We start from the raw sequence: 72,089 nt of genomic DNA on the forward strand, positions 1-72,089 counted from the left end.
AAAAAGGAAAAATTTCAGCACGGGTTTTCGATACTGAAACGTGACATCACTTATTCGGTGGGTTACCTACCGGGTAAGGGGTGTTACAATAATGTTTGTACAATGTCAACATGAAATTGTGTTGACATTGCCATGTCTTCGTGTTGATGTATTTCATACACTATATTGACATTGTGTTTATAAACCCTAAATTTGATAGTTGCTATTATCTTTTTAATATTAAAAAATAAAAAACGAAATTACACATGACAAATTATACTCCCTCCGTTCTACAGTAATAGAGACATTTCATTTTGCGCACTCATTTTGAAAAAATAATTATAAATAGTTAAAGTGGAGAAAAAGTAAAGTAAGAGAGAATATTGTAGATAAGACTACTCTCTACATTATTCTCAATCTTACTTTACTCTCTCTCCACTTTCACTATTTAATAGTATAATTTTTTCAAAACAAGTGCAGAAAATGAAATATCTCTATTACTGTGGAACGGAGGGAGTAGAACACAAGATTTCTAAAATCCTATAACCTTAAATTAGTTGTAGTTAGCAATTAAATGATGAATTGACAATTGATCACATCTCTACAGTATATTTTAAGAAAATATATTTATCTTTTTGAATAAGTAAATAAGAAATATATTCTTAAATTTGACTTTTGTACTCAAATTTCTAAACATGTATGGAGTTTGAAAGATGACATTTGACTTTTGAGCATTTCGAATTTGAGATCAGAGCATTATCTTATTTGGTGCTTGTAAGATTAAAACTTGTTTGGGTTAATCATATAACCGGAGCTTATAAGATCATTACCGAGCATCATATGTATAAATTCCAAAACAAGATATCGTATGGACTAATTAACAAACCACTTCTAACTTAGAGCATCAAATAGTATAGAATTTGAATGACCATAATTGGTTTTTGGGCATCATCCTGTTTAGATTGATAAACACAAAATTTGCTTGCTTTTAAGGCTTAAATCATACGACGTGTGTGTTAGAAGTTAGTATACTGAAAGAATATTTCGAATGCTTGCATATGTAATACTCTTTAATCCATTTTTACCATTTTATGAGAAGGAATATTTTGTTATAATGTGTTTTGCTTTTGCATTTATATGAGATGTTCTAATTTACATTAAAATACATAAGAAGCAAAACAAGTGTAAGTCCTCTGCATAGTAGACTATTTATGAACGACGTTCATAGTAGGTCAGTGACAGAACCACACAGTGCCAAGCCCCCGCGCCAGCGGGGGCTTACCCGGCACCAGACCTCAAATCACCCTTATACCGCCGTGCTCCGACCGATTTCCGCCCCGGCGCCGCGGAGCGAGCCTTGACTCCATCTCTCGCCTGTAAATCCTAAAATTGAAATTGGGGGTTGGGGAAGAAGAAGAAGAAGAAGAAGAAGAAGAAGAAGAAGAAGAAGAAGAAGAAGAAGAAGAAGAAGAAGAAGAAAACGTGGGTTATTAGTTTTGGGCTACTTATTTTACCTTTTGTGCTACCTTTTTCTTTTGGGCCTCTTTTTCTTTTGGACTTTTAACTTAATAAACTAAGTAGTGATAATATCAGCCCTAGCCCAAGACCTTACTCAATTAGTCAATTGGCCCAAATATTCTCATCTCAGCAGACAACACGCAGCAGCTTGACGTCGGTGCTAGAGTTCTTCAGCCGTTCAGCGGTTTCGTTCAGTCGTGCCTTTCGAGATTCAGGATTTCAGGTAAGAATTGATCAATCGATGGTCAACGGGCGATGTATATAGACTTGGTATGAAATTTAGGGCTTAGTGGCAGTGGCTTAGTGCAGCAGCTCATCTCATTTCAGATTTCAAGATTCAATTTTCAATTCTCATGTTTAATTGCCTAAAATATAATTAAACTTTGTAGTAGTAGTCTCATGTTGACACGTTTGATGTTTCTATATAATATTTTTTTGCCTCAATGCTTTTAAGTTCAATTTGTCTACATAATCTAGATTGCAGTAGGTTAGAAGAATTAGGAAAAAATTATTTTTATTATGATTTGTGCAAATAGTATCATTGTATCTTTATTATTGTATGAAATATATATTATATAACACTAAGAAATCTTATTCTTATTGATTGTAGCTATGCATCGGTATTTTTCCAAAAGAGCAAGGAACGATTCAACAACTACAAGTGCTCCAAATGATAGTAGTATTTCAATTCCGAATCCGATCATGAATCAAGAGAGAATTAATGTTGCAAGTGTTGAATCTAGTGCGGAAAACATAGATCGTGACCAGGGAAAGCGGAGACGTATTGTTGAGTGTGAAGTCCAAGATAGGGACCGTGATACGATCCTAACTCTCTTCTATTATAATTATTTTGTTTAGATATCATAGGGATTTAGCATATCTTCTTTTATTATTTTGTTTAGATATTATAGGGATTTAGCATATCTTTTTTGTATCCACACATATTATAAATATGTGTGGAGTCTTCCATAATATTCATTCAATGAAATACAATATTATTTTGGCCAAGTCCACGTGTGATTCTTTGAATCCCTAATTCCCTACGATACCTGCTGCCCGACGGAAGGTCTCCGCGCACAACAGGAACGTATATCTGATCTGTAGCCGTTGCCCGACGGGTTGGAACCCGTGCACAGCCGCCCAGATCTTTATCTCCGCCGACCCTCACGGGTGCCGGATTATCTTTATCTCGTTATTGTCCGTTTTACCGGATCGTTAGGGATTTATGACCTTAACAACTGGTGCTTTCATCGTGATCTCACCCTCCCACCATCTCGAACCGAAGCTACACCGCTGCCCGACGGAAAACATTCCACGCACAGCAACTGTTTTGGTTGCCGAGTCCTGCCTGTCCGCCGAGCTCTAGCCGCCGGACAACTCTACTTCTGCAACGCCCGACGGGAAAGATTCCCGCGTGCCGCGTCAAAGTCAGACGCTCATCATCCACCACAGCCACGCTTCAGTCCGTCGACATGTCATACGACTACGTCGGCTATCGCCGTCGTCAATACGACGTCTCTCAGGCCACACAGCCATTCCGTCCCTACCAGCTGGCCTAACCTCGCAGTGTAACCTGTTGGGACCCTCCGAGCATCCGGGTGGAAGTACTCCGTTCACCGTCGTGGCCTGATCCAGAATCACCCTACGTCTCACACCACTTGGATCCACCTGATCGTCGCCCACGACCGAGATACCAACTCCAAGATTTCGATCCCTATGACCCTCCACCGACGCGGCAGCCCTCTTGTTGGGAACCACCGCCTCACCGGGCATCGCAGGGATACTCGGATTATGATCAGCCACCGCCGCGTCCACCTAGTTGCTGGAATCCACCCAGACATCGAACCAATCGCCGCTGTCCACCGGCGCAACAGCAGGACCGCGGCTACCTGCCTTTTGACCGGCCCCGACGCTCGGAGACGTGCTGGGATCGACCTCACCCTCAGGAGGAGGTGAGAGCGCTGCGAGTCCAGCCCCCCTCCCACCGGCCCCGCTACTCCACCGAACAGCCACCGCGGGACCTATACAGTCAGCCCACACTTGTGACCAGTCAAACTTCTGACCAACCTACGCATTCGCCTACCTGTTGGGATTCACCGGAAGAGTTGCACACACAGCCTATGTACCAGCCACCACCGCGCGACCGATCGTTGGGTCACCGCACAACGACGTTGCCTGTTGTTGCCCCCAGTCTCAAGGTTCGTTCGCCTTGCCCGGCCCAACTAGCTGCCGTAAGTAATTTCAACGAGAAGTTATGTAGTTGTAGATTGGAGCAAGCCGCCCTTCTCGCCTGCGTGAATGCATTGTTTGAGGAGAATATTGATGACGACAATCTAGCTGAGGATGTTCCCGACAACGTTGCTCACAATGGGAGTGCTAATCTTGTTGTACCAAATGACGAGTCCCTGGAAGAGATCATCAAGACCAACAATACGCCGCTGCAAGTGCTTGTCGGGGCATATGATGAGAAGATTGATGATATTAGTGTTCCAACACATAAGGAATTGGAGATGAAAGATGATGTAGCGACTTTGCTGGAGAAAGGAAATAAAACCGAAGCCCTTCGATCTAGTTTAGAGCAGAAAGAAAAAGATTTCAGTGTGTTGAGTGAGAAGCCGAACAAGAGAGAGAGCATGGAGAATCAGAGCCTTGTTGATGGCATCGAGGCTGGATTGGATATGAAAAAAACAGGACAATCAAGAGGAAATGGAAGACAAGCGAAGGTTGTTTGAGGATGAGCTTAAATTAAAAGCAGATGAATTGGGTAAGACAGGTGATGCTCACTCCGGTTCGCAAGCACTTGTTTGTGTCTATGTGGATTTGAATGTCAGTAATGTTACAAGTATGAATCCTCGATTACCGTCGCTCGCCGCCGATGCAAGGTTGATTCCTCCGGGAAATGACACGCCGTGTTTGAGCATTCATGGAGGTGTGGCAAAACTTTTCATTTTTGCGTTGAATTGTCACGACAACAATATGGCGGGGGTGTCCACCATATCTTATACCCAACACGGTTCTCTATTGGTGATTTTGGGTGGAAATGATGAAGGGAGACACACAACTATTCGGTGGGCGTTTGATCCAGGAGGAGATACCTCGCCAGAGCTTCTACTTTCAACTCTCTTCGTGGTTTTATGGTTCCTACCTTGAGGACGAGGTGGATTTCAACCGTGGGGGAGTTGATACGATCCTAACTCTCTTCTATTATAATTATTTTGTTTAGATATCATAGGGATTTAGCATATCTTCTTTTATTATTTTGTTTAGATATTATAGGGATTTAGCATATCTTTTTTGTATCCACACATATTATAAATATGTGTGGAGTCTTCCATAATATTCATTCAATGAAATACAATATTATTTTGGCCAAGTCCACGTGTGATTCTTTGAATCCCTAATTCCTTACGCTACCTGCTGCCCGACGGAAGGTCTCTGCGCACAGCCGGAACGTATATCTGATCTGTAGCCGTTGCCCGACGGGTTGGAACCCGCGCACAGCCGCCCAGATCTTTATCTCCGCCGACCCTCACGGGTGCCGGATTATCTTTATCTCGTTATTGTCCGTTTTACCGGATCGTTAGGGATTTATGACCTTAACAGACCGCATTCGAAGAGAATACATCTTGAAGGGACCTTTCCAACCAAAAGGCCATGTCTTTAAGAAAAGCTCATTTGGTAAGGAGAAAAGGAGTTTCCAATGTAAATGGTTTGAAAGACATGCTTGGTTGGAGTATAGTGTGGAGAAAGATGCAGCATTTTGTTTTTGGTGTTATCTTTTTAGGCCTATTAATGACAATCGGTTTGGCGATGATGCATTTGTGAGCGCGGGGTGTAAAAATTGGAAAAAGGCTCTTGCTATTTTTAGAGAACATGAGGGTTCAGTTAATAGCACACATGATAAGGCCAGAATACTTTTTGAAGGATTTAAAAATCAAAGCCAAAGTGTTGAATATAATTTGATGAAATTTGATAAGGAAGACGAAGTCAACTATCGGATTCGTTTGACTGCTTCTTTAAATGTGACTCGAATATTGTTGAAACAAGGGTTGGCTTTTCGGGGAAATGATGAATCATTGGAGTCTGAAAATAGGGGAAACTTTCTAGAGATACTTGAATGGTTGCGTGAGCAAAAACTTGAGGTAGCAGCGGTAACATTGGAGAATGCTCCTCGCATTAATCAGATGGTTAGTCCATTAGTTCAAAAGGAATTGACAAATTGTTGTGCCGTTGAAACTACAAAAGTTATTTTGGAAGATATTAAAAATCGCAATTTCTCTCTTTTGGTTGATGAAGCGCGCGATGCATCGATTAAAGAACAAATGGCTTTGAGAGAGAATGGGTGGAATGAATTCTTGGGACAAGTCGAAGAGTTTTGTGTGGCTAACTCCATTGACGTCATTAGTATGAATGATGCCATCAATCATCGTGTGCGTATGAAGCGGGATGGGCGCGTTACTAATTATCATCATTACAAAGTGGAGATTTACTGTCAAGTAAGCTTCACATTTTATTTCTCAATTATAATTGCAATTAATTATCATTTATAATTAAATACTTAAGTTTAAATTTTTGTATTATTAGGTTCTTGATTTACTTACTCAAGAGATGGAGAATCGTTTTTCGTAAATAAACACAGAATTGCTTACTTGCATGAATTGCCTTAGTCCAAAAAACTCATTTGCTAGCTTCAATGTGGACAAGTTAGTTCGTCTTGCAGAACTTTATCCGGCTGACTTCTCATCTATTGAATGCATGTCTCTTCCATATCAACTTAAAACTTATATCAATGATATAGTTGATAAAGTTGAGTTCTCCAACATTGAAGATTTGAGAAATTTAGCAAAGATTTTGGTTTCTACCTCAAGAGATAAAGTTTTCCCATTGGTGTACCGTTTGATTGAGTTGACACTGATCCTCCTGGTTGCAACAGCTTCTGTCGAGAGAGTATTTTCTTCCATGAAACTTATTAAGACAGATTTGCGCAATAGAATGGGAGACGAATGGATGAATGATATCATGGTGGTATACATTGAGAGGGGAATTTTAAAAAAAATTGGAAATGAGACTATTCTGCGGCGATTTCAAGACATGAAGACTCGTCGAAAACAGTTATCATCTAGTGTGTCTTAAAAGTTGAACAGACATTACATGTAAAATTAAATATTTTAGTATATGTATATTTTTTTTTAATTTCAGCCATGGCTTGTTAAATTTTCTGGTTCCGTCACTGTAGTAGGTAACCAAGTCGGTTCTTGCATAAGAAAAAGAATTTTCACGACCTAAAAAGGTTTTGGCTTCTATCGTGAAAGGTTGCGACGTCAGTCCAAAAGTTCCTTACCTAAGGAAATGAGCTCCTAATGCAAACACTGATGTTTGACATCGAGTGCAAATCCATATCCAAGGATTGATTGGGGGCCGTAGGGCGAAGCAAAGGGTGAAACAAGGGTCACGAAGATGCATCGATCGCGCGGCCACCTAACTCGGTGGTTCGAGGGACAGCAAGTTACCTTATCGGGTGACTCACACGGGGGGGGGGTGTGCAAAGAGGCCGGGTGGCCACGAGAAAAATTCCACTTGGTCGGGTGGCGCACCTGATGGGTCGATTTTTTGCTTTTAACACCCTTGGTCTTAATCCTCTTTATCCCTTTCTCACTCTTATTTTAACACAGAATGTACAGAAAATCTCATTGAGAGCACTCTTTGGTAGAAGTGCAGTGTAGCTAGTGGTGAATCTTTGTAGATAGTTGCTTGGATGAAAGTTGTCAAGAATTGCCTGCATTATTTTGATGGAGGTTCTTGGGTTTGGATCCCCTGATTTCTGTGTTTGTTCCTTCTTTATATGTATTCGAACACCTATCTTTTATACTTATTTTTAGGAGTACAGGAGTAAATCTTGGACTGGTGGCGTGTTTGATGATTCGTATCATCTCCACTTCTTCGGAGAAGTCGACAATTTGTTAGTTCTTGCGACCTTTGGGAACTAGGGAAAGAAGTTGAAAATTTATAGGAGGGGAATAGACGGTAGGATGATAAAAGAAATCGACGAACAAGGCCAATCCTGGTCCCGTTGTTGATGGCCAGATGAATTCAGGAACAATAGAAGCATGCTTTATTGGAGGGTAAGATATGTTCTTTACAAAGATTGCATTTGTTTTCCATTTATTTTCTTGTGAAAAAGTTGCACAGCACAGAGGTTAAAGGAGATCACTGATTGAAAACTGTATTGTAGTAGTTGATTAATAAAGGCAACATCATAAGTACAAAATTAAGTGTAGAGAATGGCAAGCTTAGAATTCCTGAGACAAACACACTGTAAATACACAATACATTAATTATGAATGGTTATCCATATTGTTTTCAGGTTGTGAATCTCTTCCAGAAGCGGTGGTTCTGCCACAGCAAGTGTATCTCTTCAATGGGGACTTGCTTGGTCTCCGGCAACAAGAAGAAGATGAAGCATGTCATGATGAAGATTAAACCCGCGAAGAGCAAGAAGATGCCGTATTTTAGATGGCAGAGCGCCGCCAGGAAGCACTGCGCAATGAGCGCCGTGAAGAGCATATTCACACACACCACAATGCTCTGCCCCGCTGATCTCGTCTCCAGTGGGAACAGCTCGCTAGGGACCAACCACCCCAACGGCCCCCACGATCGCCCGTAGGCCAGCACGAATATGCATATCACCACCACCAGGAAGATCCCAATACCTTTGGGCAGCTTTTCTCCCTCTCCAAATTTCAGTGCTAGAGTAATGGCTATTGCAACCTACAATACCAATCATATTTTGCACTTGTATGGCTCAGTCGTAAAATAGAAACGTATAAAGAATGACTTAACTGGTGACGTTAGAAGAAAGGAATACCGAGCATAGGAAGAGCTCACAGCCAGCTTCCAAGAAGAAAGCTCGTCGACCAAACTTGTCAACAAAGGCCATGGATATGAGAGTGGCCACGACCAACGTGGCGCTGGTGATGGCAGAAGAGTAGAGAGACACGCCTGAGCCAAAACCCAAGCTCTGGAAGAACACGGGGGCGTAGAAAAGTATCGAGTTCATCCCAGTAAGCTGCTGAAACGCTGGTATACCAATGGCACCAAGGACCAACTGGGGCCTATTCTTCCTCTTCAACAGGTTCCGAAAAGGATGCTTTATAGCCTTAGCCGCATTGCTCGCGTCAATCAGGTCTTGGAACTCCGCATCAACCTTTGGAGTGCCTCTCACCTGTCGGCAATTGAAACGTAAATGAATACTTATAACAAAGAACTGAAACCTCTCACGAGCCACTCCTATCATTACCTTCTCCAATACATTCCTCGCCTCATCGTACCTTCCTTGTTCAACGAGGCTGTTGGGGGTCTCGGGGAGGATAATCCCGCCCACGAACATGAACAAGGCCGGCACTGCTGCTAGCCCGAGAGACAGCCTCCACCCCCACGGATGGATCCTTTCAACTCCATAATTCACAAAGTTCGCCACAAAGATCCCGAGGCACGTGGTGAGCTGGAAGAGCTGGTTGATGGCGCCCCGTATCTTCGCAGGCGCCATCTCTGAAAGGTATAACGGCACTGCCTGCAGCATAAGGCTTTAGCATCATTCATTGCTCATATAAAACAAGACATGAAAAAAAAGAAAAAAGAAAAAGGAACTAATGTTTGCTGACTTGATTGCCGAAGCCAATGCCGAAGCCGAGGAGGATTCGGCCGATGATGAGCATTGCGATGTTCTGAGCAGCGGCGTTCATGATTGCGCCGGAGAAGAAGCTGATGGAGCCGCAGATGATGCTGGCCCTGCGGCCCCTGTTTCGGGTGACGTGGGAGGCTCCGAAGGTAGAGACTAAGGCTGCTAAGTAGAGTGAGGATGTAAAGAGGGTCAGAATCTGGTTGTCGTATTTGCAGTAATCTGTTTCTTTGAGATGCAATTGCTTCCTTCTGTATACTCTGGGGAAGAATTCGTATAAGAAGTCATCCATAGAAGTCACCCCACCTGCAATTTTCAAACTCTATTGTTATGATTTAGGAATGGTTGGAACAACGAAAGAATTGGGAGAAAGTAAAAGTGACCTGAAACGCCGAGATCGTAGCCAAACAAGGAGCCGCCCAAGGAGCCAACAATGCAGGCGAAGATGAAATAAGGAGTGATTGTGTACTCATAGAGATGAGCTCTGGCTCCGCCATTTGAATCCACTATTCCCCCACCCGCCATCTCTCTCTCTCTACTCTCTACTACTCCTATTTTGTGGATGATAAAGATCAAGATTTAAAGTTGATTTTTCAAACCTAATATAGTGGACTGGAAAGAAATCTACTTTTTTCAAGACAGCCTGTTATGTTTTGTCAAATGGGGCTATTAATTCATTCACATTTCACAGCTTCAATTTGCAAATTTCCATTATTTTATTGCCATATTCCGATAACGGTTGACTGTATTATGCATATTCTTTGTAGAGGAGTAATAAATTTCCGATACTAATTTTGTGTGGGCCCATGTCTTTTATTGTCTTAAAGATGATGTTAACAGGTTGACTTTGAATGTTTTGGCCTTGCAGATAAGCTTAGAAGACCATGTCGCATAAGCAGTAAGCACACATACTACTACTACTACTAAACTTTTCGAAAATTAAGGGATTTATCCATTTTAATTGAATTTCCATTTTAGCTGATAATGAGTCATCTTTCCTTAATACTCCACAACAACCACTCATTTCCACAAATGAAAACATTAATTAAGAATGAGATAATAATTAATCTTTCCTGAAAAGCAGATTTTCTATATGCAGTTCTACAGTTTCCGTTTATTGACATAATTAATTCATAGTAATATACAGTAATGATTTGTTTCCTAAAATAGTAGTGTGAAATTTTTTCTCCCAAAACTATGCATTGAGGATAAATTAATTATGAAATTACGTCTCTAAAAATAAAACCAGTTAAAGAAAATCAATTTCGGTCTAATCAAAATTAAGGAGCCTCATTTATATAAATTTATCTTTTCTCGAATAGAAAAAAACTAAACGTTGTAAATATATATATGTTTGATTTGACTAGATTAATACTTAACAAAAACTTACATTTATTTTAATAAAGTAGTAGTTGATAAACAGAATAACCATTCCTGCCATATGAGATATACATGCGAAATCCTACTAATTTCACCGTAAAAAAACATGCTACCTTCATATATTGCAAATTTAGTTATTACTAGTATAATGCAGATTCATAAAATTATTTTTTGTCTAGTATAAAAAAGAAAGATTGATAGTTTTAAGCATATCCACCCCTGACCCTGACCCATCAATCTCAAGGTATTTATTTTAAGTAAACGTAGCTAGTAAACTGCTAATTTTTTATTTGAAACCAGCTGTGTGAACATGGATATAAAATACTTTGTTCAAGTGGGCATAATATAAAACAAACACACATATCCTAGTAAAGATGTTAAACTTAATTATTGTATAATTTCATGCCTTGGTCATTTCAAGGTTTAAGTCTAAGTGACTACTTAGTATTTTTATCAATCGATTTGACCAATGTTAAATAAAGGTAACTGGATAACATGCTGCAAATTATGTTCTCAAAACCAGTTCATATGACCATGCTCATGTGGGTACATTATATTTTATATAAGCATGTGTATAGGTATATTATATACTTCATTACTAATTACTCTATACAAAAGGACATGTAATTGTCAAAAAATGATGAAATAGAAATGAAATTCTTAATATGTTCATAAAATTCATGCCTAAAACCATGAATATATTTAGTATTGTTATCGAAGATCATAATTTAAAAGCTATAAATAAGTGTAGTATATAAGTATTTTAAAGTCAAATTTATTGTAGACTTCCATATCATGTCTTTGTCAATTAAATGATCCATCATCCATCGCTGTTTGTTATTGGTGTGAAGAAAATGAGTTTAATAATATAACCTATAAATATCTTGTCTTTTACTTGTGAATGAGAGTAGTGGAGAATCATATCTACATAGATATTTGTTAAGTAAATAGAGTTGAGTAGTTGACCCGAGCCACCTCAAATCGATCCACCAGATAAACAAAATGGATTTGAGACAGACTCATTGGTTGCGACGTTCATTAATTGAATTCTATCCAAAGCTCACTGCTCCATAGAAGTCCAATTTAGTAATTAGCTCTAGTTAATCATTTTGTTATATGAATGTTCTTGCTCATCAAAGTGTTGGGATTGGCCAATGCACTTTAGTTTGATATTGTCCGCTTTGAGTGGAGCCAAACTCATACGAATTTATTTTTGGGTCACTTCAAAAGTCCTTAAACTAATTAGGGGCCGATAGCACTTATATACTAATCTATCTATCACTCAGCCTAAATGGGATGAATTTGTACCTAACATAGAAAAACAAAAACAAAATGGGTTGATCTTGACACAATGGTTGTAGTGGGCTTTAATGTAAATCCAAGACCTCCCCCAAAGTATCAGTTGTAGACTTAGAGATGTCAAGTGGGCTAGGCCAGCCTAACCCGGCCCATGCCCATTTTATTTAAATCCAAGACCGCCCCAAATGTATGATTTAAATTATAATATTTTTTATATTTATTACTCTCTCCGTCCGCCATTAGGAGTCTCATTCCTTTGTAGCACAGATTTTAAGAAATGTTAAAAAAAATGGGTGGAAAAAGTTAGTAGAATATGAACCCCACTTGAATATATTAGTTTTAAATGAAATGTGAGGGGAATGAGTTAGTGGAATGTGAGACCCTATTACCATTTATGGTAAAAGTGAACCGAGACTCCTATTCGCTGATGACTAAAATGGAAAAACGGGACTCCTATTCGCGGATGGAGGAAGTAACTCGTTATATTTTTTTGGTAGAAAAAAAAGTGGGCATAGTATGAGAAAAGAACAAACATATATAAGAAACGCCCAATTTATCATGTACAAGCCAAATATATGTATTGTTTGGCACATGAACGCCCTTATGGACCATATACGCATAGCTTGATAAGTAATCAACAATAAAGTTCTCTTCCCCCTGTGCACATACCGCAACATGATTGAGTTAAAATCTTGAAGCATTATGAGGATTCTCAGCACTGGTTCGATAGATAGATCTCAAAGTGTTCCAAAATCATAGCAATAGCCACATAACTCTCTCTACTTCCAAAAAAGCATTCGCAATGTTCTATCTAGTTCTAACTCATGAAAATATATCAAACCTCAATAAGCAAAATTGATCAAACCTTAATATTAGCCACAATTCATGTCTCCAGTTACCTGCATCATCTCTAATCAGTCCTCTGCGATAGGCACAACCAAATTTCCGCTCCAAGAAAGCATGCGTGTTCAACTATAGAACTCCCAGTGAAAGTGGCCTCTGGCAGACTAAAACTGCACTTCGTGTCATCCCCTCACCACCAGAAGCTGCTAATTTGACATCGTGAATATTCCTTACCATAATAATAGTTTGTGATATACTCCCTCTGTCCGCGAATAGGAGTCACGTTTTTCTATTTTAGTCCGTCCGCGAATAGGAGTCCCGATTCATTTTTATCATAAATGGTAATAGGGTCTCACCTTCCACTAACTCATTTCACTTACATTTCATTTAAAACTAATATATACAAGTGAGACATCTGTTCCATTAACTTTTTTTCATCCACTTTTCTTAATATTTTTAAAAATCCGCACCGCCAAAAAATGGGACTCCTAATGGCAGACTGAAGGAGTAACAGCCGGTGGACTCATGTGCGTCTCTGCATAATGAAGCCACACTTTTTTTTCCCAAATGAGCTATCATTTAACTTCAAAAATTGTGCACCATATCATCCAACTCCCTATAGTTAAATCAGAGGTCTCATTATGAAGCCCCAATCATCAAAACTTAGTGTTTGTCAAAGAACCACTTAACCCCAGCAACCGGCTGAAGCCCAACCCATGTTCGTTGCGGAGCATATTAATAGTACTATAAACTTTATGACTCTATAGCTGGTTATAGTTGGGCCCAAATTTGAACCCAACTAGCTAAAAAAAATAAGAATGGCCCAAAACTGTCTTCAACCTCGTCTTCTCCGAACTCTTGTCTTATCTTATTAGGCCATCCACTACGCTGTCTCTATACCGTCCCTTAAACCGTCCCTTAACTACTATTTGACCACTATTTGAGGGCCCCACTGTACTTTATTCCTCTATCCCTTAACTAAGGGACGGAACCTGCAACGCTCCGTCCCTTAACCGTCCCTTATTCCGTCACTTAATTACTATTCATTCAATTTCATTTTTTTTTCAACCCAATTCAATTAAAACAAACACACTTCATTAATATTAAAATAACATTACAACATAAAATAAAAATACAACTTAAAATTTAAAAAAAAACATAATTAAAATCTTAAAAAAATAAAAATGACATAATTTAAAATACTATTTTATATGGACATCATTGAATGTTTTATGTTTCACTTTCGATGTGAGACAAAATCATTCTTGGATGTCTCTATAAAAGAGAAACAACCAAGAATGATTTTGTCCCACATCGAAAGTGAAACATAAAACATTCAAGGATGTCTCTATAAAAGAAAAACAACCAAGAATAATTTTATCCCACATCGAAAGTGAAACATAAAACAATCAAGGTTGTCTCTATAAAAGAGAAACAACCAAGAATGACTTTGTCCCACATCGAAAGTGGAACATAAAACATTCAAGGTTGTCTCTATAAAAGAGAAGCAACCAAGAATGACTTTGTCCCACATCGAAAGTGAAACATAAAACATTCAAGGTTGTCTCTATAAAAGAGAAGCAACCAAGAATGACTTTGTCCCACATCGAAAGTGAAACATAAAACATTCAAGGTTGTCTCTATAAAAGAGAAGTAACCAAGAAGACTTTGTCCCACATCGAAAGTGAAACGTAAAACATTCAAGGTTGTCTCTATAAAAGAGAAGAAACCAAGAATGACATTGTCCCACATCGAAAGTGGAACATAAAACATTCAAGGTTGTCTCTATAAAAGAGAAACAACCAAGAATAAGTTTGTCCCACATCGAAAGTGGAACATAAAACATTCAAGGATGTCTCTATAAAAGAGAAACAACCAAGAATGAGTTTGTCCCACATCGAAAGTGGAACATAAAACATTCAAGGATGTCTCTATAAAGAGAAACAACCAAGAATGAGTTTGTCCCACATCAAAAGTGGAACATAAAACATTCAATGATGTCTTTATAAAAGAGAAGCAACAAAGAATGAGTTTCATAAATGCGCAAGCCCATCAAACATATCTGGGCTATTACGAATATCTTGTATTTATTACGAATATAAAAACAATTTTATAAATAAAAAGTATTTTTTTTAAAATTCAATTTTTTAAAAAAAATTGATTTATTGCGTCAGCACGTGACGACGCCCACCCGCGGGCCGGCGAGTAGGCGTCACGCACGATGCCGGGTCGCGCCACGTCGCCTAGGCGCGTGGCGAGATGGCCCGTCGCTTGTCTCGGCGACACGGGACGCGGGACGGGGCGCGGGACGGGACGGCGAGCTGCAACGCGTCGCGCGACGGACCCGTCTCTCCGGGATGGGTCGCGGGACTCCTGCGCGACGTGTAGTGGATGCTCTTACCCTTCTGAAATAGATCTGCTTTATCCGTTTAAATAATTGATAGTAGCAATTAATAGCTCACTATCAGTAATTTTTTTATTTTCTTTATTTAATTGATCTCGTCATAAGGAAACATCTTAATTAAGTCACTCAAACACATTTGGAGGCGACAATATATATTGGGGGATATAATTTAACATATACACATCCACATAAGAAACAGTACTCCTATAGAATAATCAATTTAGGGAGTAAGCAATAAAATTATTAATAAATTAATGATGGTCAGCGAGTAATTTTACTAGTAGTATTTAAATTCTTCCATCATAACGAAGGTCACTGCAACATGCTATGAGCCCTACTTTCAAAACCTCAGGCTTTAATTTTAGATTCTTTGACGTTTTATTTTATCATGTTTTTATGATATTACTAATAAATACTGTAATTTACCAATTTAGGATTACTTGCCGCCACTGGTCGTAATTAATGTTTGTATATTACTATTCTGGCTAAACTGAAAATCATGCATGTCATTGAAATCTTATTTATATTATATGTGTCTTAGAGCAGAAAACAAGTTGGCCATATATTTATATTATGTGTATGTATGCGTGTTTTTGTAGTAATTTTCAAACCACGACTCAATCCTGCAATGAGGATGGATACAGTAACAGAGGGAGGGGTTAAGAGATGATCAGTAGGATTGTAGGGTGCACATTATTATCAGTATTTAAATATTTAAAACTTTTCAAATTTAGAAAGTAGTTTAATTTGGTGGATGACTTAAAATAATAAATCTTGTCTATTTTTTGTCCACAAAGGAGTATAAATTTTAGTAGTATTCATTATTATTAAATAATTCAAAGTTCAAACACAGTTTATTCACAGCTCGTGCATTTATGTTATTAGTTCAATTTTTATTAACACACTCAGATACAATGTTTTTACCGAAAACATTATTTAAAGAAAACAGATACCAAACAAACGTTGTACAAGTATTAATTTGTTACTACGATGTTTGGTATCTTTCGTGGATCCAAGCACTCAGATAGTTAGGAAGATATTTAAATAAAAGGCGGTGTGAACATTTACTAATAATTTGTGAATATAATGAAAAAGATTCTTACAGGAAAAAGTGTTAAAACGTACTTACAGGAAAAGTTAAATAATAATCACGCAATACTTGACCAATTTATGAGTTCAATAAATTTACTGCGAAATTAATACCTAATTTTGCACAAAATTAGCATGTAGCTGTATATACTTGCAATTCCATTAGTAAGAACTAATTTAGTAAATAGAACACATTCTCGATGTCGATAAAACGATGCTACTTAAATTCCTAATATATGAATCCTCTTGAATTTGATTTATATGATGCACTTCAAGCTCCACATATAATTCAATTGAATTTAATTCAATTAGGTGAGGTACAAAGTAGTCTTCCATAGCAAAGTATATGTATCAAGCTAGGGATTAATTTTCAACATATGTCCTATTATATTTAAATGCTTGTAGTATAATAATTATACTACTATTGTAACGACCCGCTAAGCCGATATTATTGTAAACTATATTATTAGCTTTATTATCTATATAAGTGACTTTTAGGCGATTAAATCCGAGCTACGATAGATTGTTGTTGATTGTTTGACGATAGGAAAATGAATAGAACACGTAAATATATTACACCTATATGAATATAATAAATTTAAATAAATAAATAAATAAGATCTCAAAATTTAAAATTTTAATGTCCGATACATCCAACCAAAAGTCCAACAAAATATAATCTATACATCATGCGTTCTAAGAAAATCGAGCACTTCAGCGCGGACGGCCACGAACTTGAACCGATTATACCTACACCAAATTAAGTGAACAAATACTCAAATAATTATTTTAATAAATAAATAAAAATTTTAAAAAAAAGGGGCCGATATTTTTTTAGACAAAGCATTAAGTACTGCATTAATAGATTGCAGAAGAAATCATACCCTCTGACACAATTGATATCATTACTGACAAACAATATTATTAGGAGATACATGTGGCCACTTGCATCTTATATACAAATCACTTTCTTCACTTTCTTATATACGCCCACTTTCTTTTATGTACATGTACTCCTATATAAATTACTTTCTTCACTATAACACATCACCATCAGCATGTCCTAAGTTCTCTTCACAAACCCCCACATAAACATTTACTCCACAATCATTCTTCCAACAAAGCTGAAGCAAGAGGAGAAAGCAAATTCAGCAACTCCTTTTCACAATTAAACAAAAGTAAGTACCACAACTCAGTTATCCACATATTAAAACTGTACATGTAGACAAACTTAGTCTTGAAGAACATAGCTACAATATTCAATATGTTGCAAGTAGGAATATAACCAATCAAGAACATAGTTGCTATGACACATCTAAGTATAAAATGGCAGTTTCTCATTAATGATAGGAACTTATCTTAAAAGATGAATCTTGCCACCCCCAACAAATTACATTAGAATCTGCCAAAATCTAGTAATTTAGAATTATAGCAAAGATTATAGGAATAACAATTTCGAACACAGAGATTTAACTTACACAAAAATCTGCTGCCCCATCACCAAAGAACACAGATTTTTTTTAAAGGTTGGAACTTAGAAGATATAGGATGGAGTAGTTAACAAGAATAATAAATATCATTCCTTACCTCTCAGAAATCGGCGTCGGCGGCTGGAGGGGGGAGATCCTCCGCGACGGCGGCTGAGGCGGACCCGCGACGGCGGCGATCCACAGCGGCGATGGTGGCGCGACGGTGAAGAGGGGAGAGAAGAGAGAGAGATGAGGAGGAAGGGAGCACCGATCTACTGTTGTACGGAGACAACCGGACTGCCGGAGGAGGGCGGCGAAGCCGCTGCCTCTGCATGACGGCGGTGAAGGAAGATCCGCGGCGGTGGCGGATCCGCGGTAGCAACGGCGGCGGTGCGGTGGAGAGAAAGAGGGGGGCGGCGGCGGCGTGAGGAGAGAGAAGAGGGAGAGAGGGAGAGGAGAGATGGAGAGAAGAGAGGGAGAGAGGGCCGCCGCCGGAGAGGCGGCGCTGGCAGGGCGGCGGATCGGCGGCGACGAGAAAGAGAGGGGAGAGAGGCTGTGCATTTGTTGAATGAGGGAGGAAGAAGAAAGACTTAGGTTTTAACTTAGGATTCTTAATTTGGGCTAAGTTTTGGGCTAGTTTAACTTGGGCTAATGAATTAAATGGTTTTGGGCCATGAATATAATTAGAATAGCTATGCAAAATAAATCCGAGCCCAATCCCCTTCAAATTAATTTGGGGCTGCAATACATAGTTAGTGTGAGGCCATTTTCGGATTTAATTAATTTATGGGCTTAATAAATTAATTGGATGATCTATTTAAGTTGGGCTCCACTTAATTTGTTTTGGGGCTTTAGAATATCAATTTGAGAGATAAGGTGGAGAATTTGGGTTTTGTAAATAAATCCTTGGATTGATAATTGAATTAATTGTGGGAAATTGTTTAATAAATTTTAGAATATTTTCCAATGCCGAAATAAATATAAATTCTCGGTGGGAAATTATTACGATAAGTTAATCATGGGATTAAATAAATTTTTAGGAGTTATTTAATTAATTTTCGAAATAATTTTGAAATATGAATAATTTATCCCAAGTCCGGAAAACATATAATTTTTCTTAACAAAGGGAAATAGTTGCAATAATTCAATTATGCGCTTAAATAAATTTTGGGATTTATTTTATTCGATATTATGATGGAAAATACGAGGAGTTGCCGGAGGAATTATGGGCGTAAGCGGCCGACCGACATCGCCCCGCGACGCCTTGGGCGGCCGCCGAATAATAAAAAAATACACGAAAACCGAGAAACGAGATAAAAGATTTTAATGAGGGTGCATGCATTCTAATTTAAGTAGTTTTGTCCTTGAGTCTAATTAGTGTATTATTATATTGTGATATTTTCAAAAGGGTACCTTCGCAAGTAAAGTTGGAGCGAGAATTCAAGTTAAAGGAACTAAATGATCCAGGTGAGCTTTCTTATACTAAATACAAATCGTATTTTATGAAAACACACGAACACATGTTCGTGATTTTAATGATGTTGTCTTGCCACAAATGTTTTGTTATGATGCCTATCTGTTGGCTAAGGCCAAGTGAATTATGAACGATGAAATATGTGAATCGATTCGATTTTTAGTCCGGGTAGGGTGGTGTCCCTACTTGGAACCTCTGGCCGTGAACGGCAGAGAAGGTGACCGTGGAAGGTGGCCACCTTCCAGGCACAAGGATACCTCTGACGTGTTGGGCAGAGAAGGTGACCGTATGAGAACACCATCTCAGCGGCACAATGTGATCAGATATGGCTAAAGTACAGGAAAAGGGGTTGCAACCCAATGTGATATTTTTAGTAAGCTCGGGCCTTTTCAATAACACCCCGAGTGTTACTGTGATGATGGCTTGACAATATTTTCAAATGTATATGTGTAATTTTCGGCAATGTGTTCACTGAGTACTTTTTGTACTCAGCCCTGCATATATTTCTAAATGTGCAGGTTGAGCAGCGAAGTGGTGGAGGAAGTGCTATTGAGACAAGACATTTAATTCAGTCAGATTTTGACTCTCAGAGGTTCATGTCTTCATACATGGAACCGCGTTCATTTGCTTCCGTTGTGCATCTTAAAAGACTCAAGTCTATTTTGTTCAAAACTCTGATTTTATTTCGAGTTTTTCCCATTTTTTTTTTGGAGCTATGGTCGAGTTGTGTTGTTTTTCCCCTTTCTTCCCCGCTTCTTTAACTCCCCCCTAGTCGCGATCAACCGTGTTTTCTATCCTTAGAAAATGCGGTCGTGACAGAGTGGTATCAGAGCATTCTTTCTCGCTCTGAACCCGAGAGTCTTCTTTGAAAATCTTTGGTCTAGCCTTGTTCCACTAGACTGTCTAATCGATGAAAATGCTCTTAGCACTCCCACCAATCGTGCTCAATGAGGAAAAAGGTAACTTGTTATTTTTCAAAAGAAAGTCAAGATGTTTGAAAGTTTGAAATGGAGAAATAACTCATACAGTTGATTTGAGTGAACAGATGAAAATGTTAAGTTCAAAGAAAGAGTTAATGTTTCTTGATTTGGTAGCGTACTTAAAGAAAGAGCTAGTATGTATTTTCTTGGCTTGAGACTGTGAATGCATGAATAAAATAAGTAACTTTCCTAAATGGAAAAAGGTACTGAAATGTGAAAGTATAAAGTGTACGAGTCTGGTACCAATTGGTGAAATGACACATCTTTTTGAGTTAGTCATTTAATCATGTTGCTAGTATGGGAAACTCGAAATTTCCAAGAACTTAGAATACTTAGTTATGCGTTCCTTCTAGAACACAATATGAACTCGAACTTAGAAGTACAGTATGAACATTTCTCGCTTTCCCGAGCGACGAAAAGAAAGTATGCGATAAGAAAGAAACTTCGTCACGAGAAAAGAATACCAGCATAGAATAAAACAAAATGACGTTTTACGAGGATGAGCGTTATGACGAACCAAGAGTACCAAGGAGTCATAATTCTCACATATGGTCATCTGACGCGATCGTAAGGTGAAAGTAGCTTGTGACCAAAGTTTCCCATAACTCGTTTACCATCCTCTATAAAGAGTTAAACAACGGAGTATCACCATCGTAGTTAACCAGGAAGATTCATCAGCAACTCTTACTTGGATTCCCATGAATTTCATTTTCTCGCACCCCTCTTGATCAAAATACCTTTTGTTGAATTAAGACCTTAAATGACTTCTTTTGCAAGGTAATGTGCCATTAATTTCCCTCTTCTATGTCAAGGTTGTGAATCACTTTCAGTTTTGAGCTTGCTCCCTCATGTTTTCTGATAACCTCCAGTGACTACGGTCTTTCTTTACTCGTTTCGTATAAAAGCAATACTTTGACTCTCTGAATTCTTGCCACCAAACTCCTATACTAGGAGCTGCTTTATTTATAGCCTTTAAAATGAACATGTTTCCCTAAACTATTGTCTCTCCAATGATGATATATTTCTCAAAGATCATTAGTGGACCTTTTTGTTTTCAAAAGTGCTTCTTGACAAGCTCTTTATTTTATATGAGTAGTTCCCTCTTATTAATTCCACTACAATTATTCCATCATGCTTTGAGCTCTTTAGCAACTCCAAGTCTAAAGTAATTTGCTCTCTTCCCAAACTAGTTTGCTCTGATTGTCTTCTCTACTAGTTAATTCCCGTGATTTGGTTATAAACTTTGTGAATTCGTTAACGTGATATAGTATCACGATGTTGTTTACCCAAAAGGGTAGTTCCTTGTTATTCTTCTTTCTCAAATCCGCTTGAGACCAATCATTTTCAGTCTTACTATATTGGAACAGCCATCTGTTGAGACCTTAAACCTTTTAATTTGACCCTTTGTGTTTTCAGACATACTTATTGACAAGGTCTTTATTTTACATGAGTACTCTCATCTTCTGAATTCAAATATGACTGTTGTCTCTTGATTTGAGCTTTGCTGCAAGCTCCATGTTAAACCCGGCATATTGCTTCTTCTCCCTTGGCTAATTTCTTCTTGTTGCCCTCTTTATTAGTTAGTTTCCCTGAACTACTTATAAACTCTAAAAATTCTGTTGATATGATCTTCTATCGCAGTGTTGTTGAGCAAATTGCAATTGTTTGTTTTTCCTATTCTTTCAAATCCATTTGTAACCAACCATCTCAGGTCTTCCTATTATCATCTGGGGATTCTTGAATCTTTTCTACTTCACTGTAAATTTTGATTATATTATTGACAACTTATTGTTGACATCTACATTCTATTCATCATACCCTCACTTTCGCGATTTATTCCATCTGGCAAGCTCTTCCCACAATAAAATTTACAAGCTCTATGGGTATAGCCCTTTGAAGTTGTATCTTTTCTTTTCTGGGAGTGAGCATAATGAGCCCAATTGAGCCTAGTTTTTGCACTTCACGAAAATCTTTGTTGCAAGTTACTGGTGAGAGTTTGTGGTGAACCAAACACTCACGTAATCGAAATAATTATAATCGTTTTATTTTCATGACTATCTTGGAGCGTACACAAAGCAAGGACGATTCGAATATTTCTCTTGGAATCCCAAATCCAGTTCCTATCATAGTTAAAACGGTTAGATCAACTCTATATTTCCTCGAGTGAGACCCTCATGGGAGGCAAGACATTGATCACAGCAGAAAAAAAAAATCATACGCCGACGAACGTCGAATCGGATTGAAATTTAACATCGGGGAGAAAATATTCTTGAAAGTATTCCCTTCCAAAGGGATAACTAGATTTGGACTCAAGGGTAAGTTAAAACCACGATTTATTGGACCCTATGAAATTCTGGAAGAAGTGGGCCCAGTAGTATATCGTTTGGCATTACCATCCAACTTTGGGAACGTTCACAACGTATTCCACGTCTCCCAACTTTGAAGGTACGTGTTCGATCCAAAACATGTGATTCGCCACGAAGAAATCACTCTAGAGCCTAACCTAAGTTACGAAGAAAAGCCGGTAGAAATACAATATCGAAATGTGCAACAACTTCGGAATAAGTCGATTACTACAATGAAGGTTTTGTGGAAACACCATGAACAGGTAGGAGCAACATAGGAGCTAAAAGAGAAAATGAAGGATAAATATCCCGAGCTTTTTGTCTAAATACATCCTAAATTTCGGGACGAAATTTCTTTTAAGAGGGGTAGAATGTAACGACCCGCTAAGCCGATATTATTGTAAACTATATTATTAGCTTTATTATCTATATAAGTGACTTTTAGGTGATTAAATCAGAGCTACGATAGATTGTTGTTGATTGTTTGACGATAGGAAAATGAATAGAACACGTAAATATATTACACCTATATGAATATAATAAATTTAAATAAATAAATAAATAAGATCTCAAAATTTAAAATTTTAATGTCCGATACATCCAACCAAAAGTCCAACAAAATATAATCTATACATCATGCGTTCTAAGAAAATCGAGCACTTCAGCGCGGACGGCCACGAACTTGAACCGATTATACCTACACCAAATTAAGTGAACAAATACTCAAATAATTATTTTAATAAATAAATAAAAATTTTAAAAAAAAGGGGCCGATATTTTTTTTAGACAAAGCATTAAGTACTGCATTAATAGATTGCAGAAGAAATCATACCCTCTGACACAATTGATATCATTACTGACAAACAATATTATTAGGAGATACATGTGGCCACTTGCATCTTATATACAAATCACTTTCTTCACTTTCTTATATACGCCACTTTCTTTTATGTACATGTACTCCTATATAAATTACTTTCTTCACTATAACACATCACCATCAGCATGTCCTAAGTTCTCTTCACAAACCCCACATAAACATTTACTCCACAATCATTCTTCCAACAAAGCTGAAGCAAGAGGAGAAAGCAAATTCAGCAACTCCTTTTCACAATTAAACAAAAGTAAGTACCACAACTCAGTTATCCACATATTAAAACTGTACATGTAGACAAACTTAGTCTTGAAGAACATAGCTACAATATTCAATATGTTGCAAGTAGGTAATATAACCAATCAAGAACATAGTTGCTATGACACATCTAAGTATAAAATGGCAGTTTCTCAATTAATGATAGGAACTTATCTTAAAAGATGAATCTGCCACCCCCAACAAATTACATTAGAATCTGCCAAAATCTAGTAATTTAGAATTATAGCAAAGATTATAGGAATAACAATTTCGAACACAGAGATTTAACTTACACAAAAATCTGCTGCCCCATCACCAAAGAACACAGATTTTTTTTAAAGGTTGGAACTTAGAAGATATAGGATGGAGTAGTTAACAAGAATAATAAATATCATTCCTTACCTCTCAGAAATCGGCGTCGGCGGCTGGAGGGGGGAGATCCTCCCGCGACGGCGGCTGAGGCGGACCCGCGACGGCGGCGATCCACAGCGGCGATGGTGGCGCGACGGTGAAGAGGGGAGAGAAGAGAGAGAGATGAGGAGGAAGGGAGCACCGATCTACTGTTGTACGGAGACAACCGGACTGCCGGAGGAGGGCGGCGAAGCCGCTGCCTCTGCATGACGGCGGTGAAGGAAGATCCGCGGCGGTGGCGGATCCGCGGTAGCAAACGGCGGCGGTGCGGTGGAGAGAAAAGAGGGGGGGCGGCGGCGGCGTGAGGAGAGAGAAGAGGGAGAGAGGGAGAGGAGGGATGGAGAGAAGAGAGGGAGAGAGGGCCGCCGCCGGAGAGGCGGCGCTGGCAGGGCGGCGGATCGGCGGCGACGAGAAAGAGAGGGGAGAGAGGCTGTGCATTTTGTTGAATGAAGGAGGAAGAAGAAAGACTTAGGTTTTAACTTAGGATTTCTTAATTTGGGCTAAGTTTTGGGCTAGTTTAACTTGGGCTAATGAATTAAATGGTTTTGGGCCATGAATATAATTAGAATAGCTATGCAAAATAAATCCGAGCCCAATCCCCTTCAAATTAATTTGGGGCTGCAATACATAGTTAGTGTGAGGCCATTTTCGGATTTAATTAATTTATGGGCTTAATAAATTAATTGGATGATCTATTTAAGTTGGGCTCCACTTAATTTGTTTTGGGGCTTTAGAATATCAATTTGAGAGATAAGGTGGAGAATTTGGGTTTTGTAAATAAATCCTTGGATTGATAATTGAATTAATTGTGGGAAATTGTTTAATAAATTTTAGAATATTTTCCAATGCCGAAATAAATATAAATTCTCGGTGGGAAATTATTACGATAAGTTAATCATGGGATTAAATAAATTTTAGGAGTTATTTAATTAATTTTCGAAATAATTTTGAAATATGAATAATTTATCCCAAGTCCGGAAAACATATAATTTTTCTTAACAAAGGGAAATAGTTGCAATAATTCAATTATGCGCTTAAATAAATTATGGGATTTATTTTATTCGATATTATGATGGAAAATACGAGGAGTTGCCGGAGGAATTATGGGCGTAAGCGGCCGACCGACATCGCCCCGCGACGCCTTGGGCGGCCGCCGAATAATAAAAAAATACGCGAAAACCGAGAAATGAGATAAAAGATTTTAATGAGGGTGCATGCATTCTAATTTAAGTAGTTTTGTCCTTGAGTCTAATTAGTGTATTATTATATTGTGATATTTTCAAAAGGGTACTTCGCAAGTAAAGTTGGAGCGAGAATTCAAGTTAAAGGAACTAAATGATCCAGGTGAGCTTTCTTATACTAAAATACAAATCGTATTTTATGAAAACACGAACACATGTTCGTGATTTTAATGATGTTGTCTTGCCACAAATGTTTTGTTATGATGCCTATCTGTTGGCTAAGGCCAAGTGAATTATGAACGATGAAATATGTGAATCGATTCGATTTTTAGTCCGGGTAGGGTGGTGTCCCTACTTGGAACCTCTGGCCGTGAACGGCAGAGAAGGTGACCGTGGAAGGTGGCCACCTTCCAGGCACAAGGATACCTCTGACGTGTTGGGCAGGGAAGGTGACCGTATGAGAACACCATCTCAGCGGCACAATGTGATCAGATATGGCTAAAGTACAGGAAAAGGGGTTGCAACCCAATGTGATATTTTTAGTAAGCTCGGGCCTTTTCAATAACACCCCGAGCGTTACTGTGATGATGGCTTGACAATATTTTCAAATGTATATGTGTAATTTTCGGCAATGTGTTCACTGAGTACTTTTTGTACTCAGCCCTGCATATATTTCTAAATGTGCAGGTTGAGCAGCGAAGTGGTGGAGGAAGTGCTATTGAGACAAGACATTTAATTCAGTCAGATTTTGACTCTCGGAGGTTCATGTCTTCATACATGGAACCGCGTTCATTTGCTTCCGTTGTGCATCTTAAAAGACTCAAGTCTATTTTGTTCAAAATTCTGATTTTATTTCGAGTTTTTCCCATTTTTTTTTGGTGCTATGGTCGAGTTGTGTTGTTTTTCCCCTTTCTTCCCCGCTTCTTTAACTCCTCCCCTAGTCGCGATCAACCGTGTTTTCTATCCTTAGAAAATGCGGTCGTGACAACTATCTCTATCTCTTCTAGGGGAATAAGGAGCAAAAAATAATACTCTCTATCTCTTCTAGGGAAAGAATCATATTTTTTTATCATATCATTTATAACAATATTCTTTTTTTTACAATATTCTACTATATCAATTAATTCACACTATTTAGCGCCTATATCTAGAGATGCACAAGGTTTATGGTCAGGCGGTTAACCATGAAACCGTAACCGGCGGTTACGTTTCTGAAATAGAACCGTGAGATTTAAATGAAAATGAAACTGTCACTTTTGGAACCGTGGTTTGGTTCAAGTTCTAAAATTTCGAACGGAAACCGTGCCGGAACTGCCGGTTTCGAACGGTTCTAGACCGGAACCGTGAAAAACCGTGAAACCAAGCCGGAACCGCAAAAAGTCACTGAAAACTGCCGATTTTGGAACCGAAACCGCAACCACGAAACACCCTCGCGGTTTGGTGCCGGTTCAACAATTTCCAAAACCGGAACTGAACCGTGGGTATCTCTACCTATATATCCCGCTACCTGATTCAAGATTAATTACATTGTGATTATGTACTATGTTTTGGCGGATTGAACACAAATTAGCATGTAATTCCATTTTAAGCCGATTTCTTTAATCTGTATTAATTTTGATTGGATTTTGGATATCTTCTTATCGATTCATTGTCATATATTTAATATAAACTATGTATCTTGTATGTTAAAAATATTAAACCGATTATCAATTAATACCTCTTCAATAAGAACTGATCATACATGAGGTAGTCAATCAAAATTTAAAATAGTATTTTTATCCTTTTTTCCTAAAGTGAAATTGGTTTTTTCTTCAATATATTTGAACGTTATATACAAAGGTGTATGCGCATATATAAATGGCCCACAAAGTTTGAGCAACGGAGATTCCACTTTATGTATACCAAGAAATAAATACATACCTTTCCCGAACCTACTAAATCCAAAAAATAATTGAGACATAATGCAAAATTTGTAACTGTACATAAACTATAGGCCGATATATGATTCAATAAATTAAATGCATAATTCAGTAACGTCCCTGGTTTAATCTACAATTTACGCCTTAACTCAAACCACCATTTATTTTAACTACTACTCATCCCTTCTCTTTGTATAAAATACATCTAAACACGTGCTACTTAATTATTTGAACTGGAAATTGTTGGGTTAGGGCTCCCAACTTGTGAAAAAAGACCCCTATATTATTGACCCATTTGTTTACTTAAATAGGTCAATGGAGAACTTATAAATACCTATCAAGAGTGTAGTTAGGGCTCCCAACTTGTGAAAAAAGACCCCTATATTATTGACCCATTTGTTTACTTAAATAGGTCAATGGAGAACTTATAAATACCTACCAAGAGTGTAGGAGCCGCAATAATTGAGAGAAGAGAGAGAAAAACGTGTAGAAGGAAAGAATGGGAAAAGAGTGTTCTCCAAGTTTTTGTACTGCGCAGTCTCGGATTTTGTCTCGATCGGGGATCCAAACGTTTTCCGATCGACTCGAAATTTTAACTGAAGATAGAAGACTCGTGGTTCTTGATTCTGACCAAAGGAAATTGAATTTTAACGGTTAGATCTTTAGTTATAAATTTCTGAACGTGATTGCAGTTCTTGAGATATTTATTTCATCTATTTTGAAGTTGTTTTGATTATCTAGTGACTTCGTAGTGTTGTTAAGGATTAGATATCATTGTAAACTTCTTGGTTGTATTATCTCCTTGGTGATATTGGATTTGGTAGACCAGTGGGTCTTGTCGTTTTTATCTCTTCACATTAAAGAGAGCTTTCCACGCAAAATCTTGGTGTTGATATTTCATTATCGTATCTCATTGTTATATTATTGATTCGTCCACATTAGGTGCTATTATATTGTGCTCCTATCAAATTCATGCAATTGGGGAGGTTTGTTTATCCGCTGCCCCTTAGAATTAGGCCATTCCTCCTAACAGAAATAGATAATAAAAAGGGCTACAAAAACTGTAATAATGGAGTGCTCATTTCAGTTGGAAGAAGCTCGGCTAGAAAGGAGTTCGGTAAGCTCGGCTTACCGAGCTGGAACTAGCCTGGAACTAGCCGAGAAGAAGAAGGCAGAAGTCGGTAAGCTCAGCGGTAAGGAAGCTCGGTAAGGAAGCTCGGTAAGGAAGCTCGGCGTTGAGCTGGAATGAGCCGAGAAGGAAGAGTTCGGTTGTAAGCCGAGAAGGAGTTCGGTTGTAAGCCGAGGAAGGAGTTCGGTCGTAAGCCGAGGAAGGAGTTCGGTCTTGAACCGAGGAAGGAGTTCGGTCTTGAACCGAGAAGGTAGAAGCAACCTAGCCGAACTAGCCGTTGGAGCAGCAGTTAGTTAGCTGAGATGTAGCGGTTATTCTTCTTGCTTTCTTGATTCTTCTTGTAGTTAGTTAGTAGCAGTTGCTACTTGATTATAGAGCTTTAAATAGCTCACCGTGTATGTAGTTTAGAGTAGAGTTTAATCAATAAAGAGTTTTCCAGTTTTCTCTCCAAGATTATCATCTTCAATACTCAAAGTGTGAGTGTGTGTGTTTTCTGCATTGTGTGATCTCATACAACAGTGAGTGTGTGTGTGATCTTATTGAGTGTGTGAAAGCCTTGTGTGTGCGAATCCTAACAAGTGGCGCCGTCTGTGGGAAAGGGATATTGAAACTGATTTGCAGAGGATCAAACGGTTTCAGAGATGGCAGCAAGGCTTGATGCAGAAAAGTTCACAGGCAAGAATGATTATGGCCTGTGGAAGATGAAGATGAAGGCGGTTTTAATTCAACAAGGCTTGGCGGCAGTTCTTGCAAAACCAGAGGAGAAAGGAAAGGCTCCAGTGCTTGATGAAAAAGCTCAGGCAAAGATGGAGGAAATGCAGCTCAAGACACATTCTGCAGTGATTCTGTGCCTTGGAGATAAGGTCTTGAGGGAAGTTCAAGAAGCCAAGACTGCGGTGGAGATCTTGGACAAGTTAGATGAAGTTTACTTGGCCAAATCCTTGGCTAACCGGCTGTATCTCAAGAAGAGGCTGTATGCCTATAGTTTTTCTGGAGATAGGTCCATCATTGAGCAGCTAGAGGAGTTCAACAAGATCATTGATGACCTGGGATCTGTTGATGTCAAGATCTCAGATGAGGATAAGGCCATTCTCACCTTGAATGCCTTGCCTAGCTCGTATGACCAGCTAAGTGATGCAATTATCTATGGAAGAGATAAACCTATCACCTATGCAGAAGTCTATTCAGCCTTGATGGCCAAAGAACTCCAGAAGACAGCCAACAGAGGCTCTGCAAGCTCCAATGTTCAAGCTGCAGAGGCCTTGAATGTGAAGAAGTTCAAGAAGCAGAACTTCAAGAAGAAGTTTGAGGGCCCTAAACCCTCAAGTTCTGATGCTCAGAAGGAAACCAGAGCTTGCTATTGGTGCAAGAAACCTGGACATTTGAAGAAAGATTGTCATGCATGGAAGAGAAAGATGGCCTCTGAGGGACACAATCAATCTGATTGTGTGGAGAGTGCTGATCCCCCGGCTCAACTCATGAATATCAGTGATAGTGGGGTCAGTCATAGGTGGATAATGGACTCGGGGTGCAGCTTCCATATGTGCCCCAATAGAAGCTGGTTTCATGATCTTCAAGAAGCATCGGGTACGGTTGTTCTTGGTAATAACCACATTTGTCAGATCAAAGGAATAGGGAAGGTAAAGCTAAGCCTACAAGATGGCTCTATAAAGATCCTAACTGGGGTGAGGTATATTCCAGAAGTGAAGAGGAACCTCATTTCATTGGGAATGCTGGAGCAGAAAGGGTTCACCATATTGATGAGTCAAGGAAAATTGTTTGTGAAATCTGGAGATGCAGTGATGATGGAGGCTGACAGAGAGCATATTCTCTATTATCTGAAGGCTAAGGCTGTTGATGGAGAAAGCAATGCAGTGTCAGATGATTCCATAATGCTATGGCACAAGAGATTGGGCCACCCAGCCGAAGGAAGCTTGAAAGAACTCATCAAGAAGGGTCTGATCTCTGGAGATTTCAACAAGATGGACCCCTGTGAGCAATGTATACTTGGAAAGGCTAAGAAGGCACCCTATCCTACAGGTATTCACTCTTCTACAGCCCCTTTAGACTACATACATAGTGATCTTTGGGGGCCTTCACCGGTGTGTTCAATTGGTGGAGGAAAGTATTATCTAGCTATCATTGATGACTATACAAGGAAGTTGTGGGTATATATTCTTAAAGAAAAATCTGAAACACTCACAAAGTTCAAGATATGGTGTAAGGAGGTTGAGCTAGAGAAGGGTAGAAGTGTTAAATGCTTAAGGACAGACAATGGCCTAGAGTTCTTGTCTGCTGAGTTTGATCTGTTTTGTAAAGAGAAGGGTATGAAGAGGCACCGGACTGTTCCTGGTAATCCTCAGCAAAATGGTGTTGTGGAAAGGATGAATAGGACAATCCTAGAGAGGGTGAGGTGCCTACTTCTTGGGTCTGGTTTGAGCAGCAGATTCTGGGGTGAGGCTGTGTATACAGCAGCCTATCTCATCAATAAATGCCCATCTACTGCCCTGAAATCTGAAACTCCTGATTACATGTGGTATGGAGCTCATAGTGACTACTCAAAATACAAGGTGTTTGGGTGTGTGGCCTATGCTCATGCTAGGCAAAGTAAGCTTGAAGCTAGGGCTCTGAAATGTATCTTGCTGGGGTATCAGAGGGGTGTTAAGGGGTATAGGCTCTGGTGTATTGAGCCCGGTAAGCAGAAGGTCTTGGTGAGTAGGGATGTGGTGTTCTTGGAGGATCAGATGCCATACCTGAAAGATAAGCTGGACTCCAGTGAAGATGAGGGTGATTTCTTCAAGGTGGAGCCTGTGGGGGTTGGCCTAGGAGCAGGTGGAGTTATTGACTCAGGGAGTGAGTCTGATTCAGATAAAGAAGAGGCTCCAACTCAGGGCAACCAGGCTGGTGAGTCTATATCAGACTCTATCAGAGACTATCAGCTTGCAAGGGACAGAGTTAGAAGAGAAACAAGGCCACCAACAAAGTTCTCTGATGTTGTGTATTATGCTCTGTGTGCAGCTGAAGGTATTGATGGTGCAGATCCACTCACATATAAAGAAGCTATGCAGAGTAAAGATAGAGAAAGATGGATTGAAGCCATGAATGAGGAAATAGAGTCTTTACTCAAGAACAAAACATGGATTTTGGTGGACAAATCCAAGCTGAATACAGATGGAAAGGAGAGGAAGCTGATCAGTTGCAAGTGGTTGTTTAAAAAGAAGGTAGAGACCACTGATAAAGACAGAATCAGGTTCAAGGCAAGGCTGGTGGCTAGAGGCTTTACACAGCAGGAGGGAATCGATTTCAATGAAGTGTTTGCACCTGTTGTGAAGCACACTTCGATTAGGATTCTATTGGCTGTGGTGAATCAGCTTGACTGGGAGCTACAACAGCTTGATGTGAAGACAGCCTTCCTCAATGGAGATCTAGAGGAAACTATCTTCATGGAACAGCCAGAGGGCTATGTGAAGATTGGAGAAGAAGGCAAGGTGTGCCTGTTACAGAAAAGTCTTTATGGACTTAAGCAAAGTCCTAGACAGTGGAATAAGAAGTTTGATGCACAGATGAAGAAGATTGGCTTCTCCAAGTCAGAATATGATGATTGTGTTTACATCAAGAAGGCAGGCAGGACTCCCATTGCCTACCTATTACTCTATGTGGATGATATGCTACTTGCAGGGCCTTCTATGACAGAAATTCAGAAAGTTAAACAAGATCTGAAGTCAAGCTTTGAAATGAAGGATCTAGGAGAGTCAAGGAAGATCCTAGGCATACATATTCAGAGAGATAGAGGCTGCAAGAAGCTGTGGATGCTGCAAACTGACTATATTGAGAAAGTTTTGCAGAGATTCAAAATGGAAAATGCAAAAGCTGCATCAACTCCTCTGTCCCAGAGTTTTAAGCTATCAAAGGAACAAGCCCCTAAAACTAAGCAAGAGGCTGATGAGATGAAGGCTATCCCTTATGCTAGTGTGGTTGGAAGTGTTATGTACACTATGATTTGTACAAGACCAGATTTGGCTCATGCTATCTCAGTGACTAGCAGATACATGGCAGACCCGGGGAAGGAGCATTGGAATGCTCTTAAGTGGATATTGAGGTACATGAAGTCAACTAAGGACTGGGGGATTGTGTTCAATGGCTGGGAAGGTGAATCTGAGGAGGTTGTGCAGGGCTATTGTGATGCAGACTATGCTGCAAACCTGGACAACAGAAAGTCCCAAACAGGTTATCTTTTCACCATGTTTGGAACTGTAATCAGCTGGAAGTCAGGGTTGCAAAGTGTTGTTGCTCTCTCAACAACAGAATCAGAGTATATAGCTCTCACTGCAGCTGTACAGGAGAGTTTTTGGATTCAGGGAGTGATTTCTGACTTCGGTTTTGACCAAAAGACAATGGTGATTCATTGTGACAGCAGCTCAGCTATGTGCTTGGCTAAACATCCGGGTTTTCATGAAAGGAGCAAGCACATAGACATAAAGTTGCATTTCATTAGAGATGAGATTGAAAAGGGGAGAGTGAAGGTGATTAAGATTAACACCTTGCACAATCCGGCTGACATGCTAACAAAGTCTCTAGGTAGAGACAAGTTTGATCATTGCAAGAAATTGATCAATGTTTGTGCAAGAACTGAGATGAGCCCTCAGGTGGAGAATTGTAATAATGGAGTGCTCATTTCAGTTGGAAGAAGCTCGGCTAGAAAGGAGTTCGGTAAGCTCGGCTTACCGAGCTGGAACTAGCCTGGAACTAGCCGAGAAGAAGAAGGCAGAAGTCGGTAAGCTCAGCGGTAAGGAAGCTCGGTAAGGAAGCTCGGTAAGGAAGCTCGGCGTTGAGCTGGAATGAGCCGAGAAGGAAGAGTTCGGTTGTAAGCCGAGAAGGAGTTCGGTTGTAAGCCCGAGGAAGGAGTTCGGTCGTAAGCCGAGGAAGGAGTTCGGTCTTGAACCGAGGAAGGAGTTCGGTCTTGAACCGAGAAGGTAGAAGCAACCTAGCCGAACTAGCCGTTGGAGCAGCAGTTAGTTAGCTGAGATGTAGCGGTTATTCTTCTTGCTTTCTTGATTCTTCTTGTAGTTAGTTAGTAGCAGTTGCTACTTGATTATAGAGCTTTAAATAGCTCACCGTGTATGTAGTTTAGAGTAGAGTTTAATCAATAAAGAGTTTTCCAGTTTTCTCTCCAAGATTATCATCTTCAATACTCAAAGTGTGAGTGTGTGTGTTTTCTGCATTGTGTGATCTCATACAACAGTGAGTGTGTGTGTGATCTTATTGAGTGTGTGAAAGCCTTGTGTGTGCGAATCCTAACAAAAACTTAGAATTTTATAACCCACGTGATCGAATAGCATCAAACTCAGTCTATTCTTAACGAAATGGTTAGAAAATTAAATGAAGAATCGACTTGAATCTATAGATATGATTTCAACCTTTTAAAATGTATCAACAAATCAAATCAAAATGATGAAAACAAATCAGCCATAAAAGTTGGGTCGGTGGAGACGACCCAATTTTATTCAACACCAAAAATCAGAATAAAAAAATAAAAGAAAAAAGAAAAGAGGTTGCTCCCTCCTCTCCTACCAACCGATACATACACTATGCATACAGGAACACGGAAGTAGAAAAAAATAAACTCACGTATACTTTCAATACTCTTTGCACACCACACACTCAACAGATTGATAAAATAATTGTAATAAAAAATGTTAGAACAGTGTGAACACACTATCAACACGTTGACCTTATATTGATATTTTTTAGTATTACTATTTTATCATTCAATATGATATTTTCTAATGGTCCAAATTATAATTTAAAGTTGGTTCAATATTTATCATTCAATGATATTTTCTTTACGTCTCTACCTATATATATATAGAGAGAGCGCAACGTAGAGTAGGTGTATCTAAATCTAAGCCTTGATTGAGAAATTGACATCATTCCTTTCAATGGCTGAGTTGGCCGAGTGCAGCAAAAAGAGAGGCGGAGATGAAGCCGCGGGGTGAAGAAAATGCAGTAGACCCATATTTAGAAAGAAAGGATCAAAACGCTGGATATGAGATTCAATGTTTAGTCACTTCATAAGGTAATAGATGATGAAGAACATACAATTTTATCCCAATATATACTGCCCTATAGAAGGATCTAGACTAACACACCTTAGCATAGATAGTTAAGAAACGAGAAAATGAGAAGACAATTTCTCATAATTGAAAGACAACTTTACATGTTCCTCTTTAATGTGTTGTATAACCGCTGACTCTTCGTTCTTCATTATGAGGTTTCTCGACTGATTCATGAGGAATGCTAACACTTCCCCTCAATTCGAGGGAAGAGAGAGGACATATCCCGAGCTTGTTCCGAAGTCTTCCAAAGAATTGGTAGCTAAGAGGTTTGGTCATGATATCCGCCACCTGATCGGCAGTTGGAACATGTCTCAAGTCGATCTCTTTCTTCGCAACTTTATCTCTAACAAAATGTACATCGAGTTCCACATGTTTGGTTCTCGCATGCAATACAGGATTAGACGCCAATGCGATTGCACTCAAGTTATCAACCCAAATTGTTGGAGTCGTCCTTTGCTTCACTTGCAATTCACTCAACAGTGAGCTGATCCATAGAGAAGATAAAAAAAAAAACAGTGAGCTGATCCATGTTACCTCACAAGCTGCATGAGCTAGACTACGATATTCTGCCTCTGTACTCGACCTAGAAACAACTGATTGCTTCTTGGAACTCCATGAAATCAAATTAACACCAAGATAACAACAATACCCACTTATGGATTTTCTATCATCGAGATCAGTAGCCCAGTCCGAATCTGAGAACGCAGTGACCACTGTGTTCGAGGCTCGAATATGTATACCATAGTCAATTGATCCTGCCAAATAGCGAAGAATTCGTTTCACTGCTTTCCAATGTGAGTCCAAAGGGCATGACATGAATTGGCTCACTTTGTTCACGCTGAAACTAATTTCAGGACGTGTGATTGTTACATATTGTAGTGCTCCTACTGTGCTTCGAAACATCTTCCCATCTACAGTTGGATTCCCCTCCGATTTAGAAAGATGAGAATTAGAGATCATAGGTGTAGAATATCCCTTGGCTTCTTGCATACTCAATTTTTGGAGAAGATCTCTGATGTAGGCAGCTTGGTTGAGGTGAAGTCCCTCTTTAGTTTTAGACACCTCAACACCAAGAAAATGCTTCACTTCCCCGAGATCTTTGAGTGAAAAATGAGTGCCAAGTTGATCAATTACTTGCTGGATCGAAGAAGGATTAGAACCTGTGATTAGAATATCATCAACATATATCAATAAGTAGATAACTTCCGAATTGTTGATCTTGTAGAAAAGTGAGGCATCGGCTCTTGATTGAGAGAACCCCAAGGATAAGAGGACAGAGTGGACAGTAAAGAACCAAGCTCGAGAGGCTTGTTTGAGTCCATAGATAGCTTTATTCAGCTTGCAAACAAGATTGGGGTTTCCTTGCTCAAAACCTGGGGGTTGCCTCATATAAATATCTTCCTTCAAATCACCATGTAAGAATGCATTATTCACATCAAGGTGAGTAACTTTCCATTGTGATGAAGTAGCAAGACTGAGAATAATCCTGATGGTGCTTGGCTTCACTACTGGACTAAAGGTCTCAGTAAAGTCGAAGCCAGGAAGTTGAGAGAAGCCTTGAGCCACGAGTCTAGCCTTGTGTCTTGCAATCGAACCTTCTGCATGCATCTTTAGTTTGAAAATCCAGGTGCAACCAATAGCAATTTTAGCAGGTGGCAGCATAGTTAATGTCCATGTCTTGTTTCTGAGAAGAGCTAGAAATTCTGCCAACATTGCATCCTTCCAAACAGGAATAAGAAGGGCAGCAATAACAGATTTGGGAAGAGTGTGGGAGGGTATAGAAGTATTATAGAGTTTGGGTTTAAAAATGCCTCTTTTAGCACGAGTGACCATTGGATGCACATTGGTAGTAGGTGCCGCAGCGGGAGGTGCTTCAGGAGGTGTGGCAGGGGGTGGATCAGTAGATTCTGTAGGAGTTGGGGAAAAGTTCACAGGATTAGGATATGAAATAGAGGTAGGAGTCATAATAGAGTTAGGTTGTGGTAAAGTAGGAGGAGTAGAAGGTGTTGAGACCGAGGTGCTGACTCTAGGTTGAGGACTCTGCTGAGTGTGTGGAGCGATATCAGGCTGATGTAGAGGGAGAGAGAAGGAGGGCAAAGGAACAACATGATTTATAGAAGCATGTGTAGATGGTGACAGAAAGGGAAATTTGGATTCATCAAAAAGGATATCACGAGTGACAATGATTTTTCCAGATGGGAGAAGTGCCTTATAACCCTTGTGAGAGGAACTATAACCTATGAATGTTGCTGCTTCAGATCTGTTTTGCAATTTGTTTTTGGTGTAGGGTCTCATAAATGGATAACACAAGCACCCAAATACCTTCAGAAGAGTATAGTCAGGCTTGGCTTTAAAAAGAAGTTCAAAGGGAGTTTTGAATAGAATAGGTTTTGCTGGAATTCTATTGATGAGAAAAGATGATGTAGTAAAGGCATCATCCCAAAATTTTGACGGAAGACCAGCTTGAGACATTAAAGCTAACCCCATTTCAACCACATGCCTATGTTTTCTCTCTGCTAAACCATTTTGCTGTGGTGTGTAAGGGCATGATATTCTGTGTAAAATACCACATTCTTGTAAAAAAGAAGACATTCCTTGAAACTCTCCTCCCCAATCAGATTGAAGAACTTTAATTTTGCAGGATAACATATTTTCCACCATAGCTTTGAAGGCTTTGAAAACATTCAAAACTTCCCATTTAGATTTTAAAAGATACAGCCACATATCTACTATAGTGATCAATAAACGTCACATAGTAGGAAAATCCATTTCTTGAAACAATGGGAGATGGTCCCCACAAATCACTGTGAATTAATTCAAGCGGAGATGAATGTTGAGCAGTAGAAGGAGTGTAAGGTAAGCGATGAGATTTGGCAATACAACAAGGATGACAAAGTAAGATAGATTTTATTGAGTTGAATGAAATATTGCAGCTTTGAAGAGCTTTCTCAACAACATCAAAAGCACAATGTCCTAACCTTTTATGCCATAGATCTATGCTAGGGACAGAAACAGAATTAACAAAACAAGGAAGTGAAATGGGAACAGCAGCAGGTCCTAGTTGAGCTGAGCAGACAGTAGGTTGCTTGATGTTGTTCTTGATTGAATTTGAAAGATTTGAACTGATAGGTGGCTTGGATTGCTTGGGAAGCAAGAATTGGTACAACCCTTGATCAAGGGTGCCCTTGAGAATGACTGCTTTGGATTCCTGGTCCTTGACAAGACAAAAGGTAGGATGAAATTCAAAGAAAACATTGTTATCCTTTGCAAATTTAGACACACTAAGGAGATTTCTAGTGACATCTGGGACATGAAGAATATTTTTGAGATGAAGATTTTTAGAATGAATAGCAGATGAAGTAATCACATGAGATTGACCAATATTAGCAATTTTAACTCCACTACCATTGCCAAGAAGAAGTTCAGTACCTCCTTGATACTCTGTGCTAGAGTTCAGGTTTGAGATGTCATTTGAAATATGGTGAGTAGCTCCTGAGTCGGGATACCATGAGGAAATGGAGTTGTTGTCAAACCCATATTCAGATATTGATTGATGAGCAGGCCGTGGTTGGAAGTGTGATCCCCGGGCCTGAGCTATATTAGCAGTAGGATTTGAAGGGTGAAAGGGAGTTTGCTGGTAGGAGAGATTTTGCTGCGGTCTAGGATGTGAGTTGAAGCCACTGGATTGTTCATATCTGCTCCAACATCTATCAGCGAAGTGCCCCGGTTTCTGACAGAGCTGACAAACCAAACGGTTGTTGAAGCCTCTTCCCCCCCTTCCACCTCTTCCACCCCTAAAGGAGTGTCCCCCCTATTTCCTTGAAACCTGTTAAAAAATTGTGGATTTCCTCTTCCATAACCACTTTCCTTTCTTGACTCGGACATGTTAACAACATTAGCAGAGGGTTGTGAACCATCCAGATTAACAGATGAATTTCTTCCAGATTCTAATCGTGTTTCAAAACTATGCAACAAAGCACTTACTTCTACTACAGTTGTAGGCTCAACCCTTGAAGTGATAGTCACCATAACGGGATCATATTCCATTCCAAGGCCACTCAGAATATGCAGGATCTGATCTTCATCTGTCACTTTGCATCCAGCAGCTCCAAGTAAATCACAACAATTCTTTATTTTGCTCAAGTAGTCCCTCATAGATAAGGATTCCTTCTTCATAGTCTGGAGTTGTAATTTATACTGCATCATCTTGGCCTTTGACTGATTAGAGAAGCTTGTTTCAAGAGCATTCCATATATCATTTGTAGATCTCAGTCCAACAACCAACACCATTGCACTTTCGGTGAGAGAAGACTAAATCCAGGCCGACAATCGTTGATCTTGACGATGCCAACTTAAATATTCTGGATTCATTCGCTCAGTTCCTTGGTCTTGAATCATTCTGGGTGGATGATCTCCTGTGAGAAAAGACTCCATCCCATAGCCTTCAATTGTGGCTAAAACTTGTTGCCTCCATATTAAATAATTTGTGTCATTCAATTTGACAGAGATCGGTTGGTTATTTGGTAAGGTGGGAATATCAGAGGTGAGGGAGGAAGAGGTAGAATCACTATGCAATGTACTGCTTGAGCTTGAAGACTCAGCCATGGTTTCAATAATAAAAAAAAAATGGAAGGGGAGATGGAAGGGTAAGAGAGACAGGTTAAAAACCTGCTCTGATACCATGAAGAAAATGCAGTAGACCCATATTTAGAAAGAAAGGATCAAAACGCTGGATATGAGATTCAATGTTTAGTCACTTCATAAGGTAATAGATGATGAAGAACATACAATTTTATCCCAATATATACTGCCCTATAGAAGGATCTAGACTAACACACCTTAGCATAGATAGTTAAGAAACGAGAAAATGAGAAGACAATTTCTCATAATTGAAAGACAACTTTACATGTTCCTCTTTAATGTGTTGTATAACCGCTGACTCTTCGTTCTTCATTATGAGGCTTCTCGACTGATTCATGAGGAATGCTAACACGGGGCAGAAGAGAAACAGAACTTGGCATGGTGTACACAGAGGAGTGAGAATGCTGGCCTGGGGGAAATGGGTATCCGAGATCCGACAGCCCAAGAAGAAGTCCAGGATGTGGCTCGGCACCTTCGCCACCGCCGCGCGGGCCCACGACGCCGCCGCCATCGCCGTCAATGGCGGCGCCGCCATCCTCAACTTCCCGGAGATATCCGATCCCCGCCCCGCCCCGCCACCTCCTCGCCGCAGGACGTCCACCAGCTGCAGGCTGATCATGCGTCGGCGGTGGAGCTGGGACTGGGAGAGATAGTGGGCTGCCGCGCCTCTGCGAAGGGAAGGAGGACGTGGAATGGGATTGCTATTTCAATCAACCGAGTCTCCATAGTTTAGAGGATAATTCAATGCTCATAGATGATTTCATGTCTCCCAGTTTTCAAGGCCTCTTCTCCAATCATCTTTTTTGTTAATGTCTCTTTTCATTCAATTTTGAGTTTTTATCTGCAAAATCATCTTCCTCGTTTTCTTTTCCTCTTACCCTTCTTTCTACTCATTACTAGTACTAGTATTTTCTTTATATTGTAATATTACATATAATTTGTTAATGTATAAAAAGTGTGAGGCAAAATAGTCAATGGCAACGCTACTTCCATTTCTTGATAATTTAGCATGACATCCAATATATGATTTTATCAATGCCTTCTGGCCGTATTTGTAGCTAGGGGGCGGATGTAGAAAATGTTATTAGTAGGGACTACATTTTTAAAATTTTATTTGAAAGTTTATTTTAGATCATTTAGATTTAGATCATTAATACTCCTATTTCGGCTAAAATGATTAACTTTTTTTGGTATATATTGTGAAAAATTATACCCCCTCCTTAATTAAGTTGGTATAAAATTTTGAATACAGCGATTAAGAAATTGTGTTGAATATATTAAATGAAAGTAAAATAAATAGGAGAGAGTAAAAAGTAGGATAGATAAAGAGATAATAAAGTATGTGGATAAAATAAAGTAAGAGTGATTAGACGTTTTATTTTTTGTCAAAAAAAGAAATGATTCAACTTTGTTGGGACGTCCCAAAACGAAATTCGACTCAATTTAATTGGGATAGATTGACTAATATATAGTTAAAATGGAAAGAAATTAAAGTAAGAAAGAGAATAATTTAAAAGAGAGTATCTTTTACATTATTCTCTATCTTATTTTATAATAACTCAATATTAACGATTTGTTATCATATTCTCCAAATATATACTAAAAATAAGTCAATCACGTCAATTGAGATGAAGACAATATAAGCTTTTGTACAATACAATAGTAATTTGTATTAAAGTTGAATACATTTTACAAAAATATAAGTAAAACATTAAAAAAAACAATTCAATAGGGGCCTCAGCCCCCTAGAGCATTCACGGTCGTGGAACAGCCTATAAATCAGCTCTATCTCTATTTTCCTTCAGTCATGTCAACATTTTATCATTCAGACCAAATTCCTGCAATAGTACACTATAAATTAGTCTATCTCCATTTTCTACATCACCACTATTTTGTTATTTTTTGCAATTTTTGTTATGTTATCAAATAAAATAAAATGAAATACCAAACTTATATTATACAAAAATCTTCATTATATTGCAATATTGTTGGAAAAATATACAATGATAAACAAACCTAAAAAAATACAAATACGCATAAATAGTTATGTGACCAAATTTCTTCAATCATATTGCGTTGGACTCACGAACCAAATAATATGGACTTGTTCCTTGCAAGTATTATCAAAGGCGCAAAGATTGTGAGTGGAGTTGTGCGGAACCCCGATGTTGGGGCTCACGAGCCACACCGGAGCTTGGTCCAGTAGTGTCATAGGCTCAATTGGTGGCTTCTTCACCTTTACCCTCGACAATTTTGTTATGCATGATTATGCAGGCATATATGGCATCATTGATACACTCTCTCAAACAACGCGTCGAGCCTTTAATTATTGTTCAATGCACCTGGAGCACATCAAATATCTGCTCCACATCCTTTTTGCGCAGCCTCTTACCTCTGAGCAAAGAAAGCTCTCTTCGGGTCTGTTGGACAAGTAATCGTCTTCAGAAATACGGGCCACTTCAGGTATATGTCATCAGCCAAGTAGTACCCTATACGATACAGGTTGCCACTGACAGTGCAGTTGATGGTTGGGCCTCTACCATATGAACCATCATGTGAAACGAGACTGTGGCCACAATCTCTATCACTGGACCGGCCGACCTAGGGGACGGCTCACGATCCCCATCAGTGCACTAGCCTAAGTAGGGCGTAGACCCTAGTTAGACCCGAATTCGTTAACCATCAAAGTCTAGTAGAGTTTTATTCTAGTAGACAAATCAGATAGGCAGTTTCAAAACATAAACACGGCATGACATACTTATAAAAACATCCTTATAACACCGTAAACATATTGATTTAAGATGAAACGTTAAAGAATAAAGCCCACCTCAAAAGCTTAGGATTCCCGTAAAAAGTTCCTCGTTCCGACTTTTAGCGTTCGTGCGAACCACCTTTTCGGAAAACACATAACATTCATATCAATTCTCGGTAACGAAGGTATTTAGAATGCATGCACTCTAATTAGAATCTTTTAATTCTCTTCCTCAGTTTTCGTGAGTTTTCGGTTATTTGGCGGCCGCCCAAGGCGTCGCGTGCGACGCCGGTCGGCCACTTACGCTCGTTCTTTCCTCCGTTGGCTCCTCGTATTTTCCATGTCATCGAAAATAATTTCTAAAAATTATTCAAGCGTATAGTTAAACTATCGCAATAATTTCTCTTCGCAACTATATTATTTCGGACTTAGGATATAATTTATTCATACTTCAAAATTAAATCGGGATTTAATTAAATAATTCATCACGATTAATTATCGGCCCAACAATTTATTTAAAAACCAAACTCAAGTATTTACCTCACCTCTTATATCTCAATCTTAATTCTTAAAACCCAACAATTTAAATAGAGCCCATCTAACAACTAATCCAATTTAAATTAGAGGCCCAATTCTTTTAAAGAAACAAAAGGCCCAAACTTTATCTCCCTCTCTATCTTCTCTCTCTCTTCCCTCTCTCTCTCTCTCTCTCCCCGTCTCTCTCGGTCGACCGAACACAGCGGCCAGCCGCCGCCGGATGTACCGCTGCTCGTCGGAAGCTGTTGTCGCCGCCGGAGAGAGGAATGTCGCGACGTCGTGCTGCCTCCCCCCTCCGTTCGCCGCCGTCGCATATCGCAGGGAAAAGAGCCGCGGCCGTCGCCGTGGGAGGTCCAGCCTATGAACGTCGTCAGCACCGGCAAGCACGGCATGTCCGCCGCTGCCCGTCGCCGGCGGTGACCTCTTCTTGTTCGAAATTTTCCCGAACGACCCCGAATCAACCCGCAACACGCGTTTTCATTAAAAAGTTAAGTTCTTTCATAGTTTCGGTTACGTACGGCGATCGTTTGGTTGTTTCTTAGTGGATTGTTATATGTTTTGGTTATGGAACAAGAAGGTATAAAAACTTATATGCAAAGCTAAAATAAACTCACGCTTTGATAGGAATGGATTATACCTCCAACAATGGTTGAAAATGGTAGAAGAAACACAAAAGATGGTGGTCAAATCTTCCTCCTTTCCTCTCGGCAATTTCCTCTCGGCCCTCTCACTTTCCTTCTCTTTGATTTCTTTGTGGTGTAATGTGAAGTGTTTAGAGAATGGATTAAAGAGGAGTGGTGAGGCTCTTGGATGGTAGCATTGATGGGGAAGATGGGGAGGTGGAGAAAATGGAGAGTCCCCTCCATGAGGAAGGAAGCCGTCGGCCATATGTGTGAGGAAGAAGAAGACAAAAACTTTTGGGCTTGTTCCCAATTGTTTGGAAAGAAGAATGGGCTACTAAATTATTTTAAATGGTCTTGGGCTCAATTTAATTGGAAGCCCAAGATTGAAAATAATACTATTATTTGGTGGATTAAAAAGAATAATTAGGATCCAAATTATTTTGTAGTTAATTGGACTCTAATTTATTTTGAAAAGCCCAAAATAAATTCATACTTTATTTTTCGTATTTTCCTTTGTTAATTAAAAAATTAACGGGTCTTTATTTTATTTTGTTATCTTGTTCTTCATAACCAAAAGTTAAAGTACGGGAAATCGTACATAATTTATATTTGGTGTTGTTCCAAATATAATATTCCTTCAACCGTTTCTCGATTTACGTGCATCACTCTCCATAGAAACATATATTCCTTTCCACGTATTTTATTCGTTTTGCTAAACAAATAGCAATTTCATCGTCATTCTTTCTACGAGACCTTCCACATGTTTCCCATCGTTCACAATTTTAAAAAATAAAACAAGCATGCTCCTTTTCACATTAAACACATAAACCATAATTTTTCCAAATCTCATTTATCGAGAAGCATAGCATTCCGAAATAATTTTATCAATTATTTCGCTACATAAAATTCAAATTCGTACTTTAAAAAGTACGGGCGTTACATAAGGCTCATTTCATGCATCGGTTTAGGGTTAAAATGTACGCTACTTGATCAGTTTATCGCGCAAAGCAAGTGTTAAATATGCAGGAATGCCGCTTGACCAGGGCAACAAGGCCAAACTGATCAAGCGAGTACAATAGACGAAAAAGGCCAAATATCGGGGGAGTTAATCAAGGGGAGTAATCAAGCAGTCAAGGAGGGGACCACTGTTTCCAAAAGAAGGACACATGAGGCTATGAGTTGGTGATACGCATCATTCTGTTATCAAGGACAACGTTCTAGAACGGGACACGTGCTGATATATGAGACGCAAGGACGGAGCTGAGTCACGAATCTGTTACTGAAAAGCGTCATCATTCTAGAAGGAGAGCATGCAGCAATCAATGAGTCGCTCACTCTCAGCATGAGCGAATATTCCCTGCCAAGATCGTTATCCAGGTGGAGGTCGTGTCGAGCCTATAAATAGAGAATGTGCCACCACATGAAAAGGGGGGATCCTTTACTTTCCGTCTTTAGTTTAGTTTAGTTCAGCTTTCTAGTTCAGTTCCCTAGATAGCTTAGATAAAGTAATGCTTAGTTAGAAAGGGCAATTGAAGGAGCACTGCAGAATACTTGACATCTGTCGGCGTATTCTTAAGTTTCCCACCGAGGATCTCCTCGGTTTACTTGCGTTCGTAGTTTCGAAGTGTAAGCTTAGTTTAAATTTCACGTTGTACTGTTCTGAGTTTTAGTTTTAATCAAAGTTGCTTTCGTTTTCATCACCATGTTTACTGTTTTTAGTAATTAATTTTCATTCCAGTCTAAGATTTACTTGACCCAGTAGTTAAAGTTCTCTTGAGCAAGTAGTTGGTTACTTTTCTGCCTAAGTTAAAATCAGAAGTTAAAAACTCCCAAAAGTAAAGCGTGGCAGCAGCCAACCCCCTGTTCACTACTCACACACTTGATACACTAGCTTCTCTGTGGGATCGACCCCGAACTTGCCGCTTTACTGTTAAAGTAGTGCAAAATTGGAAGTTTATAAATTACATTGGTGGCGTGCGAAAGCGATATCAACTTGATCAAGTGGCAATGACATTTGCTAACTGATCCATCCGGTTCAGTTATCTCTTCCATATAACTTGAATAAAAAAACCGCATTTTCGTCAGTCCGGCAAAATGGCGCTGTTGCCGGGGAAGCATGGTGTTATCTTATGTTTGTGTGTAGCGCATAAGTGTATATAATTTTGTTTCTTTCTTTTCCCATTTGTGTTTTTTTTCTTCTGTTGATGAGAAGGTACCACCGCGGTAACCACTGGAATCACCCTCTTATATGCAGAGGCATTAACGCTCATTGGAGAGTCCAGGAAGCCGACGTAGTTACCACTCGTTACAGAGCCGCACTAGCCGCAGCAGCAGTCGCTGATCAACTGACCAACGAAGAAGGAGTGCAGAACGCACAACCTAGACCACCACCACTTGAACAAGCAAAAGAAGAGATGGCCCTCATCGACAACGACTCAGGAATTGGCTCTCTGCATGCTCATTACGAGAAGGAGCCCACACATGCGATTGCCGTTACTCCTGGAATGCGGACCATCACGATCAAGTCAGGAGTACTGGCCGTTTTGTCCCATTTTTACGGCCTTTCAAAAGAATGCCCGTACGCCTTCCTGGAGAAATTTTGTGATACTGTGATATCCAGCCCGTACCGGCTGGATCTACGTTTGAAGATTATAGGCTGAAAGCCATCCCTTTCGTTTTGAAGGGTGAAGCTGGAGTATGGCTGTCGAGACTGCAGAAGGGTCCATCAAAACATAGGCCGAGTTCCGAATGATATTCCTCGATCGCTTCTTTCCTGAGTAAAAAACGAGTGCCCTCAAGCGGGAGATTACAGAAGCCAGACAGGAGTACGATGAGCCCCTCGGCCAGTGCTGGGATAGATTCCAAGGGCTGCTTCAAGCATGCCCTAACCACAAGGTGGGGGAGCGGGAGATCTACTCGATCTTCTACGGTGGACTGACAGTCGATAGCAAGAATGATCTCAACCTCGCAGCTCAGGGGGACTTCTCAATGACCCCATTCAGCCAAGCCAAGAACATCCTAGAGATGCTCATTGAAGCCAAATGCTCGTACGAGACGTCCCGTGGCCAGTACCGAAGAGGTACAGTACACGCAGTAGAGGCGCGCAATGACGAAAAGCTGGAGGCTCGATTTGAGCAGATGGAGAAGAAGCTGGTTGAGGCAGTGGAGAAAGCCAGACTGCCTCCTCCACCTGCACCGAAAGAGACGCAGTATGTCCCGCCACCGCCCCCTCCAGAAGAGCATCACTAATACTATTGCGAGTTTCCTCCTAAGGCAGAGTCGCAACCTCAAGTGAATGTCGTGGGCCATTGGAATGCGAATGGCAACTGGATCCAGGGGAAACAGAGAGACGCTCCATGGAGAGACCACCCCAATTTTAGGTGGACTGATCAGAGTCAAAGCCAGCTACCTCAACCCTCAACACAGCAGATGCAACCCTCTGAAGGGCAGCCCAACTGGCCTGCTCGGATCCAGGATAGACCAAACACTGGAGGGAACAGAATACAAGGCGTACCTCAAGGCAACTGGTCAAGCAGACAATCGGGGAGAAACTGGGGATACAGACTTCAGGCCCCACAGTCAAGCAACCAAGGAAGACAACCAGATGGCCAGCTACGTTCCACTACACCAACAGGGAAATCTGCACCCTGGAAATCAACAACACAATCAACTGCAATATCAGCAAGAGCATTATGGGCAATATGACTACCCGCAACCCAACTACACTGGGGGACCGCCGAATCAAAGATACAATCGACACCCCAACGATGGCCAGGGAGATATGATAGTACCGTATCATCCTACGATGCGATGCGGGAAACCCAAGAGGCTCAGAAGGAGCAGTGGGCGGCGTTGGAGATGCTGATAAAGTAACTTTCTCAAGTTGCGATGTCACTGGGCGAGCTGAGGGGGAATGAAGGAAAAATTCCGGCTACAGTACGACCACCTACTAGGCGAGAGAATGTCAATGCAGTATCTCTAAAATCAGGAAGAGTTTATCAAAGCCCATCTGCGAGTTCTCCAGCACCCACAGCGGACCCAATCATGAAGAAGGCCTTGAGTCCAGCACCTTTGATCAAGTCACAAAAGAAGGAGAGTCTAGTGCCCTTGATCAAGTCACTGAGAAAGGAAGGACGGTCGAAGCAGGAAATGTAGCCGTGGTGATCCAACCAAGTGATCTTCCACCGAAGAAGACTGACCCAGGGGTGTTCACACTCCCAATTTCCATCAGAGACGTTCGAATGGAGCACGCAATGTGCCACCTAGGGGCTTCCATCAATATTATGTCGTATTCTATATACGAAAAGCTGGGAGAAGCTAAGCTTGTCAAAACCGGTATGGTGATACAGCTAGCGGACGGGTCTTACATTCACCTAGAGGGAGTTCTGGAAGATGAAATCGTCAAGGTAAACAAATTCAGGTACCCCGCCGACTTCTTCGTCATAAAGATGACAGAGCCAGGAGCGGAGGAGTCTGTTAGAGTCCTTTTGGGAAGACCATTCCTATCTACAGCCAGTACAGTCATAGACGTTCGCCATGGGACGATGAATCTGGATTTTAATGGAGAACGGCTTACATTCGACAGTGATAAAGCTGTGATAAAGCCACGGGACAGTGAGAGCATACAATCGGTAGATACTATCAGACCTTGGGAGCAAAGGTATCTAGAAAAGGAACTCTTTAAAAGACCGTCCACTGATTCCATTGAAGATGAACAGCTTAAGAAGGAAGTAGCTGAATGGTTCGACGCAACGATGACTGGGGAAATGAATGATCAAGCCATTGAAAGGGCAATTATCGATTTCTGTAAGCCGCCACGACTAGCTGAGTTAAAAGAGATCACTCAGCTAGCAAGGGTCGAAAAACCACCTGACCAAGCCACCCCATTAAGAAGAATATTGAAGGAAAGTCCCATGCCTACAAGACAACTATTGTCTTTACCTGTATTGTCAGTTACCCTCAAGAGCCTGTCCAACCAGACGTACCAAGAACCAGTCAAACCAAATCTGCAAGGACAGGGAGGAAAATTGATGGAAGAACTGAGGCTGGGTCAAGAGGTGGTCAAGTGGAAAACAACAGACTTGAGAGAGATTAACCCAGATCTGTGCATGTATCTCGCCATGTTAGAAGAAGGAGTGACATCCCACCTTGATCGACAACCCAGACTCGACCTTGCTTTGAGAAAGGAAGAGCTCAAACTGGGGCACAAAGAGCTACTCTTCCAGTGTCAACTCAAACTAATACCCAGGAGGCGGAATTCAAAATGGGCGGACCCTCGTACCATCATGACAATGCACACACAGGAGGCAAACATACTCCCAGGAGACCCCCCAATTCGTTCTCATTCGTGGTTAAAAAGTTAACGGGTTGAGCCCTACAGAGACAAGACCGAAGCGGGCATAGTGGAAGAAATTCCACTAATCCTGCCTAATCTTATCCAGTGAGCAGGTAAAAGGAGTGATCGGGTACTCATGGGTAGTCTGCTTGATCAAGCAACAAATTCTTAATCTATTAAACCGATCAAGTGACATCCAGGGGAACTCGGTCAAGTCCTTTGTAGTTAGTGTAAATAGTTTTTTCATGTGTTAGTTTTTTATTCTTAGGTTATTAAAAGTCGGAAAAAGGAAGGAAACCTATCAAGTGGAACTATTTGAGTTTTCATCTGGAATTAATTGTCCACTTGATCAGTGTAATTCGAATTTAATTGGTGGTATAATACTTTTGTTGATCAGGGCAGGTGATGAAAGGACGTGCGCAGTCACTGGAGAGGTGTCAGGCAGCGCCAGCTGTCGCAATGAAAGGAGTCATGGAGAGAATGATGAATCGTATTGGAGAAGCTAAGCCAGTTGGCACTCTGAAAAGGGCGCACCTGTACGTGAAGAGTCGCATAAATTTGAACAGCGCAGGGATCTCAACGTCAGAGATCCCAACAGTCCTAATATCAGTATAATAGGCAGATTTCAGGACCGTATTTCACTTTCACCCAAAGCGACCACAATGCATTCCATTTATTCTCCCATACTACTCCAAGTTCCGAACCCTTGCCCAAAAAAAAGTCACCATCTCCATCACCAGTACCAGTAAGAATGTTGATTGAGAAAATTCCAACTTCATCCTCTTCCTCAGATGCCGGCGCCGAGAGTGGCGACCGGGAAACCTCGTTCCAGGCCCAAGTTGAAAACCCTAGCCCATCCTCTCAACTTCCACCACAAACCAGTGTCGCCGCTCCACCGCCCGCAGTGGACGAAGAGACCCTACGGTGCCTCGATAAAATCCTCCGAAGTATACCCTCCGAGATGGACAATGCGGCCGCTTATGCCGCACTCAAAGCTAAACTTGGGATTTCCCAGTTTAAAGAGCCTGCTTCGTCTTCTAAAATAAAAATCCCAACTAGCTCTCCTACATCACCTTCACCATCTCCCCTCCAACCTCCGCCATCTCCTATAGCCCAACCTTCGCCTCCTTCCCCAACATTTACCCCTATCCAGCTGGTGAAATACGGCGGGGAAGCCTCCGACGAGGAAGGCTGGAGGGAGGATTATGGGCAGCCATTTGCTATCCCGTCGCCAACAAGCGGTGGCGGCTCCACTTCGATCCACGAGCCGCATTTGACTGGGGACAATGAAATTAACGATGAAGAAGAGGAGGACCTCCACCCGTTGTTCGACTATAGGGAAGCTGAGAAGGAGGATGAACCACCACGCCGTCAGACGCGCCGTATGACAACAGACCGGCTCCTAGAGGAAGCTGAAACCCTAAAAACCCGAGGAGATGAGGAAGCGGTGATGCAGAGACCCCGCACAGTACGACGGCTGGTTGATGAAGAGGAGCCGGAGGAGCCAGAAAGCCAAGAGGCCGTTAAGGAGAAGGAGGCTAAGGAGGACGACCGTTAGAGGAGAGATAGAAAGAGGTAGGGAAGGGAAGTGCTTTCCCCCTCTAAAGAGAAGTCGTCCCGCCAACGAGGGGGTCATCATTACAGATGCTTCCGAACCCGCCTCCCCACTGACGAGAGAGAGAGATGAGGGCAGCGATGCGGAGGAACAGGAGTTGCACTGGACCCGAACATCCAGGAGGCAACAAGGAAGGCCTACTATATCTCCTTCCACCATCTACTCCGCTTAGCATGTGGCTTTAACCCCAGCTATTCTCCAACAGATGTTGAGATTTGATGATCCCAAATGGCAGGAGGAGGTTCACCAAAGAGTGACCTCTCAAAAGAGGTTGAAGGCGGGGAAGATGCTACACCAGCCGTCCTTGGAGAAGATTGAGATGAATTAGAGGTTTGCCGCCTACATTGCCGGCATCGGATTTGAATGGTTGCTAAAGGTCGATGAGACCCCCGTGCCAGAGGACCTGGCCAAGGAGTTTTTCACATCCTTCCGATTCACCGGAAGCTCAGACCTGAACGACAGAAGTGTCTCCTTTAGGGTCTTTGGCCAGGACCAACTGATGAGCCTCAATGAATTCTCCACCGGATGGGCCTCTACACAGAAAGCCAAGTGGCTAATGGGCTTTGGGTTGGGCGTGATATCGATTTCCCTCAGAAGAAACCCGAATTCGATCAGCAAGCCGTCTGGAAGGCCATATGCAATGGGCGTGCCCCTACCTTTACAGCCTCTGAATCCAGAGGTCATCACATTGCTGATCCTGCCCTCCGCCTAGCCCAGATCTACCTGGCCTGTAATCTCCTTGGACAGGCAAATACGATGTCAATCATTACCATGTCCGAACTCTACTTTATGTGGAGTATGAGAGAGCAGAGGAAGGTCCATCTGAGATTCTGGTTGGCCTACTCCATAAGTCAAATTGCTACCCACGTTTCCCGCCATCTTAACGTTTGCCACTTCCTCGGAGCCTATGTGAGGAGAAACTGGATTATGGAATGTGCCGAACATCCCATCCTTGGCCCCAGTCCTGAAATGTTTGACCTTGATTTCTTTGTTAGAACTCAGGTACTGGAGAAGACGCAAGAAGGGGGTTTTCAATTTTATGCTGTCGGTCGGCGGGAGCAACAGAGAAGCCAACCCAGAAGGAGAACTAGGCCGGAGGAGACCTCAGCAACCCTTGCCGAAGGAGAAAAGGAGGATGCACGTCTGGCGCCCACTCCGAGGATGGAGCAAGAGGAGGCTGCAAGTGCTGATGACGCATGGAAGCTCCGAGTGGAGTAGACATTGATGCAGCTGGTGGAGAATTCAAATTCTCAACTGGTCCTGTTGGCCAAGTTGCTGGGAACCACCCACAATCAAAGCCCTGCCAGCCAACCACCACCTCCCTCTACAAGCTCCCCTCCACCTCGACGCCCATCATCCTCCCGGCCACCCTCAGCATCCCCAGGTCAACCTCCAAGAAGGCATTGAGTATACCCCCCAATCTCAGTCATTTCAAGTTTAAACAATTTTACTTTTATTTATTTTTGGTTTGTATAACTGATATTCTGCTCCATCTCACACTTAGACCCGTGTTGGGTCTAAGTGTGAGAAGTTATGCATGTTTATTTTTGTTATGTTTGCCTGTCTTATCTGTTTTGGTTGTTGCTTTTTTATTTGGCATGTTTGATTGTTGGCACTGTCTCACACTTAGCCCAGTGTCTGGTCTAAGTGTGAGAAGTTTTCCTTATTTTTGTTGAGCCGTTGCCTGTGCCTAACCCTTTTTCCACTGCATCCAGTCCCCCGAGGACGAGTTCATATGCAGTGGGAAGGGGGAGGGTTAGTTCCAGAAAATAAAAATCATTCATGTCAAAAATTTTAAAAAAATTAAAAATTTTAGTTAGTAATAAATAGGGCAGTATGCATGAAATTGGATAAGTAGAAGACTTGATTACTTTGGGAAGAGTTAGAAAAATGACTCAGTATGTTTACATGAAGAAACTTGATTGCAAAAACTTGATCAGTTTGAACGACGCAAGTTTGATGAAATGCCCAATTTTTAAATTTACTGTGAAGCCTCTCTATATGTGAGTTATAAGCCAAAGTAGAACACTTTCTACTATTTTTACAAAGAAAAAAAAATATTTTACGAGAGGCTGATTTTAATATTTATATGAAAATTGCACAAGTAGTGAGGACTAAAGGCATTAGGACTTAACCAATTGAGCCTTTTCTTCTTTCGCTCCACGAACCCGCCTCGTCAAGCAAGGCACCCCTTAGTTAACCACATTGAGCCCAAATACACTTTTACCCGTTCTTTTGAAACCCAATCCAACTTCCATACACCTTTTCTTTTACAAACACGTGAGGAAAAGAGGTCAAGAGATTAGTCATTTCAAAGAAAGGGGTAGTACAATGGGTTGAGCGATTTAGTCAATCAAGTTGATCAAGTAAGAAATCAAGTAAAAAAAATGTTGTTACCGAGAAAAGTTTGAGAAAAAGAGGGCAGGAAAAAAGTTGTAACCTGACCCAGCAAGTCGAAAGGTAGAGAATAGAGCCAAAAATTCAAGGCTAGAAGTCGCCACTTTACCAAGTAAGATATCTAGTGGCGAAATAAATAGTTCAAATCTTTGGTCTCTTGACTCATGTGTTTTTCTTTGTTTATAGTTTATATTTTTAAACTTAGAACCCCTAGGACCCTACCCTGATACACCACTACCCTTAAGCCCCATTACACCCGAAACAAAGACCTTAAGGAACTATCTTGTGCAATCCGATTCGAGGTATTAAATTTGTGGCAATACCGAGTGAACAGTCCTACCATTTCTGGTGAGAAATGAGTGATTGAGTGAATCTAACAGTGGTTTCTATATTGAGCAATCTTGACGAACTGACACCTTGATCAAGTAAAAGCGAAAAGGAAGAAACATAAGCTGCTGGCAAATGGATTGACCTCGACCTTGGGTATTATTGTTGAAAATTTATTCGATCTAATGCATCTATGTGAATATGTGTTTTTATTTCGAGTCTTGTTTTCTTTTTCATCTTCTTTTACTTTCTTCAAATGAGTAAACCATGCTTGAAATTTGTCTTTTCTTTTTCTTTTCTTTTTCTTTATACTTGGGGACAAGTATGTTTTAAGTGTGAGCAGTTTGATAAGGCTCATTTCATACATCGATTTAGGGGTAAAATGTACGCTACTTGATCAGTTTATCGCGCAAAGCAAGTGTTAAATATGCAGGAATGCCGCTTGACCAAGGCAACAATGCCAAACTGATCAAGCGAGTACAATAGGCGAAAAAGGCCAAATATCGGGGGAGTTGATCAATGGGAGTAATCAAGCAGTCAAAGAGGGGACCACTGTTTCTAGAAGAAGGACACATGAGGCTATGAGCTGGTGATACGCATCATTCTGTTATCAAGGACAACGTTCTAGAAGGGGACGCGTGCTGATATATGAGACGCAAGGACGAAACTGAGTCACGAATCTGTTACTGAAAAGCTTCGTCATTCTAGAAGGAGAGCACGTAGCAATCAATGTGTCACTCACTCTCAGCATGAGCGAATATTCCCTGCCAAGATCGTTATCCAGCTGGAGGTCGTGCCAGCCTATAAATAGAGGATTTGTCACCACATGAAAAGGGGGGGTCCTTTACTTTCCGTCTTTAGTTTAGTTTAGTTTAGCTTTCTAGTTCAGTTCCCTATATAGCTTAGAAAAAGTAATGCTTAGTTAGAAAGGGCAATTGAATGAGCACTGCAAAATACTTGATATCTGTCGGCGTATTCTTAAGTTTCCCGCCGAGGATCTCCTCGGTTTACTTGCTTTCGGAGTTTCAAAGTGTTAGCTTAGTTTAAATCAAAGTTGCTTTCGCTTTCATCATCGTGTTTACTGTTCTGAGTAGTTAATTTTCATTCCAGTCTGAGATTTACTTGACCCAATAGTTAAAGTTCCCTTGAGCAAGTAGTTCGTTACTTTTCTGCCTAAGTTAAAATCAGTAGTTAAAAACACCCAAAATTAAAGTGTGGCAGCAGCCAACCCCATGTTCACTACTCACACACTTGATACACTAGCTTCTCTGTAGGATCGACCCCGAACTTGCCGCTTTACTGTTAAAGTAGTGCAAAATTGGGAGTTTATAAGTTACATTGGTGGCGTGCGAAAGCGAAATCAACTTAATCAAGTGGCAACGACATTTGCTAACTGATCCATCCGGTTCAGTTATCTCTTCCATATAACTTGAACAAAAAAACCACATTTTCGCCAGTCCGCTCGACCCAATATCCGTTTATCAAACACAAAAATATTCAATAAAAAAACTACAACAATTAAACTCCATACAATCACACAACGTTCAACGATATTTGTTTGGAACTAATTTAACTAAAATCTTATATTTGTTTGAAACTAATTGATTCAACGATATCAAGTTTTCCTAATTGAGTTTATTTGATTTTATGTTTACATGATTACCCGACAACTATAATGAGGCAAGATTTGATTTCTACATGTAAATATTTATTTGTGTGGTAAAAGTATGAATTTACTTGATATAATTTGGCAGATATTGATATCGGTATATATACCAAAAATTATGATATACACATATTTTCGGTATATACCTAAAATTACGGTATATACCGTATTTTCGGTATACCCCAGTATACCTCGGTATATGAAAATTCATACCGTTACCGTACCGAAATAAATCGGTAAGGTATGATATCTTACCGAAAATCCAGTATTTTTCGACACGGTAAGGGCGGTATTTCGGTATTTTTACCCAGCCCTAGGAGAGAGACTATATTTAGCAAAAGATAGATAGATTTCGTTGGAAAATGTATTAAAACCGGTTTCGTACCTCCTTTCTTGGAGGTCGACATTGATTCAACTCTAATCAAGAATGATCCAAGAATTGGGGTAGAATGGTTTTTTGAGTTTGTTTACGCGGGAATGGTTTATGCGCTAAGAATCTTTTATAATATTTATATTAATATAACTACGTGAATATTGCCCGGCCCAATATCCGTTTATCAAGTAGAATATGTATGCATCCCTTCATAATTATTTTACGTTTCTCTACTCTATATACTCCCTCCATTTCTAATAATTCGTCACCATTTAATCTGATACGGATTTTAAGAAATGTAAGAAAATGGGTTGAAAAAGTTGGTTGCACGTGGATTATATTTTGGGTATACCCCGTTATACCTCGGTATATTAAAATTCATACCGTTACCGCACCAAAATAAATCGGTATGATACCTTACCGAAAATCCGGTATTTTTTTGATATGGTAAGGGCGGTATTTCAGTTTTTTTACCCAGCCCTAGGAGAGAGACTATATTTAGCAATAGATAGATAGATTTCGTTGGAAAGTATATTAAAAACCTGTTTCGTACCTCCTTTCTTGGAGGTCGACATTGATTCAACTCTGATCAAGAATGATCCAAGAATTGGGGTAGAAGGGTTTTTTGAGTTTGTTACGCGAGAATGGTTTATGTGCTAAGAAGCTTTTATAATATTTATATTAATATGACTACGTGAATATGGCCCGGCCAAATATCCGTTTATCAAGTAGAATATGTATGCATCCCTTCATAATTATTTTACGTTTCTCTACTCTAAATACTCCCTCCGTTTGTAATAATTCGACACTATTTAATCCGATACGGATTTTAAGAAATGTAAGAAAGAGGGTTGAAAAAGTTGGTTGCACGTGGACTATATTTTCGGTATATGAAAATTCATACCGTTACCGTACCGAAATAAGTCGGTGTAGTATGATACCTTACCGAAAATCCAGTATTTTTTCGATACGGTAAGGGCGGTATTTCGGTATTTTTACCTAGCCCTAGGAGAGAGATTATATTTAGCAATAGAAAGATAGATTTCGTTGGAAAGTATATTAAAAACCGGTTTTGTATCTCCTTTCTTGGAGGTCGACATTGATTCAACTCTGATCAAGAATAATCCAAGAATTGGGGTAGACGGATTTTTTAAGTTTGTTTACGCGGGAATGGTTTATTGCGCTAAGAATCTTTTATAATAATTATATTATATAACTACGTTAAGATGGCCCGGCCCAATATCCATTTATCAAGTAGAATATGTATGCATCCCTTCATAATTATTTTACAATTCTCTACTCTAAATACTCTCCCTCCTTTCTAATATTCGTCATCATGTAATTCGATACGGATTTTAAGAAATGTAAGAAAGTGGGTTTGAAAAAGTTGGTTGCACGTGGATTGATATTTTTATATATTATTTTTAAATTAAAATGTGAGCGTGAATAAGTTAGTGGAATGTAGGGTCCACTACCAAAAATGGTAAAAGTGAAAGGAGACAAATTTTAGGGATGGACGAAAATGAAAAATAGGTGACAAATTTTTAGAGACGGAGGAATATTTATTAATCCCTCTGTCCCGCTAATGTGATGGTTTTCTTTTGAGCACGAGATTTAAGAAAATGATATATATTGAGTTAAAGTTGAGTTAATAAAGTATGAAAAAGGAAAATGTAAGAGAAATAAAGAGAGAAAAGTAAGAGAGAGGGAATAAAGTAAGAGAGGGTTAAAGTTTTGTTTTTTTTAAAAAAAGGAAATTGATCACTTGTAATGGAACAACCCAAAATAAAAAAGTTGATCACTTGTGGTAGGACGTCATTTTTTCAAAACAATATCCGATTTAGAGCGCCTCACTTGTAGCGGGACGGAGGGAGTAATGTGTTTAAGATAAATTGCTGGAGAGAGTAGGGATGGGTAGGTACGGTATACCTTACCGAAACCATCATACCGTGTACCTTACCAAAAATTCGGTATGAGAAAAAGTCATACCTTTACCTTACCAAAATTTTCGGTATACCGAACTTCGGTATACCTTATTTTCGGTATGAAAAATTTCAATATCGATACCATACCTTATTTTCAGTATGTCATATCTAAATTCGGTATACCGTACTTTTGCGGTATACCAGAGTTTTACGGTATATCGGACTACAGTACAACATACCAAAATATCATTATTTTGTAAATAGTTCTAAATACAAACACAAATGAAAATAAAATTTCAAAAATACTTAGAAAACATGAAATTTGATCAAACACAAAAATATTAAATAAAAAAACTGCAACAATTAAACTCCACACAATCACACAACGTTCAACGATATTTGTTTGGAACTAATTTAACTAAAATCTTATATTTGTTTTGAAACTAATTGATTCAACGATATCAAGTTTTCCTAATTGAGTTTATTTGATTTTATGTTTACATGATTACCCGACAACTATAATGAGGCAAGATTTGATTTCTACATGTAAATATTTATTTGTGTGGTAAAAGTATGAATTTACTTGATATAATTTGGCAGATATTGATATCGGTATATATACCGAAAATTATGGTATATACATATTTTCGGTATATAACTAAAATTACGGTATATACCGTATTTTCGGTATACCCCGGTATACCTCGGTATATGAAAATTCATACCGTTACCGTACCTAAATAAATCGGTAAGGTATGATACCTTACCGAAAATCCAGTATTTTTTCGATACGGTAAGGGCGGTATTTCGGTATTTTTACCTAGCCCTAGGAGAGAGACTATATTTAGGAAAAGATAGATAGATTTCGTTGGAAAGTGTATTAAAACCGGTTTCGTACCTCCTTTCTTGGAGGTCGACATTGATTCAACTCTAATCAAGAATGATCCAAGAATTGGGGTAGAAGGGTTTTTTGAGTTTGTTTACGCGGGAATGGTTTATGCGCTAAGAATCTTTTATAATATTTATATTAATATAACTACGTGAATATGGCCAGACCCAATATCCGTTTATCAAGTAGAATATGTATGCATCCCTTCATAATTATTTTATGTTTCGCTACTCTAAATACTCCCTCCATTTCTAATAATTCGTCACCATTTAATCCGATACGGATTTTAAGAAATGTAAGAAAATGGGTTGAAAAAGTTGGTTGCACGTGGATTATATTTTTATATATTATTTTTAAATTAAAATGTGAGCGTGAATAAGTTAGTGGAATGTAGGGTCCACTACCAAAAATGGTAAAAGTGAAAGGAGACAAATTTTAGGGATGGACGAAAATGAAAAATAGGTGACAAATTTTTAGAGACGGGGGAATATTTATTACTCCTTCTGTCCCGCTAAAGTGTTGGATTTCGTTTGAGGACGAGATTTAAGAAAATGATATATATTGAGTTAAAGTTGAGTTAATAAAGTATGAAAGAGGAAAATGTAAGAGAAATAAAGAGAGAAAAGTAAGAGAGAGGGAATAAAGTAAGAGAGGGTTAAAGTTTTGTTTTTTTTTAAAAAAGGAAATTGATCACTTGTAATGGAACAACCCAAAATAAAAAAGTTGATCACTTGTGGTATGACGTCATTTTTTCAAAACAATATCCGATTTAGAGCGCCTCACTTGTAGCGGGATGGAGGGAGTAATGTGTTTAAGATAAATTGCTGGAGAGAGTAGGGATGGGTAGGCACGGTATACCTTACCGAAACCATCATACCGTATACCTTACCGAAAATTAGGTATGAGAAAAAGTCATACCTTTACCTTACCAAAATTTTCGGTATACCGAACTTCGGTATACCTTATTTTCGGTATGACAAATTTCAATATCGATACCATACCTTATTTTCAGTATGTCATATCTAAATTCGGTATACCGTACTTTTGCGGTATACCAGAGTTTTACGGTATATCGGACTACAGTACAACATACCAAAATATCATTATTTTGTAAATAATTCTAAATACAAACACAAATGAAAATAAATTTTCAAAAATACTTAGAAAACATGAAATTTGATCAAACACAAAAATATTCAATAAAAAAACTGCAACAATTAAACTCCACACAATCACACAACGTTCAACGATATTTGTTTGGAACTAATTTAACTAAAATCTTATATTTGTTTGAAACTAATTGATTCAACGATATCAAGTTTTCCTAATTGAGTTTATTTGATTTTATGTTTACATGATTACCCGACAACTATAATGAGGCAAGATTTGATTTCTACATGTAAATATTTATTTGTGTGGTAAAAGTATGAATTTACTTGATATAATTTGGCAGATATTGATATCGGTATATATACCGAAAATTATGGTATATACATATTTTCGGTATATAACTAAAATTACGGTATACACCGTATTTTCGGTATACCCCGGTATACCTCGGTATATGAAAATTCATACCGTTACCGTCCCGAAATAAATCGGTAAGGTATGATACCTTACCGAAAATTCAGTATTTTTTCGATACGGTAAGGGCGGTATTTCGGTATTTTTACCCAGCCCTAGGAGAGAGACTATATTTAGCAAAAGATAGATAGATTTCATTGGAAAGTGTATTAAAACCGGTTCCGTACCTCTTTTCTTGGAGGTCGACATTGATTCAACTCTAATCAAGAATGATCCAAGAATTGGGGTAGAAGGGTTTTTTGAGTTTGTTTACGCGGGAATGGTTTATGCGCTAAGAATCTTTTATAATATTTATATAAACATAACTACGTGAATATGGCCCGGCCCAATATCCGTTTATCAAGTAGAATATGTATGCATCCCTTCATAATTATTTTACGTTTCTCTACTCTAAATACTCCCTCCATTTCTAATAATTCGTCACCATTTAATCCGATACGGATTTTAAGAAATGTAAGAAAGTGGGTTGAAAAAGTTGGTTGCACGTGGATTATATTTTGGGTATACCCCGTTATACCTCGGTATATTAAAATTCATACCGTTACCGCACCAAAATAAATAGGTATGATACCTTACCGAAAATCCGGTATTTTTTCGATAGGGTAAGGGCGGTATTTCGGTTTTTTTACCCAGCCCTAGGAGAGAGACTATATTTAGCAATAGATAGATAGATTTCGTTGGAAAGTATATTAAAAACCTGTTTCGTACCTCCTTTCTTGGAGGTCGACATTGATTTAACTCTGATCAAGAATGATCCAAGAATTGGGGTAGAAGGGTTTTTTGAGTTTGTTTACGCGAGAATGGTTTATGTGCTAAGAATCTTTTATAATACTTATATTAATATAACTACGTGAATATGGCCCGGCCCAATATCTGTTTATCAAGTAGAATATGTATGCATCCCTTCATAATTATTTTACGTTTCACTACTCTAAATACTCCATCCGTTTCTACTAATTTGTCACCATTTAATCCGATACGGATTTTAAGAAATGTAAGAAAGTGGGTTGAAAAAGTTGGTTGCATGTGGATTATATTTTCGGTATACCCCGTTATATCTCGGTATATTAAAATTCATACCGTTACCGCACCAAAATAAATCGGTAAGGTATGATACCTTACCGAAAATCTGGTATTTTTTCGATACGTTAAGGGCGGTATTTCGGTATTTTTACCCAGCCCTAGGAGAGAGACTATATTTAGCAATAGATAGATAGATTTCGTTGGAAAGTATATTAAAAAGCTGTTTCGTACCTCCTTTTTTGGAAGTCGACATTGATTCAACTCTGATCAAGAATGATCCAAGAATTGGGGTAGACGGGTTTTTTGAGTTTGTTTACGCGGGAATGGTTTATGCGGTAACAATCTTTTATAATACTTATATTAATATAACTACGTTAATATGGTCCGGCCCAATATCCGTTTATCAAGTAGAATATGTATGCATCATTTCATAATTATTTTACGTTTCTCTACTCTAAATACTCAATCCGTTTCTAATAATTCGTCACCATTTAATCCAATACGGATTTTAAGAAATGTAAGAAAGTGGGTTTAAAAGTTGGTTGCACGTGGATTATATTTTGGGTATAACCCGTTATACCTCGGTATATTAAAATTCATACCGTTACCGTACCGAAATAAATCGGTAAGGTATGATACCTTACCGAAAATCTAGTATTTTTTCGATACGGTAAGGGCGGTATTTCGGTGTTTTTACCTAGCCCTAGGAGAGAGACTATATTTAGCAATAGATAGATAGTTTTCGTTGGAAAGTATATTAAAAACCGGTTTCGTACCTCCTTTCTTGGAGGTCGACATTGATTCAACTCTGATCAAGAATGATCCAAGAATTGGGGTAGACGGGTTTTTTGAGTTTGTTTACACGGGAATGGTTTATGCGCTAAGAATCTTTTATAATACTTATATTAATATAACTACGTTAATATAGCCCGGCCCAATATCCGTTTATCAAGTAGAATATGTATGCATCCTTTCATAATTAATTTACGTTTCTCTACTCTAAATACTCCATCCGTTTCTAATAATTCGTCACCATTTAATTCGATACGGATTTTAAGAAATATAAGAAAGTAGGTTGAAAAAGTTGGTTGCACGTGGATTATATTTTGGGTATACACCGTTATACCTCGGTATATTAAAATTCATACCGTTACCGTACCGAAATAAATCGGGTAAGGTATGATACCTTACCGAAAATCTAGTATTTTTTCGATACGGTAAGGGCGGTATTTTGGTGTTTTTACCTAGCCCTAGGAGAGAGACTATATTTAGCAATAGATAGATAAATTCGTTGGAAAGTATATTAAAAACCGGTTTCGTACCTCCTTTCTTGGAGGTCGACATTGATTCAACTCTGATCAAGAATGATCAAAGAATTGGGGTAGACGGGTTTTTTGAGTTTGTTTACGCGGGAATGGTTTATGCTTTAAGAATCTTTTATAATACTTATATTAATATAACTACGTTAATATGGCCCGGCCCAATATCGGTTTATCAAGTAGAATATGTATGCATCCCTTCATAATTATTTTACGTTTCTCTACTCTAAATACTCCATCCGTTTCTAATAATTCGTCACCATTTAATCCGATACGGATTTTAAGAAATGTAAGAAAGTGTGTTGAAAAAGTTGGTTGCACGTGGATTATATTTTTGTATATTAATTTTAAATTAAAATTTGAGTGTGAATAAGTTAGTGGAATATAGGGTCCACTACCTAAAATGGTAAAAGTGAAAGGAGACAAATTTTAGGGATGGACGAAAATGAAAAATAGGTGACAAATTTTAGAGACGGAGGAATATTTAACACTCCTTCTGTCCCGCTAAAGTGTTGGATTTCGTTTGAACAAGAGATTTAAGAAAATGATATATATTCAGTTAAAGTTGAGTTAACAAAGTATGAAAGAGGAAAATGTAAAGAGAGAAAAGTAAGAGAGAGGGTTAAAGTTTTGTTTTTTTTGAAAAAAAAAGAAAATTGATCACTTGTAATGGAACAACTCAAAATAAAAAAGTTGATCACTTGTGGTGGGACATTATTATTTCAAAACAATATCCGATTTAGAGCGCCTCACTTGTAGCGGGACGGAGGGAGTAATGTGTTTAAGATAAATTGTTGGAGTGTGTAGAGGTGGGTAGGTACGGTATACCTTACCGAAACCATCATACCGTATACCTTACCGAAAATTTCGTATGAGAAAAAATCATACATTTACCTTACCAAAATTTTCGGTATACCGAACTTCAGTATACCTTATTTTCGGTATGACAAATTTCAATATCGATACCATACCTCATTTTCAGTATGTCATATCTAAATTCGGTATACCGTACTTTTGCGGTATACCAGAGTTTTACGGTATATCGGACTACAGTACAACATACCAAAATATCATTATTTTGTAAATAATTCTAAATACAAACACAAATGAAAATAAAATTTCAAAAATACTTAGAAAACATTAAATTTGATCAAACACAAAAATATTCAATAAAAAAACTGCAACAATTAAACTCCACACAATCACACAACGTTCAACTATATTTGTTTGGAACTAATTTAACTAAAATCTTATATTTGTTTGAAACTAATTGATTCAACGATATCAAGTTTTCCTAATTGAGTTTATTTGATTTTATGTTTACATGATTACCCGACAACTAAAATGAGGCAAGATTTGATTTCTACATGTAAATATTTATTTGTGTGGTAAAAGTATGAATTTACTTGATATAATTTGACAGATATTGATATCGGTATATATATACCGAAAATTATGGTATATACATATTTTCGGTATATACCTAAAATTACGGTATATACCGTATTTTGGGTATACCCCGTTATACCTCGGTATATTAAAATTCATACCGTTACCGCACCAAAATAAATCGGTAAGGTATGATACCTTACCGAAAATCCGGTATTTTTTAGATACGGTAAGGGCGGTATTTCGGTATTTTTACCCAGCCCTAGGAGATAGACTATATTTAGCAATAGATAGATAGATTTCGTTGGAAAGTATATTTAAAACCTATTTCGTACCTCCTTTCTTGGAGGTCGACATTGATTTAACTCTGATCAAGAATGATCCAAGAATTGGGGTAGAAGGGTTTTTTGAGTTTGTTTACGCGAGAATGGTTTATGTGCTAAGAATCTTTATAATACTTATATTAATATAACTACGTGAATATGGCCCGGCCCAATATCTGTTTATCAAGTAGAATATGTATGCATCCCTTCATAATTATTTTACTTTTCTCTACTCTAAATACTCCCTCCGTTTCTACTAATTTGTCACCATTTAATCCGATACGGATTTTAAGAAATGTAAGAAAGTGGGTTGAAAAAGTTGGTTGCACGTGGATTATATTTTCGGTATACCCCGTTATATCTCGGTATATTAAAATTCATACCGTTACCGCACCAAAATAAATCGGTAAGGTATGATATCTTACCGAAAATCCGGTATTTTTTCAATACGGTAAGGGCGGTATTTCGGTATTTTTACCCAGCCCTAGGAGAGTGACTATATTTAGCAATAGATAGATAGATTTCGTTGGAAAGTGTATTAAAACCGGTTTCGTACCTCCTTTCTTGGAGGTCGACATTGATTCAACTCTGATCAAGAATGATCCAAGAATTGGGGTAGACGGGTTTTTTGAGTTTGTTTACGCGGGAATGGTTTATGCGGTAAGAATCTTTTATAATACTTATATTAATATAACTACGTTAATATGGCCTGGCCCAATATCCGTTTATCAAGTGGAATATGTATGCATCCTTTCATAATTATTTTACGTTTCTATACTCTAAATACTCCATCCGTTTCTAATAAATCGTCACCATATAATCCGATACGGATTTTAAGAAATGTAAGAAAGTGGGTTGAAAAAGTTGGTTGGACGTGGATTATATTTTGGGTATACCCCGTTATACCTCGGTATATTAAAATTCATACCGTTACCGTACCGAAATAAATCCGTAAGGTATGATACCTTACTGAAAATCTAGTATTTTTTCGATACGGTAAGGGCGGTATTTCGGTGTTTTTACCTAGCCCTAGGAGAGAGACTATATTTAGCAATAGATAGATAGATTTCGTTGGAAAGTATATTAAAAATCGGTTTCGTACCTCCTTTCTTGGAGGTCGACATTGATTCAACTCTGATCAAGAATGATCCAAGAATTGGGGTAGATGGGTTTTTTGAGTTTGTTTATGCGGGAATAGTTTACGCGCTAAGAATTTTTTATAATATTTATATTAATATAACTACATGAATATGGCCCGGCCCAATATCCGTTTATCAAGTAGAATATGTATGCATCCCTTCATAATTATTTTACGTTTCTCTACTCTAAATACTGCTTCCGTTTCTAATAATTTGTCACCATTTAATCCGATACGGATTTTAAGAAATGTAAGAAAATGGGTTGAAAAAGTTGGTTGCACGTGGATTATATTTTCGGTATACCCCGGTATACTTTGGTATATGAAAAATTCATACCGTTACCGTACCGAAATAAATCGGTAAGGTATGATACCTTACCGAAAATCTGGTATTTTTTCGGTAGGGTAAGGGCGGTATCTCGGTATTTTTACCCAGCCCTAGGAGAGAGACTATATTTAGCAATAGATAGATAGATTTCGTTGGAAAGTATATTAAAAACTTTTTTCGTACCTCCTTTCTTGGAGGTCGACATTGATTCTACTCTGATCAAGAATGATCCAAGAATTGGGGTTGACGGGTTTTTTGAGTTTGTTTACGTGGGAATGGTTTATGCGGTAAGAATCTTTTATAATACTTATATTAATATAACTACGTTAATATGGCCCGGCCCAATATTCGTTATCAAGTAGAATATGTATGCATCCCTTCATAATTATTTTACGTTTCTCTACTATAAATACTCCATCCGTTTCTAATAATTCGTCACCATTTAATCCGATACGGATTTTAAGAAATGTAAGAAAGTGGGTTGAAAAAGTTGGTTGCACGTGGATTATATTTTTATATATTAATTTTAAATTAAAATGTGAGTGTGAATAAGTTAGTGGAATATATGGTCCACTACCAAAATGGTAAAAGTGAAAGGAGACAAATTTAAGGGATGGACGAAAATGAAAAATAGGTGACAAATTTTTAGAGACGGAGGAATATTTATTACTCCTTCTGTCCCGCTAAAGTGGTGGATTTCTTTTGAGCACGAGATTTAAGAAAATGATATATATTGAGTTAAAGTTGAGTTAATAAAGTATGAAAGAGAAATAAAGAGAGAAAAGTAAGAGAGAGGGAATAAAGTAAGAGAGGGTTGAAGTTTTGTTTTTTTTTTAAAAAAGGAAATTTAACACTTGTAATGGAACAACCCAAAATAAAAAAGTTGATCACTTGTGATGGGACGTCATTTTTTCAAAACAATATCCGATTTAGAGCGCCTCACTTGTAGCGGGACGGAGGGAGTAATGTGTTTAAGATAAATTGTTGGAGAGAGTAAGGGTGGGTAGATACGGTATACCTTACCGAAACCATCATACCGTATACCTTACCGAAAATTTGGTATGAGAAAAAATCATACCTTTACCTTACCAAAATTTTCGGTATACCGAACTTCGGTATACCTTATTTTTGGTATGACAAATTTCAATATCGATACCATACCTTATTTTCAGTATATCATATCTAAATTCGGTATACCATACTTCTGCTGTATACCAGAGTTTTACGGTATATCGAACTACAATACGACATACCAAAATATCATTATTTTGTAAATAATTCTAAATACACACACAAATGAAAATAAAATTTCAAAAATACTTAGAAAACATGAAATTTGATCAAACTCAAACATATTCAATAAAAAAAACTGCAACAATTAAACTCCACGCAATCACACAATGTTCAACGATATTTGTTTGGAACTAATTTAACTAAAATCTTATATTTGTTTGAAACTAATTGATTCAACGATATCATGTTTTCCTAATTGAGTTTATTTGATTTTATATTTACATGATTACCCGACAACTATAATGAGGCAAGTTTTGATTTACACATGTAAATATTTATTTGTGCGGTAAAAGTTTGAATTTACTTGATATAATTTGGCATATATTGATATCTGTATATACCGAAAATTATGGTATATATCATATTTTCGGTATATACCTAAAATTACGGTATATACCATATTTTCGGTATACCCCGGTATACCTTGGTATATGAAAATTCATACCGTTACCGTACCGAAATAAATCGGTAAGGTATGATACCTTACCGAAAATCATGTATTTTTCGATACGGTAAGGGTGGTATTTCAGTATTTTTACCCAGCCCTAAGAGAAAGACTATATTTAGCAATAGATAGATAGATTTCGTTGGAAAGTATATTAAAAATCGGTTTCGTACCTCCTTTCTTGGAGGTCGACATTTATTCAACTCTGATCAAGAATGATCCAAGAATTGGGGTAGAAGGGTTTTTTGAGTTTGTTTAAGCGGGAATGGTTTATGCGCTAAGAATCTTTTATAATACTTATATTAATATAACTACGTGAATATGGCCCGGCCCAATATCCGTTTATCAAGTAGAATATGTATGCATCCCTTCATAATTATTTTACGTTTCTCTACTCTAAATACTCCCTCCATTTCTAATAATTCGTCACCATTTAATCCGATACGGATTTTAAGAAATGTAAGAAAGTGGATTGAAATAGTTGGTTGCACGTGGATTATATTTTTGGTATACCCCGGTATACATCGGTATATGAAAATTCATACCGTTGCAGTACCGAAATAAATCGGTAAGGTATGATACCTTACCGAAAATCTAGTATTTTTTCGATACGGTAAGGGTGGTATTTCGGTATTTTTACCCAGCCCTTGGAGAGAGACTCTATTTAGCAATAGATAGATATATTTCGTTGGTGTAACATCCCAAAACTTTTGCGACTTTTATGTTAATATGTCGATTGAAAATTTCATTTATAAAATTTAATTGTTGCTACGTGATTGAGTTGACTATGTGGAACAAATTGTCATGGGTGATTTGGAATGAAGTGTTATTTATATATATATATATATATAATGGAAATTAAATTAAATAAGATCATGTATGTTGTTCTAGCCAAATAAAGTGGCTATTTTCAGCCCCTCCAATTATTGTAAACTATATTTTCTTTCTTGGATTTAATAAAAAAATATTAGGATTTTTATCCAAATTAAATCCAAAACAAACTATTCCAAACTTGTACTACATGAATTTCGAACCCTAGCCTATTCTTGAGGGATTTCGAAAAAAATCCCCTAATTTAATTAGGAGAATGGATTATTTCTTTGATTTAATTGGTACCTTGTTGGTTCCCTTTATTATTTTAAATCCAATTAAATCCTGTCACATTTTGTTTCCTCACCATAATTTGATTAATATTCGAATTATTCCCTTGTGGGAATAATACCCAAATTTTCGGCGCCTTTTATTAAGAAGGAAATAATATTTGTTTCCCTGCTTTGTGGAGTTCCTTCTATTCAAATAAATACCGAATTAATACCTAAGTCAAATTAATTTGGGATGTGAATATTTTCCTTGTATTGTGCTCTCCATATCACACGCCCCTTATGCTTCAAATTTCCTTGTGGAAATCTATTTAATTGTTACCTATTTTATGGGAGTCTTTTCCTATAAAATAAATTACCAAATTTAAATCATATTCTTATTTAATTGAGGATTTAAATAATTTTCCTTGTGCACACCTTTAAAATTTTCGGCCCCTCCCTCATTATTTCCTACTTGGAGATTTAATTTACTTTGTTCCCTTGTTTATGGAATAGTCACTGTTTTATTTCCTAAATTGTGAATCTATTTCTCCCCAAGTAAATACCAAGTAAATTCCTTATTAATTTCCTAGCCAAGTTTTCGAAAATTTCCTTTCTTTTAATTGTGGGATTTTATTATTGACCTCTATTTTATTCCTCCATAATTAATTAATTTTGTGGGATTAAACCTAGGACTATATAATCACATAAACTAAACCCTAGCCCCCATTCCTCCTCATTTTTCGTCCCTCTCCCTCCTCCCCCTCTCTTCACATGCCTCCCTCTCTTCATCCTCTCCAAAATTCCTTCCATCCTTGTTCTTGCACCCATTGGAGTTGGATTTTCAAGAATTCCCGATGAATCGCGTAAATACTTGCTTCTACCGTTTGATTTTTGATTCAAGAAGGTATAACTAAAATCTTTTCCTCATATTTTCCATTGAAACCTTGTTCTTGATTCCCTCATACATATAGTGAGTGTAGGAATCATAAGTCGCATAATTAATCAGTGGGAATTTGTGTTTTGTATGAGAAGAATTGTGAATATGCGATTTTTGAATGAATATGTGTGAAGTTTGAATGAGTCATTGGTGAATGATGTGTGATCATATGAGAACATGATTGTGAGAGCCTTTTGAAGCATTATTGTGTGTGGGAAGCATGGAAAATTGTGTTTGGATGAATGAGGAAGAAACCTTAATTTTGAAATTGTGAAACCTGAAAACTGTGGTGTTCGGACTGTGGATTCCGACGTGTGTTTGACTGACAAAACGACCTTATTTTGGTGCGAATTTTTTTTCTGAGTAAACTTCAAGGTGTTTTCTGTGTTGTGTGTATATTTCAGCCCCTTTTGACGAAAGATGAAATTTTAATAAATTTTTGAAGTCGACTGCGCAATTCTTCCAGAAACTTGTATTCTCGCCCAGAAAATTTCGTTTTCCATCTGACCGACCAAATGGCCTCATTTTCATGTGAATTTTGAACTGGATGAACTTGAATGTGTCTACTGTGTTGTGACCAAATTTTAGCTTCATATGAGGTCGGATGGACTTTTGGTGATATTTACAAACCAACTGCGCAGTTCTGCCAGATTTGTTGCTAAGTTAAGATATCATTTGTTGCCAAGTTGGGTGAATTATATGATGCATGTATGATTAAGGAATGTATCCTATGACGTGATTATGTATGATACGTTGAGAAATATTATGGCATGTTTTCCTTATGTTGATGAATGTTGGGATGGGTAATTTAAGAGAACGATGAAAGGAACGATAGGACATGCATGATAATGTGAATTGATAGAAGGCTGAATTGTGATGTGATCTTGGCAATGGTTATTCTGTGTACGTGAGGACAAGAAACGAGGGTTGCCTTAAGTTGGATATTGATTTGTTTAATCAAACGAGGTGGGCTTTCTTTTACAAATCTTTTTATTTTCCGAAAATATGATGTGGTGTTATAAGAGTTGTTTAACTTGTTATGTCATGCCATGTTGTTTTTGTTTGTGAGATTGTTTCCTGATACCTAGTTCGTCTGAGCTTGCTCCGTTAGGCTATAGGGCTGTGTTGTGAAACGAATTCGGGTCTGAGTAGGGACGCAAAACCTATCAGGCTGCGTACACTGGTGGGATCGTGAGCCGTCCTTGCTAGTCGGCCGGTCTCTTGGCGAATAGTGTGGCCACACTTTCGTCGCACTGTGATATGATGATTATGATTGATGGATTTATAAGAAAGTGGGGAGATTGACTGTCTGGCCAGACTTTGAAATATTTTTGTGTTCTCGTGATATTTCTTAACTACATGTAAAACATGAGATCACTGGTATGGATGACATAACTGTATAAAATGTTTTCGGCATGAGCCCATTGAGTACAACAAGTACTCAGCCCTGCATGTGTTTTCCCTATGTGCAGGTTGAGCGGGATGTTGCGGTGGATGTTGAGTCGGCCTAGGAAATGTTGGATGCGTTGTGTCTTCATACATATGAGTCATCCTTGACTCTGTTTGAAACCTTATCTCCGCTGCTATATTTTTGAACTATGCCTCAAGACCTTATTTTATTTCGTACTGTTTTTGAGCATGTCCATTTGTGTTAGCTTTAGCCTGATGTTTACCTTGTTACTCTAAAATGGTTTTTCGTAAACTAAACCAAATGCTTTCTTTTGGAAGTTATTGGATTTTGATATTTATTTTCCTTGCTGCTTCTTTTGAAAAAAAATCATTTGCTAAAAGTCTTTGCTAATTAATAATGAATTTATAACATTTAGTTTCTTTAAACTAAAAATTCGTTGTTTAACTTTTAATGAACTAAAAAAATATTTCTTTAAAGTTAACTAAGTTTTCCATATAAACCGTTATCCTTAAATGTTGTCTTTATTGCTATCCCTTGGTCACGATCACCTCGTTTATAGTACCCCTGGTATGGTCGGTTGTGACAGAGTGGTCTCAGAGCTTCGTTCTTTCGCTCTGGTCCGAGAGTCTTCTTTTACCTTAAGTCTAGATTAGTGAACCCTTATTGACTAGAAGTGTCACGAATGCTCAATATCCAAAGCATCACGCTCAACCAATTAAAGTGAGGTATGTTCTAAGTTGTGGATGAAATATGAGAACGATGTATAAAATTGATGATATGATGAGGATGTTTTGGGCAAAAGGATGCATGAGCATGTAATTACGTGATGATGTGATGTTATTTTCATGTTGAAATTCGTGAATAAATGATGTGATGACATAAAGAAGTTGAATGTGAGCATGATTGGCATGATAATCTAAACACGTGTATTATGTGGAAACAATATTGTGATAGTGTGAATATGTGGAATATGAGCATGAATTGACAAGATGATTTAAGCACGTGTTGTATGTACGAACATGATATTGATATGGTATGATTACGTGTGACATGAACAAGATTTGTATAATGACCTAAGTACATGCCAAATGGGCGAAAGTGATAAGACATGAGCATGAACTTCGTGATGTTAGATGTGTATCATGTGCGAAAATACTATGACGATAGCATGTGAAGATATGAAGCCGTAAGATAATATTAAACTTCAAACTACGTGACGGACTTAGGAATCATCACAAGCAAACAATGGTATAAAACGTGTTTTAAAAAGAAACTTTCGTTTTCCGTAGATGGTACGAACGAAACAAACCGCGCTTAAGAGCAGTCAATTTAGTGCCAGAACGCAGCAAGCAATATACGATTACCGCCACTACGAGAGAGAAAAAGGAAAAGCCTTAAGAGAGGTCGTCGCCCATTTCGAAACCCTGTGGCGAAAAGTCCGCGGGTACCATGCGACGTCCTATAGTGGCATAAGGAGGCTAGTCGAGTTGATGCCCGAGAGTTGGAACTCTTGGATGCAAGCAACGGCCAGTCGGTTTACGTGGTACGAACCACGAAGTAATGGGATGGATGGCGACATGAAAGGTTTCCTGAAAGCCTTACAGTGTGCTCTGATCGACTCTCGTTTTGAGCAACCACCGTCGGCGGAAGATGAGAAAGACGAGATAGTTTGGGAAGAAAAACCCATGATCGAGGTTAAGACCGCGACGGAAGGTGAAGCCATGGCACAAGTAGGGATGATTCCGGGCTTCGAGGATGATTATGTAGACGACATTATAGATGATGATAAGGACTTCTGTTGGCTCGAAGAGGACCCGGAAGAGGAAGAGTATATCGATAGATAGATGAATGTTGTTTTTTTAAGTTGTTATGACGATGGAAGTAGTACCTTTTGCTTTTGTTTCCGAATGAATGTTTTCGACTTTCCTTTCCACGTTATCTATGGAAGTTCACTTTTCGCATAATTGTACGTACTTGTGTTTTATCGTTCGTACGCGTGCATAAATTCAAAGAAGTGGTGTTTTGATAACAACGATTACTCACAACGATGCTAACTTGTGTTTTAGATCAATATGCCACCAAGACGTAGACGTGGTCCACGAGTGGAGAACAATGTGGGGGAACAGACAGAGGGAAGCGTCGGGAATCCACCCCCGCCTCCACCACCATCTCTACCCCAACCAAACGAAAGGGAATACATCAAGGCCTTTTGAAAAGAGAACCCACCCAAGTTTGATGGGTTGGGAGAGCCCCCGAAGGCGGAGGCATGGGTACGCGACCTTGAGCGTATCTTTGACTTTATGGGATGCACTGATAGGGAACGTCTGGCCTGCGTGACTTATCAACTGACAGGGCCCGCTGATTTTTGGTGGGAAACTAAGAGGAGAACCA

The 72,089-nt window shown here is 38.9% G+C and overlaps 2 protein-coding genes, 2 long non-coding RNA genes and 1 other non-coding gene across 5 annotated transcripts in view; 2 read left to right on the forward strand and 3 right to left on the reverse strand.

Annotated features, from left to right (window-relative positions):
* LOC121811390 overlaps positions 1-20 on the forward strand; it is a 3,754-nt gene extending 3,734 nt beyond the window's left edge. The window contains exon 3 of the long non-coding RNA XR_006052538.1: positions 1-20. This exon is cut by the window's left edge and continues 180 nt beyond it. This is a non-coding gene — a long non-coding RNA (uncharacterized LOC121811390).
* Positions 21-7,708: 7,688 nt separating this feature from the next.
* Positions 7,709-9,795, reverse strand: LOC121741988 (sugar transport protein 14-like). The gene is made up of 5 exons (XM_042134988.1): positions 9,559-9,795; positions 9,159-9,481; positions 8,795-9,067; positions 8,363-8,719; positions 7,709-8,265 (listed from the first exon to the last, which is right to left on the reverse strand). Exons 1-5 carry the CDS (start codon positions 9,698-9,700, stop codon positions 7,858-7,860), a joined length of 1,503 nt encoding a protein of 500 aa, XP_041990922.1. The 5' UTR covers positions 9,701-9,795; the 3' UTR covers positions 7,709-7,857.
* Positions 9,796-23,287: 13,492 nt separating this feature from the next.
* LOC121740829 lies at positions 23,288-24,251 on the reverse strand. The gene is made up of 2 exons (XR_006037683.1): positions 23,993-24,251; positions 23,288-23,807 (listed from the first exon to the last, which is right to left on the reverse strand). It is a non-coding gene; the product is annotated as an uncharacterized LOC121740829 (long non-coding RNA).
* A 14,051-nt stretch (positions 24,252-38,302) lies between these two features.
* LOC121742755 lies at positions 38,303-38,441 on the reverse strand. The gene has a single exon (XR_006038100.1). It is a non-coding gene; the product is annotated as a small nucleolar RNA Z247 (small nucleolar RNA).
* Positions 38,442-39,322: 881 nt separating this feature from the next.
* LOC121810666 (dehydration-responsive element-binding protein 3-like) lies at positions 39,323-39,640 on the forward strand. Its single transcript, XM_042211418.1, has one exon. The coding sequence runs from the start codon at positions 39,323-39,325 to the stop codon at positions 39,638-39,640; it is 318 nt and encodes a 105-aa protein (XP_042067352.1).
* Positions 39,641-72,089: the final 32,449 nt, after the last annotated feature.

The sequence above is a fragment of the Salvia splendens genome, chromosome 7, assembly GCF_004379255.2.
Source record: "Salvia splendens isolate huo1 chromosome 7, SspV2, whole genome shotgun sequence".
Classification (NCBI taxonomy): domain Eukaryota; kingdom Viridiplantae; phylum Streptophyta; class Magnoliopsida; order Lamiales; family Lamiaceae; genus Salvia; species Salvia splendens.

Excerpts from the sequence above, each read along its gene's own strand:
- LOC121741988 (XM_042134988.1), bottom strand. The coding sequence starts at position 9,700 with ATGGCGGGTGGGGGAATAGTGGATTCAAATGGCGGAGCCAGAGCTCAT. Across the intron at positions 9,068-9,158 it reads GCATTGGCTTCGGCAATCAA|GCAGTGCCGTTATACCTTTC; the intron begins GTCAGCAAACAT and ends CTTATGCTGCAG. Across the intron at positions 8,720-8,794 it reads CGAGGAATGTATTGGAGAAG|GTGAGAGGCACTCCAAAGGT; the intron begins GTAATGATAGGA and ends AATTGCCGACAG.
- LOC121810666 (XM_042211418.1), top strand. The coding sequence starts at position 39,323 with ATGAGGAATGCTAACACGGGGCAGAAGAGAAACAGAACTTGGCATGGT.